This window comes from Hyla sarda, chromosome 4, assembly GCF_029499605.1.
Source record: "Hyla sarda isolate aHylSar1 chromosome 4, aHylSar1.hap1, whole genome shotgun sequence".
Lineage (NCBI taxonomy): Eukaryota > Metazoa > Chordata > Amphibia > Anura > Hylidae > Hyla > Hyla sarda.
Genome location: NC_079192.1, coordinates 178,682,092 through 178,754,180, shown reverse-complemented (window position 1 = coordinate 178,754,180; position 72,089 = coordinate 178,682,092). Strand labels below are relative to the sequence as shown.

Below are 72,089 nucleotides of genomic sequence, written 5' to 3'. Positions count from 1 at the left end.
ATAAGCCATCATATGGATTTTAGGTGCAAAATTGAAAGGGTTATGATTTTTAAAAGGTAAGGAGGAAAAAACAAAAGTGCAAAAACGGAAAAACACGTGGTCCTTAAGGGGTTAAGCTGTTAAAAAAAACATCCTTTACTGACTTTTATAAAACACTGCAATACTGCTGGATTGCAGTGTATTAGGTGAACTCATATGGCAAACCTAAATATTGGGGTGAAAATCACAGAAGAATTGTGAGAAAACCGTCACACACAGGTACAGACACTATATTATGAACTGCACTAACTTTACAGGCCCTGTAGCAAAGTCAAATAAAAAAAAATTCCTGGAATACCCCTTTAATCCATCCCTGCATTTATATGAAATAATCTATGAAAGAGCTACCTATCATTTTATGTTTTGATCGTAATAGCTTTTCAGCAAAAATGTTGCAATTTCTCCCAATTACATGTCCTTGACCTTTCCAGAATGGAATCTGTAAACACTAAACTTTTACTTGGATCTTAAAATATTCTGTTCCTAAAATGATTGATTTTACATGGCAGAACATTATAGTGTAATAAAGTTAATATGAAAACCTGCGGCACTTTTATCTTAATGTTAAGACAACCTGTGCAGATTAATAATTTGTTGTTCCTTATTATGTGCAATTTGTGCACATTGACATCATTAGATTTTCCTTTACTTTGGGCTTTTAAACTTAACATAATTTGTAATTTTATTATACATATTTATGATTTTGTTTTTTTCTTTTCATTTGAAACTGTAGCACTGACCTCCTAAAAAAACAATGCTGAAAAAGACAGGGTTCATATTTAAATATAGTATACTAATGTTTGTATGTTGAAAAAGTAGTAAAACATCTTATCAAGGGCAATAAATCTTTCCTTTCCATTCCGGAAATCACAGAAAAGAAGCCGTACTCACTAGCTACTGTTATGAGGGCAGGTTAAACACCTATTTCTAGATGATGTAGACCAGCCACAATGCTATATAAGAGGAGGTTGCCAAGGTGCAAAATACTGATAGACAACTATTTACACACCTAATATTCATGGGGGGGAGGGGGAGGGGGGTCTGCTTGTTATTACAGACATGGACAAAATTGTTGGTACCCTTCTGTTAAAGACTTGTTGGTACCCTTTTGTTAAAGACAGAAAAATACACAGTGCTTTCTGGCAAAGGTAATTATGAATGAAAATGACCTGATTAACGTCAGACATTGCTTTTGAATTGTGGTTCTATAGAATCATTTTGAAAACCAAATAGTGAAACTGATGGACAGAAATGATGGTCCCGGAACTTAATATTGTGTTGCACAACCTTTTGAGGCTTTCACTGCAATGCATCTATTCTGTGACTCTCAGTGAGAGTTCTGCACTTGTCTCCTGGTATCTTGGCTCATAAGGTACTGCTCCAGCTGTCTCAGGTGAGAAGGTGTCTTCTCCAGACTTCATGGTTCAGCTCCTTCCTCAGATGTACAAAAGGATTCAGATCAGAACTCATAGAAGGCCACTTCAGAATAGTCCAGAAGGAGATTTATCATTCTTTTCAAACGTATGGTTTTTATATGACAATTTTTTTAACTTAATTTTGCATACATGCGACCTATTCATCAAATAGTCGCATGACCTTGATAAATAAATCGCACGTAAGCAAAACCCGGGAAACCCGCTTACAAAAGCATTTTTTAAAGCAGAAAAGTTTTCCCTTATGTTAATAACCAAAGTTCTTTATCTACCCTTTATTACCAGTAGCGTTGCTAGAGAGTGACGGGGAGGGGGGGGGCGTATCACATCAGATGAGACCCTGACTGGCCTGCCTGGCACTAAATAAATAAATCGCACATAAGAAAAATCCGGGAAACCCGTTTACAAAAGCATTTTTTAAAGCAGAAAAGTTTTCCCTTATGTTAATAACCAAAGTTCTTTATCTACCCTTTATTACCAGTAGTGTTGCTAGAGAGTGACGGGGAGGGGGGTGTATCGCATCGGGTGGCACCCTGACAGGCCTGCCTGGCACTAAATAGCTGAACTCCAACTATCCCACAACAACCCATCCACCCTCCTCAGAAATAAAAAAAATATTAAAAACATACTATGCAGCACCATGAATATCCATACTATGGAGGCTTTTTTATTTAATTTTGAGCCCGCATTTTGTGATGTTGGTGGGCGGAGTCTTGTGTCGCTGCGCTGAGGCCGGAGTTTAAGTCAGGAAGGAAGACAACAACAACAGGCACATAAACAATAGTGAAGCCACAAAAAAAAAAAAACGGCTCGGTACGTTACCCACCCCAAAATGTGCATGAAGCTGTATTACTATGGATGTTTCTTTTAAAGAAAAATGTTAGTGCCACATATGGGTTATTTACGTAGTCTGTAAAAATTCTTACACAATAATTTTGCACCTTGTTCTATTTTAACACAACATTAATTTAAAAAATCTTGTGGTTACACCAAAATGTACGTTCCCTAAAATTAACAAGGTGTGCAGTGTGTATTTTCAACCTTAAAATTAATAGTTATTAGTTATATAATTCATTTTTTCTATAATTAACATTAATGTAGTAGCTTTGTTTAATGATGCAGAACAAGAGCAGTTGTTAAAGTGGGTGTTAAAGGGGTTATCCACCATAAGGTGATTTTAGTACGTACCTGGCAGACAGTAATGGACATGCTTAGAAAGGATCTGAGCTTGTCTTGGGGCTAAATGGCTATGTCATGAGATTATCATAATACTGTGGCTAGCTTTTTGTGAACTGTTTGACTCATTTTTTTGACTACAAATCCCACAATTCCATTTTCCTCCCTCCCACACATCAGCCATCCCACCCATTGAAACATAAATGAGCTGCATCCATTCAAAAGACCTGTGGTTTTCAATCAGGGTGCCTACAGCTGTTGCATAAGTTGCAGCTAGATCTCTCTCCCACCAAGCAGCCGTTCCACCCATTGAAGCAGACAGGCTCCCTGTCATCAACTGACTAGTGAGTCAGGTCTCGGCCGCATTGCAAGCTGGGAAAAAACTGAGACAAACAGTCATTTTGTAGTCATATTGGAGTGAAAATCACAGAAGAATAGTGAGAAAACTGTCACACACAGGTACAGACACTATATTATGAACTACACTAACTTTACAACCTCTGTAGCATAGTCAAAAAAAATCCTGGAATACCCCTTTAATTTTCTTTTCTGCTGACGTATGCATTTTCTATAAGCCAGGTTGGACCTGGAATACATATGCGACTTTGAAATGGAGATGCAACTTTTTTTCTTCATAAATAGCGACTATCTCATTTGATAAATATATGACCACTGCAAAGTAAAAAAAAAAAAAAAAAATACTACGTGAGCAGATTAAAGAAATGTGCTTTGGAATAAGCAAAAATTCGCACCTGCGCAAGTACATGGGATTCTTTTTATGCAAAAAGGAGCTTGATAAATCTCCTTCCCAATGTTTTGCTCTTGGCCATTCTTGGGTGTTTTTATCTGTGTGCTTTGGGTAATTAACTTTTTGGAGGATCCATGACCTGTGATTGAAACCAAGCTTCTTAACACTGGGCAGCCCATTACACTTCAGAACGCCTTTGCTAGTCTTGAGATATCATTGTACCCTGAACAGATTCAAGACACCCTGTGCCAGAGGCATCCCAAAAGCATAACCAAACCACCTTCATGCTTCACAGTAGGTACAGTTTTTCATTCTTTGTATGCTTCATTTATGCGTTGCAAACATAGAGCTGATGTAACTTGGTGAGGCTCGAATTCCACTGAGGTTTTTCATGCAAAAACGCCAATTTTGCCACACTGCGTTTTTTCTGTGAAAAAAAGCAGCGGCCAGATGTTAGCTGGAAGTCAATAGTGAACTGCAAAATGCCAGATCCACTTGGCGTTTTTCATTTTGGCGTTTTTTTGGCGTTTTTCAGCTCTTTTGGGCTCAGAGGCTGGTTTTCAAAACCAGCCAGACTATGGCATTTTTTTCTGGAAAATCTTGGTGTTTTCCTCCCATCATGTGGGTTTTAACTCTGGTGTTTTGCAGGCGTTTTTTATTTTTTTAAATTTTTTTGGAGCAATCCAAAAAAGTGATGGAGATACCTTTTTTGTTAAATTTCGTAGGGTAAATAAATAAAAAGATACAGTAATGATGGTAAAAATTGTATTTAACAAAAAATTTTTTTTTTCGATCAAAACTTTTATACATTTTTAAACAGGGATCAATTTATGTGGGCGGGCAGGGATCTAAAAATCTAGCTGGCAATATAAAAAGGGGCCATATAATTATAAAAATAATATTTTTTTAATAATTTTGTAAAACTTTTTATTAGTAATGTATTTTAATTATGTTTGCAAGCAGAAAAAGAGTAATACCAGGCACTGCTGAGTAGATATGGGCTCAAAAGGAAAAGTCTGATATATGGACACCTGCTGCTAACAGGAGGGGTGAGAGGTGGAGGTGTGACTTCAGCACGGCATGTGCAAACAAACAACAAAGGTAACTTCAATAGCAGAATATAGAAAGAATCGCACTCACCACATTGGAGGTCCCAGAAGTAATAACTTTAATCCATAAAGTAGGATGAAGCAGCAAACATAGGAATAGGCAATTCCAGACAAACGGGGAGAGGGAGCAGCCGCTCTCAGGACACAGGGGCACACAGCGGGAGTGGCAACTAGTTTCGCATCAGCCGACGCTTCTTCCGGCCAGGTGTGTGCGTTCTCCCACAGGTAATGATCATTTTATAGACAGAGAGGAAACCACATCATATGAACAGTAACAGATACATAATTTGTGAAAAAGTGAAACACAAAAGCAAAATGCAATAAAATGATTAAAACCAAAATAGAATAGAAGAATACAAACACATAACTCTGCAAAAAATTCACAGGAAAGCAGAAAAGTCATTCCTTTCATTCAGCCCTAGAGCGCCTGTAGCCTCCAATTTAATAATCCATAATGTTTCTCGACTTAAGAGATGGGTATGGAGGTCTACGCCCTCTGGGGCTGACTCAATATGTTCCAAGCCAGCAAATGTAACTCCCTCAGTCTTGCCTCCATGATATTCAATCATGTGGGAGACAAAACAGGGGGAGCCCTTTTTTGTTTTTAAGGAATAAAAGTGCTCATGTATGCGATAGCATAATTATCTTTTGGTTTTACCAACGTAAAAAAACTGGCAAGGGCAAATAATACAGTAAACAATGAAAGTAGACTGACAAGTGATGAATTGGTTAATGAAAAGTTTCTCTTTGCAATATTGTGGTGGCAAAAATAAAATTTTTTACAGGGAAAGTTACCCTTAGGCAAACATCCTCTTAGCCAAGTCTTATTTTTATCTTGTGAATACTGCTTTCCTTTCTTTAAGCCCTTAAGGACCAAGGGCGTACCTGTACGCCCGTGGGAATTTCAGTCCCCGCCACGCGCCGGGCGGGGACCAGACCGGGGTGACTGCTGATATCTATCAGCAGGCACCCCACGCAAATGCCCAGGGGGGTTATTAGACCCCCCCCCCCATATCGGCGATCGCCGTAAATCGCAAGTGAATTCACACTTGCGATTTGCGGCTATTCCGGGTCATACGGGTCTATAGTGACCCGGTGGCCCGGAAAATAAAGGCCACTATAGTGGTCTCTAAACTGTAACCCTCCAGATGTTGCAAAACTACAACTCCCAGCATGCCCAGAGAGCTGTTAAGGCATGCTGGGAGTTGCAGTTTTGCAACAGCTGGAGGTCTACAGTTTGAGACCACTGCACAGTGATCTCTATACTGTGCACCTCCAGATCTTGCAAAACTACAACTGATAGCATGCCCACATAGCAGTTTGCTGTCTGGGCATGCTGGGAGTTGTAGTTTTGCAACATCTGGAGGTCCACAGTTTGGAGACCACTGTGCAGTGGTCTCTAAACTATAGCTCTCCAGATGTTGCAAAACTGCAACTCCCAGCATGCCTAAACAGCAAACAGTTGCCTCTGCATGCTGGGAGTTGTAATTGTGTACCTCCAGCTGTTGCATAACTACATCTCCCAGCATGCCTTTCGGCGATCAGTACATGCTGGGAGTTGAAGTTATGCAACAGCTGGAGGCACACTGGTTGGAAAATACTGAGTTAGGTAACAGAACCTAACTGAAGGTTTTCCAACCAGTGTGCCTCCAGCTGTTGCAAAAGTACAACTCCCAGCATGCACGGTCTGTCAGTACATGCTGGGAGTTGTAGTTTTGAAACAGCTGGAGGTTTGCCCCCCCATGTGAACGTACAGGGTACATTCACACTAGCGGGTTTACAGTAAGTTTACTACTTCAAGTATGAGCTGTGGCAAATTTTTCGCCGCAGCGCAAACTCCTAGCGGTAAATTCACTGTAAACCTCTGCCAGTGTGAACGTACCCTAAAAACACTACACTACACTACACTAACACATAATAAAATGTTAAACACTACATATACACCCCCTTACACTGTCCCCCCAATAAAAATAAAAAACGTATTGTACGGCAGTGATTCCAAAACAGAGCCTGCTGGGAGTTTAGCTGGAGGCACCCTGTTGGGGAATCACTGGCATAGAATACCCCTATGTCCACCCATGTGCAATCCCTAATTTAGTCCTCAGATGCACATGGCGCTCTCTCACTTCAGAGCCCTGTCGTATTTCAAGGAAACAGTTTAGTGCCACATATGGGGTATTTCCGTACTCGGGAGAAATTGCACTACTAATTTTGGAGGCTTTTTTTCCTTTTACCCCTTATGAAAAAGAAAAGTTGGGGTCTACACCAGCCAGTTAGTGTAAAAAAAATTTTTTTTTTACACTAACATGCTGGTGTTGTCCTTTACTTTTTATTTTCACGAGAGGTAAAAGACCCCCAAAATTTGTAACGCAATTTCTCCTGAGTACAGAAATACCCCATATCTAGGCGTAAAATGTTCTGCGGACGCACAACAAGGCTCAGGAGTGAGAGCGCACCATGTACATTTGAGGCCTAAATTGGTGATTTGCACAGGGGTGGCTGATTTTACAGCGGTTCTGACATAAACCCAAAAAAATAAATACCCACATGTGACCCCATTTTGGAAACGACACCCCTCACGGAACGTAACAAGGGGTATAGTGAGCCTTAACACCCCACAGGTGTTTGACGAATTTTCATTAAAGTTGGATGGGAAAATGAAAAAAATAAAAAATTTTCACTAAAATGCTGGTGTCACCCTAAATTTTTCATTTTCACAAGGGAAAATAGGAAAAAAGCCCCCTAAAATTTGTAACCCCATTTCTTCTGAGTAAGAACATACCCCATATGTGGATGTAAAGTGCTCTATGGGTGCACTACAATGCCCAGAAGAGAAGGAGCGCCATTGGGATTTTGAAGAGAAAATTTGTCCGGAATTGAAGGCCACTTGTGTTTACAAAGCCCCCATGGTACCAGAATAATGGACCCCCCCCCCACATGTGACCCCATTTTGGAAACTACACCCCTCATGTAATGTAATAAGGGGTACAGTGAGCATTTACACCCCACTGGCGTTTGACAGATTTTTGGAACAGTGATTCGTGAAAATGAAAAATGTTATTTTCCATTTGCACAGCCCACTGTTCCAAAGATCTGTCAAACGCCAGTGGGGTGTAAATGCTCACTGCACCACTTATTAAATTCTGTGAGGGGTGTAGTTTCCAAAATAGGGTCACATGTGGCCTCTGTTCTGTTCACTGTTCTGGCACCACGGGGGGCTTTGTAAATGCACATGGCCCCTGACTACCATTCCAAACGAATTCTCTTTCCAAAAGCTCAATGGTGCTCCTCCTCTTCTGAGCATTGTAGTTCACCCGTAGTGCATTTCAGGTACACTTATGGGGTACCTCCATACTCAGAAGAGATGGGGTTACAAATTTTGGGGGGTATTTTCTGCTATTAACCCTTGCAAAAATGTGAAATTTGGGGGGAAACATACATTTTGGTGACAAAAAAAATATTTCTTTTTACATATGCAAAAGTCGTGAAACCTCTGTGGGGTATTAAGGCTCACTTTATCCCTTTTTACGTTCCACAAGGGGTCTAGTTTCCAAAATGGTATGCCATGTGTTTTTTTTGCTGTTCTGGCACCATAGGGGCTTCCTAAATGCAACATGCCCCCCAAAAACCATTTCTGAAAAACGTACTTTCCAAAATCCCCTTGTCGCTCCTTCGCTTCTGAGCCCTCTACTGCGCCCGCTGAACAATTTACATAGACATATGAGGTATTTCCTTACTCGAGAGAAATTGGGCTACAAATATAAGTATACATTTTCTCCTTTGACCCCTTGTAAAAATGCAAAAAATGGGTTTACAAGAACATGCGAGGGTAAAAAATGAAGATTGTGAATTTTCTCCTTCACTTTGCTGCTATTCCTGTGAAACACCTAAAGGGTAAAAATGCTGACTGAATGTCATTTTGAATACTTTGGGGGGTGCAGTTTTTATAATGGGGTCATTTGTGGGGTATTTCTAATACAAAGACCCTTCAAATCCACTTCAAACCTGAACTGGTCCCTGAAAAATTGTTTGAAAATTTTGTGAAAAATTGGAAAATTGCTGCTGAACTTGCTTGCTCTTCTGAGTGTTGCTGTGTAAGAGGGGGCGTGAAAGAGGAGTTTCAAAAGCTGTGATTATCTGTTGTGCGGAGTGAATCTGTGGAGTGGGTGCGACTGCCTATAGTCCACATTCATATTTTGGGGGGAGGAGGAGTAGATTGGGCACAGGTGTATAAATACTAGCTTGGGACTCTTATTGAGAGCTTGCTCTTCTGAGTGTTGCTGTGTCAGAGGGGGCATGAAAGAGGAGTTTCAAAAACTGTGATTATCTGTTGTGCGGAGTGAATCTGTGGAGTGGGTGCGACTGCCTATAGTCCACATTCATATTTTGGGGGGAGGAGGAGTAGATTGGGCGCAGGTGTATAAATCCTAGCTTGGGACTCTTATTGAGAGCTTGCTCTTCTGAGTGTTGCTGTGTAAGAGGGGGCGTGAAAGAGGAGTTTCAAAAACTGTGATTATCTGTTGTGCGGAGTGAATCTGTGGAGTGGGTGCGACTGCCTATAGTCCACATTCATATTTTGGGGGGAGGAGGAGTAGATTGGGCACAGGTGTATAAATCCTAGCTTGGGACTCTTATTGAGAGCTTGCTCTTCTGAGTGTTGCTGTGTAAGAGGGGGCGTGAAAGAGGAGTTTCAAAAACAGGAGTTTGAAAGCAGGAGGTTGAGATCGCTGTGAGTGTTAATTTCTGAACCCACAAGGTCTACAAAAAATTTTAAGTGTAATTTTGACTGTCTGTTTTTTCCTATACATTTGTGAAATCCCCATAACTAGATGGCCTCCATGTTGGAATATGCAGTCCAATGTACATCCTGTTCAATGTATGCAATCCTTGAACAACAGTTTGAGGGTGCATATTGTTGTGCGAGATGTGTGCTAGTTGTCCGTTTGGAAGCCCAGATCCTGCATCTAGAGGGGCGACTGGCAACAATGAGAAGCATTAACAACATGGAGAGGAGTCTCGTGCTCACTGAGCAGGCACTCTCGGGAATAGAGGTGGGGGAGGACAGTGGGACGGAGTTGCAGGACAGTCAGGCAGTTAGCTGTGTTACAGTTAGAAAGAGGGGTAGGGGAAAAAGTGTCAGGGAGGCTAGTCCTGAACTGGCACACCCCAACAAGTTTGCCCACTTGGCAGATGAGGGGGATGCCATTACAGAGCTATCAGAACTGCAGCAGGATACCACCTCTGACCGCCAGGGGGGTGTCTGCTCCAGTAAGGAAGGAGGGAGGGAGGAGTACAGGGCAGGCCAGACAGGTACTAGTGGTGGGGGACTCAATTATTAGGGGGACAGACAGGGCAATCTGTCACAAAGACCGGGATCGCCGAACAGTGTGTTGTCTGCCTGGCGCACGAGTTCGGCACATCGCGGATCGGGTTGACAGGTTGCTGGGCGGGGCTGGAGAGGACCCAGCAGTCATGGTACATATTGGCACCAATGACAAAGTAAGAGGTAGGTGGAGTGTCCTTAAAAATTATTTCAGGGACTTAGGCCGCAAGCTTAAGGCAAGGACCTCCAAGGTAGTATTTTCTGAAATACTACCAGTACCACGAGCCACACCAGAGAGGCAGCGGGAGATCAGGGAGGTAAACAAGTGGCTCAGAAGCTGGTGTAGGAAGGAAGGGTTTGGGTTCATGGAGAACTGGGCTGACTTCGCTGTCGGTTACCGGCTCTACCGTAGGGACGGGCTACACCTCAATGGGGAGGGTGCAGCTGTGCTTGGGGAGAAGATGGCTAGAAGGGTGGAGGAGTGTTTAAACTAGGGACTTGGGGGGAGGGAACCTACAGCAAAGAGGGGGAAGATAGTGTAGATAGAGAGGTGGGAATTATAAATGTACCTGGGGGTGGAGCGGAGGGAGGGGTTAGAATAGTTAATAGGAATAGGCTTCATAGGAAAATAAAACTTACACCCTTGAATCCCATTAACCCCAATAACATAAAGGATGGAAATGTAAAGTGTATGTTCACAAATGCCAGAAGCCTAGCAAATAAAATGGGGGAGCTTGACGCCTTGATACTGGAGGAACATATTGATATAGTTGGGGTCACTGAGACATGGCTGGACTCCTCGCATGACTGGGCTGTCAATCTGCAGGGGTTTACATTGTTTCACAAGGATAGAATGAACAGAAAAGGTGGTGGAGTCTGTCTGTATGTAAGAAGTGGTATGAAAGTCAGTGTGAACGATGCCATAGTGTGTGATGATTCTGAGGAGGTGGAATCACTGTGGGTAGAATTACAAAAGGAGGGAAATACTGAAAAAATAATATTTGGGGTAATCTACAGACCCCCTAATATCACTGAAGAGATAGAAGTTCGGCTTCATAAACAAATAGAGAGGGCCGCCCGGGCAGGTACAGTGGTAATAATGGGAGATTTTAACTATCCGGATATAGATTGGGGTCCGGGGTTGGCTAAAACTACAAAGGGGTGTCAATTCCTAAATTTATTGCAGGATAATTTTATGGGCCAGTTTGTGGAGGACCCAACAAGAAGTGATGCCTTGTTGGATCTGATCATTTCCAACAACGCAGAGCTGGTTGGTAATGTAACTGTGCGGGAAAACCTTGGTAATAGCGACCACAATATAGTTACTTTTGACTTAAAATGTAGAAAACAAAGACAGGCGGGGAAGGCAAAAACATATAACTTTAAAAAGGCAAATTTCCCTGGGCTGAGAGCTGCACTACAGGATATAGACTGGGGGGAGGTGTTGTCAAATACTGAAACAGAAGGTAAATGGGACATCTTTAAATCAACTCTAAATAACTATACAGCTAAATATATACCAAAGGGGAACAAATATAAACGATTAAAACTAAATCCTACATGGCTGACAAATGATGTTAAAAGAGCATTAAACAACAAAAAAATAGCCTTCAAAAATTATAAATCTGATGGGTCAGCGATAACATTTAAACAGTACAAAGAGCTTAATAAAATCTGTAAAAATGTAATAAAAACAGCAAAAATTCAAAACGAGAGACAGGTGGCCAAAGAAAGCAAAACTAATCCTAAATATTTTTTTAGATATATAAATGCAAAAAAAAACAAGGACAGAGCATGTAGGACCCCTTGATAATGATAATGGGGAGGTTGTCACAGGCGATCAAGAGAAAGCGGAGCTACTGAATGGGTTCTTTAGTTTTGTATACACTATGGAAAAAGGAGCTGACATTGGCCAGGTCAGTGCTGGTAACACATCATGTAATGTACTGAACTGGCTTAATGTAGTTAAGTGATATAAATGTAAGCAAATCTCCAGGGCCAGATGGATTGCACCCAAGAGTTCTTAGAGAGGTAAGTTCAGTAATATCTGTACCCCTGTTCATGATATTTAGAGATTCTCTGGTGTCTGGTATTGTGCCAAGGGACTGGCGCAAGGCGAATGTGGTGCCAATCTTCAAAAAGGGCTTTAGGTCTTCCCCAGGAAACTATAGACCGGTAAGTTTAACGTGCATTGTGGGTAAATTGTTTGAAGGACTTATAAGGGATTACATACAGGAATACATAGGGGATAATTGTATTATAAGTGATAGCCAGCATGGGTTTACTAAGGATAGAAGTTGTCAAACCAATCTAATTTGCTTTTATGAAGAGGTGAGTAGAAGCCTTGAAAGAGGAATGGCTGTGGATATAGTGTTTCTGGATTTTGCTAAAGCATTTGATACTGTCCCTCATAGACATCTGACAGGTAAGTTAAGGTCTTTGGGTTTGGAAATTTAGTTTGTAACTGGATTGAACACTGGCTCATGGATCGTACCCAGAGAATGGTGGTCAATGATTCGTACTCTGATTGGTCCCCGGTAATTAGTGGTGTACCCCAAGGTTCATTACTGGGCCCGCTGTTGTTTAATTTATTTATCAATGATATAGAGGATGGTATTAACAGCTCTGTTTCTATCTTTGCAGATGACACCAAGCTTTGTAGCACAGTACAGTCTATAGAGGATGTGCATAAGTTACAGGATGACTTGGATAGACTAAGTGTCTGGGCATCCACTTGGCAAATGAGGTTCAATGTGGATAAATGTAAAGTTATGCATCTGGGTACTAATAACCTGCATGCATCGTATGTCTTAGGGTGGATTAAACTGGCAGAGTCACTGGTAGAGAAGGATCTGGGTGTACTTGTAGATCACAGACTACAGAATAGCATGCAATGTCAGGCTGCTGCTTCCAAAGCTGGCAGGATATTGTCATGTATCAAAATAGGCATGGACTCAAGGGACAGGGACATAATACTCCCCCTTTATAAAGCATTGGTACGGCCTCACCTGGAAAATGCTGTTCAGTTTTGGGCACCTGTCCATAAAAGGGACACTGCGGAGTTGGAAAGGGTGCAGAGACGTGCGACTAAACTAATATGGGGCATGGAACATCTTAGCTATGAGGAGCGATTAAAGGAGTTACAATTGTTTAGTCTTGAGAAGAGACGTTTGAGGGGGGATATGATAAACGTATATAAGTATATTAATGGCCCATACAAAAAATATGGAGAAAAACTGTTCCAGGTTAAACCCCCCCAAAGGACGAGGGGACACTCCCTCCGTCTGGAGAAGAAAAAGTTTAGTCTCAAGGGGCGACACGCCTTCTTTACCATGAGAACTGTGAATTTATGGAACGGTCTACCTCAGGAACTGGTCACAGCAGGAACAATTAACAGCTTTAAAACAGGATTAGATACATTCCTGGAACAAAATAACATTAATGCTTATGAAGAAATATAAAATCCCATCCCTTCCCCAATATCGCGCCACACCCCTACCCCTTAATTCCCTGGTTGAACTTGATGGACATATGTCTTTTTTCGACCGTACTAACTATGTAACTATGTAACTTTGAAGCCCTCTGATGTCTTCCAAAAGTAAAAACACGTCAATTTTATGATTCAAACATAAAGTAGACATATTGGAAATGTGAATAAAATTTTTTTTTATTGGGAATATCCATTTTCCTTACAAGCAGAGAGCTTCAAAGTTAGAAAAATGCAACATTTTCAAATTTTTCATCAAATTTTGGGATTTTTCACCAAGAAAGGATGCAAGTTACCACAAAATTTTACCACTATGTTAAAGTAGAATATGTCACGAAAAAAAAAAACTTGGAATCAGAATGATAACTAAAAGCATTCCAGAGTTATTAATGTTTAAAGTGACAGTGGTCAGATGTGCAAAAAACACTCTGGTCCTAAGGTGTAAAATGACCTGGTCCTTAAGGGGTTAAAAAATCACCGATAGTTCGAGACTTGCGGAAGGTGACAATAGGTTTCTCTCTTGCCAACGGCCCCAGATTGGCATCGTGTTCAATAATGAACCAATTATCGCGTATAATTCTTTTAATCGTGTTGTTCATGGGGGAGTTGGCAAATGAGAAAACAAAACGGGAATCAGACAATTTTCTGGTAGATTTATTTTTTATGTTGGATTTAAGTAGTTCCGCACAGGGTTTATGTATAGCCCGATTAAGTGCTTTGTCGAGGACAGAGGGAGGGTAACCTCGTTCCAGAAAACGAGTGGTAAGAGATTTTGCTTGTTGTAAAAAATGATTGTTATCGCTGTTGGTTCGTTATAGTCGTAAATATTTGCTATAAGGAATATTATTTTTAATGTAGTCAGGATGATAATGTAGGAGAGAATTTTTAGCTATGTTTATACGGAAACTAGTGGCGTGTAAGACAATTTCTAGGTGGATATCTAGAAAATCGATTGATTTACCCCCAAAATGACTAGTGAATAACAAGTTAGCTGCATTTGTCCTGTTGGGGAAAGATACGAAGGCATCGAAGTCATCACGGGGGAACCCTCCCACACAATCAAAACATCGTCGACATATCTCAAATAATATTTAATACATTTGATAAAAGGGTTCAATGATGAAAAAATATAGTCTTGCTCAAAAATAGAAAGAAACACATTTGCATAGGTGCATGAGAGAGGCGTGCCCATGGCTGTGCCATGGGCCTGCCTGTACCAATGCTCACCATGCAAAAAAGTGTTATTCTGCAAAACAAAATAAAGGGATTTACTGTCGAAGTCGACGTAGTCGTTATATTTATTAGTGTTGCGCAAAAAAGTGGACATAGCCTGCACACCCGAATCGTGGGGGATGCGGGTGTACAGGCTTTCAATGTCAAGAGATACCAATTGGTAAGAGTCCTGCCAAAAAAAGTTATCGAAGGCAGTAAGGAGCTCACTAGTTTCCTTCAAAAGCGTAGGAATACCCCTTAAAAGGGGAGAAATAAGCCACTCTAAGTAACTAGACAGAGCTTTGGTGGGGGAGGAAATACCGGCAATGATGGGCCTACCAGTAGGATTCGTTACATTTTTATGCACTTTAGGTAAGATATATATTTTGGCAGGCTTAGGGTTGGTTGGAAGAAGCTGATGACCGATTTTTCGGCATAACGCTGTAATAAAGATCTGAGGAGGTCTAAGACTCGTTTGGTAGGATTAGAGGAAAGCTTTGTGTTGGTGAGGCTATCATTAAGGGGACGCTGTAATTCATTATCATATGCAATAGTAGACCATACTACAGTGGCGCCCCCTTTGTCGGCTTTTGTTATATGTAGGGCTTCGTTGGAACTAGGCCATTTCATAGCAGATACTACATTATGAGTTAAATTACTGATAGGGGCCGGATAAATTAGGGCTTGTATGTCTTTAAGAATGGCATTATGAAAAAGATCAATGTTGCTGCCTGGAGTGAGGGGAGGATTAAACTTGGATTGATTGCCACCTTGAAAATAGTTATAGACAATATCGTCAGGGACAACTGAAGGAAATTGAGTAGAAACTCCCATGAGGTCACAGAGGGCAGCAAGATTGTTTTCATCTGTCTTAGATAAGTCTCGCACTATACTGAAGCCAAGACTAGAAATCTGACATTAAAAATGTTTTTTCTACAAGTGCCGACAAAAATAAAAATAAGAATAGTAAGCAAGGTTTTTCCGCTCCTCTTGAAGGCGAAACCCCATGTCAGATTTCTAGTCTTGGCTTCAGTATAGTGCGAGACTTATCTCAGACAGATGAAGACAATGTTGCTGCCCTCTGTGACCTCATGGGAGTTTCTACTCAATTTCCTTCAGTTGCCCCTGACGATATTGTCTCTAACTATTTTCAAGGTGGCAATCAATCCAAGTTTAATCCTCCCATCACTCCAGGCAGCAACATTGATATTTTTCATAATGCCATTCTTAAAGACATACAAGCCCTAAATTATCCGGCCCCTATCAGTAATTTAACTGATAATGAAGTATCTGCTATGAAATGGCTTATTTCCAATGAAGCCCTACATATAACAAAAGCCAACAAAGGGGGCGCCACTGTAGTATGGTCTACTATTGCATATGATAATGAATGACAGCATCACCTTAATGATAGCCTCACCTACACAAAGCTTTCCTCTAATCCTACCAAACGAGTCTTAGACCTCCTAAGTTCTTTATTGCAGCGTTATGCTGAAAAATCGGTCATCAGTTTTAAAACGGCAGAGAAACTTCTTACCACCCACCCTAAGCCTGCCAAAATATATATCTTACCTAAAGTGTATAAAAATTTAACGAATCCTACTGGTAGGCCCATCATTGCTGATATTTCCTCCCCCACCAAAGCTCTGTCTAGTTACTTAGAGTGGCTTATTTCTCCCCTTTTAAGGAGTATTCCTACGCTTTTGAAGGACACTAGTGAGCTCCTTACTGCCTTCGATAACTTTTTTGGCAGGACACTTACCAATTGGTGTCTCTTGACATTGAAAGCCTGCACACCCGCATCCCCCACGATGCAGGTGTGCAGGCTATGTCCACTTTTTTGCGCAACACTAATAAATCTAACGACTTCGTCAGTGAATCCTTTATTTTGTTTTGCAGAATAACACTTTTTTGCATGGTGAGCATTGGTATGGCATGGCATGGCCATGGGCACACCTGTCTCATACACCTATGCAAATGTGTTTCTTTCTATTTTTGAGCAAGACTATATTTTTTCATCATGAACCCTTTTATCAAATTTATTAAATATTATTTGAGATATGTCAACGATGTTTTGATTGTGTGGGAGGGTTTACCTGACGACTTTGACGCCTTCGTATCTTTCCTCAACAGGACAAATGCAGCTAACATGTTATTCACTAGTCATTTTGGGGGTAAACCAATCGATTTTCTATATATCCACCTAGAAATTGTGTCTAATGTCTTACACATCACTAGTTTTTGTAAAAACATAGCTAAAAATTCTCTCCTACATTATCAGAGTTCTCATCCTGACTACATTAAAAATAATATTAAAGCCAATATTTACGACTAAAACGAGCCAACAGCGATAACAATCATTTTTTACAACAAGAGAAATCTCTTACCACTCGTTTTCTGGAACGAGGTTACCCTCCCTCTGTCCTCAACAAAGCACATAATCGGGCTAAACATAAACCCTGTGCGGAACTACTTAAATCCAACATAAAAATAAATCTACCAGAAAATCGTCTGATTCCCGTTTTGTTTTCTCATTTGCGACTTCCCCATGAACGACACGATTAAAGGGGTTATCCAGGAAAAAACTTTTTTTTATATATCAACTGGCTCCAGAAAGTTAAACAGATTTATAAATTACTTCTATTAAAAAATCTTAATTCTTTCAGTACTTATGGGCTTCTGAAGTTAAGGTTGTTCTTTTCTGTCTAAATGCTCTCTGATGACACGTGTCTCGGGAACCGCCCAGTTTAAAAGAGGCTTGCTATGGGGATTTGCTTCTAAACTGGGCGGTTCCCGAGACACGTGTCATCAGAGAGCACTTAGACAGAAAAGAACAACATTAACTTCAGAAGCTCATAAGTACTGAAAGGATTGAGATTTTTTAATAGAAGTAATTTACAAATCTGTTTAACTTTCTGGAGCCAGTTGATATATAAAAAAAAGTTTTTTCCTGGATAACTCCTTTAAAAGAATTATACGCGATAATTGGTTCATTATTGAACACGATGCCGATCTGGGGCCATTGGCAAGAGAGAAACCTATTGTCACCTTCCGCAAGTCTCAAACTATCGGGGATTTTTTAAAGAAAGGAAAACAGTATTCACAAGATAAAAATAAGACTTGGCTAAGAGGATGTTTGCCTAAGGGTAGCTTTCCCTCTAAAAATTAACATTTTTGCCACCACAATATTGCAAAGAGAAACTTTGTATTGGGGGGCACAAACATCTTCCTTAACCAATTAATCACTTGTCAGTCTACTTTCAGTGTTTACTGTATCATTTGCCCTTGCCAGTTTTTTACGTTGGCAAAACCAAAAGAAAATTATGATATCGCATACGTGAGCACTTTTATTCCTTAAAAACAAAAAAGGGCTCCCCCTTTTTGTCTCCCACATGATTGAATATCATGGAGGCAAGACTGAGGGAGTTAAATTTGCTGGCTTGGAACGTATTGAGTCAGCCCAGGATGGCGTAGACCTCCATACCCATCTCTTACGTCGAGAAACATTATGGATTATTAAATTGGAGGCTACAGGCCCTCTTTGGCTGAATGAAAGGAATTAATTTTCTGCTTTCCTGTGAATTCTTTGTCGAGTTATGTGTTTGTATTCTTCTATTCCATTTTGGTTTTAATCATTGCATTTTGCTATCGTGTTTCACTTTTTCACAAATTATGTGTCTGTTACTGTTCACATGATGTGGTTTCCTCTCTGTCTATAAAATGATCATTACCTGTGGGAGAAGGCACACACCTGGCCGGAAGAAGCGTCGGCTGATGCAAAACTAGTTGCCACTTCTGGGACCTCCATTGTGGTGAGTGCAATTCTTTCTATACTTCTGCTATTGAAGTTATTTTAATGATGTGTTTAATAAAATGTTTTTTTTTTTTTTTTTTTTTTTTTACTGTTTTAACTTATTTTATTTATTTATTTTTGGGTAGTACTACTACGCCCAGCATGGAACAGACTGTTCCATGAGGGGTGTAGTAGTACCTGTACTAACAGACAGATCGCAGTGGGTGTCACTTCTGCAATCCTCTGGTATAAGCTATAGAAGCAGGCGGCACACCACACTTGTCTGGTCCCCTGCCCGCACTATACTCCGTTGTGATGTGAAGTTCTCCATACTACACAGATTCATATTTCCCCCTGAGAGCTGGGATTGGCCAGATATTGTTGGCCAATCACAACTCTCAGTGGCATATACGAATCTGTGATGTGAAGATAACCTCACATCACAGCAAGGTATAGTGCTTCTATAGCTTATACTAGAGGATCGCAGCGGTGTAAGGAGTGACACCCGCTGTGATCTGACCTTAACTGCAGGTACTACTACTTCAAACATGAAGCACACTCTGCTCCATACTGGGAGCTGTAATACCTGCATTAACCCCTTAAGGACTGAGCCCTTTTTTTGCAATTCTGACCACTGTCACCTTATGCATTAATAACTCTGGGATGCTTTTACCAATTATTCTGATTCCAAGATTGTTTCTCTCGTGACATATTCTACTTTAACATAGTGGTACATTTTCGTCGTTACTTGCATCCTTTCTTGGTGAAAAATCCCCAGATTTCATGAAAATTTTGCATTTTTTTTAATTTTAAAACTCTCTGCTTGTAAGGAAAATGGATATTCCAAATAAATTATATATTGATTCACATATACAATATGTCTACTTTATGTTGGCATCATAAAGTTGACATGTTTTTACTTTTGGAAGACATCAGAGGGCTTCAAAGTTCAGCAGCAATTTTCCAATTTTTCAAAAAATTTACAAAATTGGAATTTTTCAGGGACCAATTCAGTTTTGAAGTGGATTTGAAGGGCCTTCATATTAGAAATACCCCACAAATGATCCCATTATAAAAACTGCACCCCTCAAAGTATTCAAAATGATATTCAGTAAATGTGTTAACCCTTTAGATGTTTCACAGGTATAGCAGCAAAGTGAAGGAGAAAATTCAAAATCTTAATTTTTTACACTCTCATGTTCTTGTAGACCCAGTTTTAGAATTTTTACAAGGGGTAAAAGGAGAGAAATCACCCTAAAATTTTTAACCCAATTTCTCTCAAGTAAGGAAATACCTCATATGTGTATGTCAAGTGCTCTGTGGGTGCACTAGAGGGCTCAGAAGGGAAGGAGCGACAATGGGATTTTGGAGAGTGAGTTTTTCTGAAATGGTTTTTGGGGGGCATGTCACATTTAGGAAGCCCCTATGGTGCCAGAACAGCAAAACAAAAACAAAAAAAAACACATGGCATACTATTTTGGAAACTACACCCCTCATGGAACGTAACAAGGGGTACAGTGAGCCTTAACACCTTACAGGTGTTTGATGACATTTCATTAAATTCGGATGTGTAAATGAAAAAAATTTTTTCACTAAAATGCAGTTTTTTCCCCAAATTTTACAAATATACAAGGGGTAATATGAGAAAATGCCCCCCAAAATTTGTAACCCCGTTTCTTCTGAGTATGGAAATACCCCATGTGTGGTCGTCAAGTGCTCTGCTGGCGCACTACAATGCTCAGAAGAGAAGGAGTCACATTTGGCTTTTGGAAAGCAAATTATGCTGAAATGGTTTTTGGGGGCATGTCACATTTAGGAAGCCCTTATGGTGCCAGAACAGCATAAAAAACACATGGCATACTATTTTGGAAACTCCACCCCTCAAGGAACGTAACAAGGGGTACAGTGAGCCTTAACACCTTACAGGTGTTTGACGACATTTCGTTAAATTCGGATGTGTAAATGAAAAAAAAAATTTCACTAAAATGCTGGTTTTTCCCCAAATTTTACATGTATACAAGGGGTAATATGAGAAAATGCCCCCCAAAATTTGTAACCCCATTTCTTCTAAGTATGAAAATACCCCATGTGTGGTCGTCAAGTGCTCTGCTGGCGCACTACAATGCTCAGAAGAGAAGGAGTCACATTTGGCTTTTGGAAAGCAAATTTTGCTGAAATGGTTTTTGGGGGCATGTCACATTTAGGAAGCCCCTATGGTGCCAGAACAGCATTAAAAAAAACGCATGGCATACTATTTTGGAAACTACACCCCTCAAGGAATGTAACATTGGGTACAGTGAGCCTTAACACCTTACAGGTGTTTGACGACATTTCGTTAAAGTTGGATGTGTAAATTAAATTTATTTTTTTCAATAAAATGCAGTTTTTCCCCCAAATTTTGCATGTTTATAAGGGATAATATGAGAAAATGCCCCCCAAAATTTGTGACCCCATTTCTTCTGAGTATGGAAATACCCCGTGTGTAGATGTCAAGTGCTCTGCTGGTGCACTACAATGCTCAGAAGAGATGGAGCACCTGTCAGCACCAGCAGGGTTAACAGGTGCTGACAAGGTGTTGTTGCAAGGTTGTCGGGTTACGCCCTGCTGTCTGAGTGGCTAGCTACTGATTGACCACATGTGCATCTCCCTATATTACCAGGCATCAGACACTGGGAGTCTGCCTGTGAAACAGGTCATTACCTGAGTAGCTAGCATTTCCTTATTCCCTTGTATACCCGGCAACTTGACTTCTGGCTTCCGATCTGACTTCTCTTTGGTTATAGCGATTCGGCACCTCTTCCCACTCCTGGCTAGACTTGGTTTGACTGACATTGACTTTATGTGTGTATGTTTAGTTTGTCTTTGTTAGTTGCTTGTTTCCCTGTTGCTCCTGACAACTGACCGGATTGTATTTTATTGTGTTGACATTTGACTCCCCTCACTTATTTAGGAAGGGATTGTCGACCAGTTTCCGGCCTATCATTTAGGATAGGCGGACAAGTAGGCAGGGACAGGGGCGCGGGTGAGCTTAGCGAGCACTCCTTCCCTGCCCATACGTGACAGCACCATTAAGCTTTTGGAGAGAGAATTTGGTTGGAATAGAAGTCGGGGGCCTTGTGCATTTACAAAGCCCACCGTGGTGCCAGAACAGTGGATCTCCCCCACATTTGACCCCATTTTTGAAACAACACCCCTCACAGAATGTAATAAGGGGTGCAGTGAGCATTTACACCCCACTGGCATTTGACAGATCTTTGGAAAAGTGGGCTGTACAAATGAAAAATACAATTTTTCATTTTCACGGACCACTGTTCAAAAAATCTGTCAGACACCTGTGGGGCTTACATGCTCACTGCACCCCTTATTACATTACGTGAGGGGTGTACTTTCCAAAATGGGGTAAAATGTGGGGGGGGGGGGGTCCATTGTTCTGGCACTATGGGGGCTTTGTAAACACACGTGTTCTACCAGTGTGCCTCCAGCTGTTGTAAAACTACAACTCCCAGCATGTACTGATTGCCGAAGGACATGCTGGGAGATGTAGTTATGCAACAGCTGGAGGTACACAACTATAACTCCCAGCATGCTGAGACTGCTGTTTGGGCATGCTGGGAGTGGTAGTTTTGCAAGATCTAGAGGGCCACAGTTTACAGACCACTGCACAGTGATCTCCAAACTGTACCCCTCTAAATCTTGCAAAACGTCAAATCCCAGCATGCCCAAACAGCTGTCTGGGCATGCTGGGAGTTGTAGTTTTGCAACATCTGGAGGGCTGCAGTTTAGAGACCACTGTATAGTGGTCTCCAAACTGTATCCCTCCAGATGTTGCTAGGCAACTACTCACCGGCTTCTGTAGTCTGTACCAGGGAGCCGCACCAGGGAGCCGCATGTCATCGCCGCCCGCCGATCGCAGTTAAGGGACCACCACCACTGCCACCGGGGGTCACGCTACAGTTCCCCCGTTCTGCCTGCCAGTTCCCCCGTTCTACCGTCGGTGGGCAGAGGGGACCGAACTTTAACCCCTCTGCCCCCGATCTGCTATTGGTCAGTCTTCTGACCGACCAATAGCAGGGATAGGAAGGAACACCCCCATCCCCCCCTTATTTTCCGGGTCACTGGAGACCCGTATGACCCGGAATCGCCGAAAATCGCCGGTCTGAAGGACCCCTCTGGGCATATGCACGGGATGCCTGCTGATAGATATCAGCAGTCATCCCGGTCTGGTCCCCGACTGGCTAGCGGCCGGGACCGGAATTCCCACGGGTGTACCCATACGCACTAGGTCCTTAAGGACTCAGGATGCAGGGCATATGCCCTGCGTCCTGAAGAGGTTAATAGACAGATTGCAACGGGTGTCAGAAGTGACACCCGGGCCATCTGTCTATTAGTACAGATACTACAACTCCCAGCATGGAGCAGAGTGTGCTCCATGTAAGGAGCAGTAGTACCTGCAGTAAGGGACAGATCACAGCAAGTGTCACTCCTAACACCTGTTGCAATCATCGTGATGGGAATTTCCGAACTCAGCTGTGCTCATGGCTACAGAGCCAGGAGAACAGCTGAGGCTGAGCAGTAGATACACGTCGTATACCTACTGCCCAGCAAGAACTTACAAGCCTTGCTGAGCTATGTGCCAGCCCGGCAAGGAAAGAGTTAACTTACACTGCTGGACAGTGTATGTTAACCCTTTGGGTGGTATACACTATATACAGCTATCTATAGATAGCTGTATATATTGTATACAGAAGATGAAGTCCCCTTACTCCCTCCAGTCCTGGCTAGGTCCACGTTGCTCTGCCCCTAGTGATGACATCATTAGGGGGCAGAACTACAGACGGGAGCCAGGCTGGTAAGGGTGTGAGGCGCTGTTCATATTGTACGTTTTGTAATATGTGAACAGACCCTTCTGCCAGTGTGCTCCCAGAAAGGGAGACTCCAGCTGTTGCTAAACTACAACTCCCAGCCAAAGGCTGTCTGGGCATGCTGGGAGTTGTAGTTTTGCAACAATTGGAGGCTCCCTGTTTGGGAAGACATTGCAATATGGGCGCTCTCCACAGCGGAGATAGCCAAAAATGTCCTAACCAATTTTTTGTGTTTCTTTTATCTTCTCATTTCAGATCCGTGTTTGCAGAGGATTACGGTGGATTCGGTGGATTACTGCGGATGAACTGGATTTTTTTCCTTTTAATAAAATGGCCAATGAGGGCTGTGGGGAAGTGTTTTTTAAAAGAAAATATTTTTCCAATGTGTCTGTTTTTGTTTTTATTGAATTTTCAGGCTCAGTAGTGGAAGCCGTCTTATTGATGGAATCCATTACTAAGCTGGGGCTTGGGGTTAGCCCCAAAAACAGCTAGCGCTAACCCCCAATTATTACCCCGATACCCACCACCACAGGGCTGCCGGGAAGAGATGGTGCTAACAGGCCTGGAGCGTCAAAAATGGCGCTCCTGGGTCTAGGCGGTAACAGGCTGACGTTATTTAGGCTGGGAAGGGCCAATAGCAATGGACCTCGCCCACCCTGGTAACGTTATTTAAATAAATAAAATTAATGCATTGGGTTCCCTGTATTTTTATTCTCAGCCAGATACCAACCAAACAGCAACATCCTGACATTACCAGGGTGGGCTAGGACCATTGTTACTGGCCCTCCCCAGCCAGTTACCGCCTAGGCCCAGGAGCGCCATTTTTGACGCTCCGGGCCTATTGGTACCGGCTCTTCCTGACACCCCTGTGGCGGTGAGCACGGGTTAATAATTGGGGGTTAGCGCTAGCTGTTTTTGGGGCTAAAGCGAAGTCCCAACTTAGTAATGGATTCCATAAGATGGCTTCCACTACTAAGCCTGAAAAAAATATTTTTTTACACATCCGACTTTAACGAAAAGTCGTCAAACACCTGTGGGGGGTGGGGTTAAGGCTCACTGTACCCCTTGTTACATGCCTTGAAGGGTTTAGTTTCCAAAATAGTATGCCATGTGATATTTTTTTTTTGGCACCATAGGCGAGATGCGAGATGCCCCCAAAAACCATTTCAGCAAAATTTGCTTTCAAAAAGCCAAATGTGGCTCCTTCTCTTCTGAACATTGTAGTGCGCTCACAGAGCACTTAAAGGCCACACATGGGGTATTTCCATACTGCATTTTAGTGAAAAAAAAATTCATTTACACATCCAACTACCGAAAAGTCATCAAAAACACCTGTGGGGTGTTAAACCCTTAAGGACGCAGCCCTTTTTCACCTTAAGGACTGAGCCCTTTTTCGCAATTATGACCACCGTCACTTTACAAATTAATAACGCAAAAACACTTTTACCGAATATTCTGATTCTGAGATTGTTTTTTGGTGACATATTCTACTTTATTTTGGTGGTAAATTTTCGGTGTTAATTGCATCCTTTTTTGGTGAAAAATCCCAAAATTTCATGAAAATGTTGAAAATGTTGCATTTTTCTAAATTTGAAGCTCTCTAATTGTAAGGAAAATGGATAATGGATATATCTTCTCCTGCAGGTGTGGCCTCCATCTTCTTTCCAGAGCCCCTTGACATCCAGGGGCGGGCAGAACGGGGGTTGCCATGGCAACCCCCTGTCCTGCGCTGCCATTGGTCAGAACTCCGTTCTGAGTAATGGCAGGGGATAGGAGTAGATCGCAGCTTTGCGACCTCACTCCTATGCTTTAGGCTGATCGGGGCTGTTGCTGACAACTCCGATCAGCCCTATTTTCCGGGTGATCGGGTCACCAGAGACCCGATCAGACCGGAATTGGAGAAAATCTCATGTCTGAATTGACATGCGATTTTCTCCGATCGCCGACATGGGGGGGTCTCAGGACCCCCCTGGGCGATGTGCCAGGGTGCCTGCTGAATGATTTCAGCAGGCATCCGGCTCCGGTCCCCAACCGGCTAGCGGTGAGGACCGGATTTCCCACGGGCGTATGGATACGCCCTCGGTCCTTAAGGACTCGGAATGCAGGGCGTATCCATACGCCCTGTGTCCTGAAGAGGTTAAGGCTAACTGTACCCCTTGTTACCTGCCATTAAGGGTGTAGTTTCCAAAATAGTATGCCATGTGGGTTTCCATAGGGGCTTCCTAAATGCAATATGCCCCCCAAAAACCATTTCAGCAAAATTCACTCTCCAATCCTATTGTCACTTCTGAGCCCTCTAGTGCACCCACAGAGCACTTTACGTTCACATATGAGGTATTTCCCTACTCTAGAGAAATTGGGTTACACATTTTGAGGGCTATTTTTCCTTTTACCCCTTGTAAAAATTCAAAAACTACATGTGCAAAAAAAATTAGATTTTGAATTTTCTCCTTCACTTTGCTGCTATTCCTGTAAAACACCTAAAGGGTTAACACATTTTCTGAATGTCATTTTGTATACTTTGAGGGGTGCATTTTTTATAATGGTGTCATTTATGGGGTATTTCTAATATGAAGGCACCTCAAATCCACTTCAAAACTGAACTGGTCCCTGAAAAATTCAGATTTTGAAAATTTTTAGAAAAATTGGAAAATTGATGCTGAACTTTGAACCCCTCTGATGTCTTCTAAAAGTAAAAACATATCAACTTTATGATGCCAACATAAAGTAGACATATTGTATTGTGAATCAATATATAATTTATTTGGTATGTCTATTTTCCTAACAAGCAGAGAGCTTCAAAGTTAGAAAAATGCTAAATTTTAAAAATTTTCATGAAATTTTGGAATTTTTCACCAAGAACTGATGCAAGTATCGTCAAAAAATTACCACTATGTTAAAGTAGAATATGTCACGAAAAAACAATCTCAGAATGAAATTCATAAGTAAAAGCATCCCAGAGTTATTAATACTTAAAGTGACAGTGGTCAGATTTGCAAAAAATGCTTCCCTTAAAAAGCACCCCTTAAGGTGATAATGGGCTTGGTCCTTAAGGGGTTAAAGAAACTTCTCACCTGTCTAAGTGATTTATCAGATATTTTGATCTGTGGGGATTATAGTGCTGAGACCAACACTGAACACTAAAACTAAGAGGCAGGTATAATATGACCGATCATTATTGCTTGGCACTGAATATAGAGCAGAATGACTGTTGTACAGTTTCAAATACAAACTATAGACTGAGGGCCATCATGTTTGCTTTGCTGTGTTTTAAAATGGGTATATTGGTGGGACTTCCGTTTCCGGCGCCATGCTGTGAAGACGCATTGCGCATCAGCTCCGCTCCCGCGCTCGCCTAAATCGCCCCACATGCCTGCTAAACCGCCCGGCCATGGACCGGATTGTCTACTTTGTGGAGGGGAGAGTATATGGACCGATATTTGCTGCGGATGGGCAACAGGAGCCGTACCAAGAGCCAAGGGCGAGCCTCTAGCGCGGCAGAGAGCCTGGACAGTATGGCGGAATCGCAGGCCTCCAGCCTAAACACCTCCCCTCTCGCTCAGACAGGGCTGCCTCGGAGATAGGAGATGAACGAGACAGCATACAGATTGACTGCGCTCGTCTGGCGAAAGAAGTGGCGTTTCAGCTGAAAGACACGGTCAGTTCCTCGGTTCAGGCCTCCCTTATTCACCTGCAAAAAGAGGTAACGGCTCACTCTGCTAAGATCTCCGATATGGAGGACTGGATACGCGGTTATGAGCATGACAACGGGTCATTTTCTGATAAACTGATACTGATGGAGAGGGAGAATAAGAGGCTATGGGACAAAGTTGATGATTTGGAAAACAGATCGTGCAGAAACAACCTGCGCATTGTGGGGATCCCCGAACGGGTCCCTGCATGTGACTTGCGCAATGTATGTGAAAATCTTCTGCCACGGCTGTTAGGTCTGCCGCACTGTTGTAAGGTTGAACATGCCCACAGAATCGGTCCCAATAATCGCACTGACCCTGACAGTGATGCCCATCCAGCCCTCCAACATCGCAGTCGCCCTAGGCAAGTAATAGTGAAGTACCTTGACTTCACTGACAAAGTGGACATACAGAGGGCCTTCAGGCAGAGGAGAGAGGGCGTTTATTTTGAGGGCAGCCGTCTGTTAATTTTTGGCGATTTCTCAGCCGACGTGGCAAGGAAACGGAAACTTCTCTCTCCTATTTGTTCAGAACTATACAATCGACAGATCAAATTTGCTCTTCTCTACCCTGCGGTGCTGAGGGTTTATCATCCGGATGGCTCGCTGTCTACTTACCATACTGTGGAGGATGCTTGTCGGGAACTGCGTACATATCTTTCTTTTTCGTCCAAGCAACAGCATACTTCTGGTAGAGGTGGTCACAGGGCTTCTCCAGGACGCTCTCCAGTTTTGAGCGCACCAAGGGAAATTGAGGAACACCGCACCGGAGAGGTGCCATGGCTCTCCCTGCCGAAAGAACGCCGGGGCAATTCTTCTGATCCTCCTGTGGACTCACGGGTGTCGCAGCGGAATGTGCAACCGCCCTCTGGAATACAGTAACTTTGCTACCTGCGCTATTCTACTATATCCACGGTACTCAGGCCTGTTTATATGTTTATCTGCTGTTCCTCTTTGAGTCTAAACTCTTTCGTTTTGTGATCTATCATAGGATTCACACATCTTCAGTTCTCATGTTGATTGTGCCTATGTCTCCTGTATACGAGATGTCTCATGATTGTGCACACTTGAGTAGATTACACTGGGCTAAGGCTGGGTCCACACTACGTTTTGTCCCATACGGGAGCGCTTACGGCAGGAGGGAGCTAAAACCTCGCTCTCCCGTATGTGACCGTATGCGCTCCCGTATGCCATTCACTTCAATGAGCCGACCGGAGTGAAACGTTCGGTCCGGTCGGCTCATTTTTGCGCCGTATGCGCTTTTACAACCGGACCTAAAACTGTGGTCAACCACGGTTTTAGGTCCGGTTGTAAAAGCGCATACGGCGCAAAAATGAGCCGACCGGACCGAACGTTTCACTCCGGTCGGCTCATTGAAGTGAATGGCATACGGGAGCGCATACGGTCACATACGGGAGCGCGAGCTTTTAGCTCGCCCCTGCCGTATGCGCTCCCGTATGGGACAAAACGTAGTGTGGACCCAGCCTAAGACTGTTTATTACAACTCAAGCGTGGCCCTACAAATTGACCTTTCCATGGGGAGGATTGCTGTTTTATTGTATTTCATGTTAGTTTATTGCTTGGTCATTACGTATATTGGGGGGGATTTACGGCTCGGACTGAGTCTCCGTGGGATGGACTTGTGGGAGGTCCTAGGATATAGTTCAGGTTTAATGGGTGGGCGCTGGGCTGACAATTGGGAAGTTTCTTATCTGTAGCCTGCTGCGGGAGGGGAGCTGATGCTCTACTTAGGTGGCGAGTTGTTAACAGCATGGGAAGAAGTGAAGTCGAGAGACGTATGGCTCTGCCGACTGTTGGTCACATGTGGTTGGAGCAGTCTGTTCTTTTAGGGGTTGGCGGACGGAGAGTGTTGGGGGGGTTTCTAGTTGTTGGGGAGGGGGGAGGGGGGGGTTTGTTTTGGGTTTCTGAGCATAATGTTTTTGAATCTTCCAGATTTCCTGCTAATATTCTGTACCACAATACATTATGAAGGTAATCACTTGGAATATTAAAGGTTTAAGGTCACCCTAGAAGCGTAACATGGTGCTGCGTCACCTTAACTCTCTTTCACCTGACGTCGTATTTTTGCAGGAAACTCACCTGGAAGAACCTGATTTTATCAAGATGAGAAAATGGTGGGTGGGTAGGGTAGTGGGGTCTCCCTCTGTAGACCGCAAGGCAGGGGTTCTTATGCTGTTCCACAAGGCTTTCCAACATGATATCTTGTCGGTAACTCATGATGCTGGTGTAATGTTCATATTCGAACTTCTTCTGGTGAATTTGAGTTATTGAATGTGTACGGTCCATATGGAGACAGCTCTTCTTTCTATACTCAATTAACTACTTTCTCCCATTGTACTGTTGTCGACAGGATTGTGGGAGGTGACTTCAATGATGTTATGCATCCTAGTGAAGACCGGAGACGGACGAGACTACCTTCCGACAGGATGGATATTAAATGGACTTTACTAGGTTTACTAGGTGATTTAGTTATTTCGGATCATGCTCCTGTGATTCTTACATATGCGGAGGTGGCAATGAAGGGTGCGGACTACATTTGGTGCTTCCCCCAGGGGTAGGCTAGGGAGGACGGATTTAGGCAATTATTGAAGCAATGGTGGGTTGAATATGAAGCTAGTAATGCTTCTCCTGACATTGACTCTCAGATCTACTGGGAGGTGGCGAAAGCCATGCTGAGGGGTCGTATTATTGCACATATGTCCAAACTTAAAAAGATTATTAGGTTACAGTTGCGGGAGAAGGGGGAGAGCCTCAGAATGGCCTACACAGCGTTTTTGGAACGCCCAGGTGACACCACCAAGAAGGCGTGGCAACAGGCCCGATTGGATTATGAATCGTGGGTGGAGAAGAGGGACAATCTACACAGATCAGCTTTTGAGGCCTCCTTATTTAAGTATTATTAATTAATATTATTTGGTAATAAACCGGGCAAGTTGCTTGTCAGATTTGCTAAGGGACCTCATGCTCCGCAGGGAGTTCTCCGGTTGAAAACCCCCACTGGTCAATTGGTGTGTGATTCAAAGACTGCATTACAGGTTTTAAGAGACTACTTCCAGCAGGTATATTCGGAGCCCTCAGGTCAGGGTCCTTCAATGGGGGATTGGTTAAGGGAGGCCCATTTATCCAGGTTGAGTGAAGAAGAATTGGGTGCCTTAAATGCAGCAATTACTAGTGAGGAGTTGACCAATGCTATCAAGAATTTACCATCTGGGAAGGCACCGGGGCCTGACGTCTTCTCTTGTGTCTTTTATAAAATATTGTCTAAAGAAATTACTTCACCCTTGTTGGTGTTGTTCAACTCCTACCTTCAGGGCAGTGTACATCATCCAATATCAATACAGCGCACATACGAGTCTTGCCGAAACCTGGAAAAGACTTGTCCTCTCCCGACGGATATAGACCCATATCTTTAATAAATGTTGATTTGAAGGTGATGTCAAAAATCATGGCTGAACGCCTGGCTCTGGTTCTCCCACGTTTGGTGGACTCGACTCAGGTAGGGTTCGTTAGAGGGAGGGCAGCTGTGGCTAACATTAGGAAAGTGCTGGCAGTGTTGGATGATGTGCAAATCCACCCGGAGACCCATCCATCGCCCGCTATCCTTTCTTTAGATGCCGAGAAGGCTTTTGATAGTGTGTGATGGGATTGGTTATGGGAGGTTATGAGGTCTATGGGTTTTGCGGGGGCGTTTTGTAACCGTTTGATTAAAGGCATAATGGTGGGGGGGCAGGAAATAAAGTCGGCTCTTTTTGCCAATGACATTTTGTTGTTCCTCTCGAATCCCAAAGTTGATTTGGACAGAGTGTTTGACTTAATACGAGATTTCGGAGTCCTGTCAGGCTTCAAGGTGAATGTCACGAAGAGTGTTTTATTGGACCTTAAAGAGGTGTTTGGGGGGTGGGGGAGGCTATGACGTTGTCTATGCCCATTGCCATATCTCATAACTCCATTAAATATTTAGGTTTATTTATAGGGTGTACTCCTAGTTCACTTTACTCCTTAAATTACACTCCCTTATTTAATAAAATAATTTCAGAGCTTAAAAGAAGGTCTTCCTTGCCGCTACCATTATTGGCACGGTGTCACCTTCTTAAAATGATGAGCTTCTCCAAATTGCTTTACCCAATGCAGACCCTCCCGTTTCTGCTCAAACATAAGGATGTACTAATGCTCCAAAAAGAGTTCACTAGATTTATTTGGTCCAATAAACAACCGAGGATTGCATTGGGTAAATTAATGCTCACGAAGGAACAAGGGGGGCTCAACTTCCCTGATGTTCGCCACTATAACTTAGCGTGCTTATTGAGACATGGGGTGGATTGGCTCAAGGGTTCTTCAGTGTATTCTAATACTATTATTGAAGCGGGCATGGTAGGGAAATGGTCGTTGGGTGCTTTGCTACACACAAAATATGCAGCATTGCCCAGGTACGTCAAGCATAGTGTTTTACTCAGGGACACCATAGCGGCATGGAAAGCTTGCCGCTTGACAATGAAGCTTCCGTTTCAAATTAGTAAGCACATGCCGTTGTGGTCTCACCCTGAATTCTCACAGGGGGGAAAGAATCTATTTTACCGGGAGTGGAGAGGCACGGGGATTCAGACAGTGAGTCACCTCTTACACCCTACGGACGGACGTTATTATTCACTGACGGAACTGACGGACATATATGGCTTGGGGAGTAGACATTTTTTGCAATATTCTCAATTACTGTCTTTCCTACGACCTCGATTGCTGAATGTTTCTGTTGAATGCTCTGCTACGTCTTTTGATGTCTTTCTCAATTCCACTTCTCATATGCACTCTTTGTCTTATCTATACTGGAAGGTCAGATGCAAGGGGAGTGAGAGACTAGAGGGGACCTTATTTAGCTACTGGGAGCGGAAGCTCAACTAGACTGACTTGACTGCTTCTGTGCTGGAGGGTTGGAGAAAGTTTGAAGGAGGAAAAGTGAGTTACTTTAAAGTCTTAGTTGAAAAAAAACAGATGGTAAAAAGGAAGAAAAACTGAGGTGAGTCATAACAAGCTTTTGATAAAAAGTAAGTATTCAGCAGCTATTTAAAAACTAGCAAACGTCAGAGAGAAGTGTTAATGTGACACCTGCTTCCCCCCCCCCCCAGAATCCTGGAAGAGTAACAGAACAGAAAACAATATTTTCATTTAATTATATATATATATATAGATATTTATTTGTGGAGTTAATCATTAGAATCTCTTTACCTTTGTGCTTATATATGTGTGATAATTCTGGTTCATTGCCTGCTGGCCTTTCTAGATAGTCTACATATGATCGGGCCCAGATTCCCGTAAGGTAAAGGGGTCATCTAATCTTTTGTGGTGTCCTAGGGTGAAGGGTACAATGCTGTCTGGAGAAATTCCATTATTCACTTTAAACTACATACACACCCTTATAGCCATTTCTAATCACAGGACCAGGCACCAGAAGAGTAAGTAACATACAGGCAGCATTTGGTAATAGTGATTACCAGCTCTCGCAGATCATAATGCTGATAACCCTGCTCACCAATCAGGAGGTGGAAGCGCCAATCAACTACTGAGGGCGTGATATTTAAACTGGGCAGCTGCTGCAGTGAGATGCTTGTGAGAGTGGTTTACACCCTACACTAGCATTTTTGTTCCCTGATATCCCTATTGCTACTTTGTCATGCTGTACTTGACCTTTGGCTTGTTAACTTACTTTGCTCCTGTCTTCTGATTTCGTATTGTGCTGCTTCATAGGTTTGACCCATTGCTATCCTAACTTTGCTCTGTGTTATTGTTTGTGTTCTTTGCTGTTCTCCTGTTTCTGACCCTTTGGCTTGTCCCTGGTTTACCTATTGTTTGCTGCATTTATACTGTTTTGCCTGTTTGCTGCTGAACCAGACTGTCTGACACTTCTGATGCCCCTGCACTTAGTCCAGCACAGGGACCGTTGACCAATTGGCGTTTGCTATTTAGGAAGGATCGTCTCAGTATGTAGGGACAGTGATTGTAGGTCTGTACTGACCGGTACCCCAGATGTGGCAGTAATATTGCTGGTTGCTAAAAGTCCCAGTGAAGTACTGAATACTATCTGCACTGCTCCTTTAATGGCACTGTGTACACTGGTAGCTTAGATTTCTAATGGGTATTACTAGAGCTATGTGATTAGCAACCTTGTAAGGGCACTACAAGGCATGGTCCTAATGTAGGGGCACTACTATGTACTATCATTTCTTTTTGGGTACTTCTGGTGTTTGTGCTATTGTATGGATGATGCTTCACAAGAACAACATACTGGGCACTGCTCTGTAATCTTTATGTTTTATAACTGTTTACTTAGAAAACTTTTTTTTTTTTTCCCCCCTTAGGGGACTTTTAGAAGGAATGACTAGATTCCTCATACATTTCAATGTGGTTTCATACAACCACATTGACCTGTGTGCTCTGCGCTTGATTGATAAAGCCTGGTCCTGCCACAGCAGGAGAGGTAAGCCCTCCGGCTACCTCAGAAGTGGATCGCTCCCCCGCGTTCGTACTGCGGGGGGGGGGGGGGGGGGCAATCCACCCCACTGGACCACCAGGGAGCATTTAAATGTCCCTTTAGACGCCTCTGTCAACTTTGACAGCGGCGATCTAAAGGGTTAATAGCTGCCCACGGCAATCGCCGCATGTCGGCTATTAACGCCGACCCCAGCTATAGGAATCAGCTGGGGGGCTGCGCGGTATGACGCATGCTCGAGTCGGGAGCCCGTGTCATACAACGGTTGCCATCTCAGGACGAACCGGTTAAAAAGCAGCCTATTGTACTTTTATGTGTTTATTTATATATGTCAAATTTTGTACTGATCTAGGAGCAAATATGTTCCATTGTACTCTATGTATGTAAGCATTCTCCTGGGAATATGTTCACATTAAGAGCACCTAAAGGGGTACTCTGATGGAAAACAAATGTTTTCAAATAAACTGGTGGCAGAAAGTTAAACAGATTTGTAAATGACAGTACTTATCAGCTGCTGTATGCTCCTGAGGAAGTTGTATAGTTGTTTCCAGTCTGGCCACAGTGCTCTCTACTGACACCTCTGTCCATGTCAGGAACTGTCCAGAGCAGGAACAAATCCCCATAGCAAACTTCTCCTGCTCGGTAGGTACTATGCAGCAATATGGCCTTGAACTAGGCAAGAAATGTCGAACACTAGAAAGAATCTAACATCCTATGGATGTCATGTGATGTTCATGGCCTATACATTTACACAGTGGATTGCAACAGGAGTGTTGGCATTCGTCACACTCCTTGTAGATTTGTTAAAGGGGTAGTCTGGTATCAAAAAATTATATTTAATTAAATCTATCCCAACTAACACAAGATATATAACTTACTAATATAGTGTTATCGCAAATTGTACTGGTTTCAGCATGTTTTCGCTTAAAATTAGTGTTGAGCGGCATAGGCCATATTCGAATTCGCGAATATTCGCGAATATATGGACGAATATTTGTCATATATTCGCGAATATTCGCATATTCGTTATATTCTCGTTTTATTTTCGCATACGTGAAGATTCACGTATGCGAAAATTAACATATGTGAAAATTCGCATATACAAAGTTAGCACATGCAAAAATTCGCGTATGCGAAAATTAGCATATTCGAATTTTCGCATATTCGAATTTTCGCACGCCAGTCTCACACAGTAGTATTACAGCCTTCTTTACACCACACAAGCTGGAAGCAGAGAGGGGTGATCACTGTGATGTGTACTGTGAAGAAAAAAAAAAAAAAAAAAACGAATATTCGTAATTACGAATATATAGCGCTATATTCGCGAAATTCGCGAATTCGCGAATATGCGATATTCGCGAATAATATTCGAATTGCGAATATTCGCGAGCAACACTACTTAAAATACCCCTGACATTCTCAGTGTGGTGTTGCCTCAGCAGCTCCCTGGCTCCCCCTTCCTCCCGAGATGACGTATCATCCTCTGCTGTCTCAGAAATTTCTACAACCCCAAAACTGTTCCATTTACTGAATTGGAATATTTCTGATGAATAGGACAGTTGAAGTGTCTGCAACTAATCTGCCACCTGTGAATTCACCATTTTATGCTTTGTTAATCTCTTTATATTGATTTACACAGCATATAATCTGCAGCGTAAAAAGTTAGTGTGAACATACTCTAAATCTGCAGTGGATCCTGAGTGTGTGTGAATGTACCTTTTAAAGTTGTAAAATCCACAGTTGCGCATTTGAAGTTGCAGCAGCAGGATTTTACAAGACAATTATGTATTTTTGGGTACTTTGTAAATCCGCAACTGAGGATTTTACAACTGCGGATCTGGAATTGTCAGTCCAGTGTGTGAATACACCCTAAGGGTAAGTTCACACACTGCAGAGAATCTGCAGCTTGTGAACATACCCTAAAAGAAACAATCTGTAGTAGCTGTGAAGCTTCTGCAGTATTTTTTACCTGACGTCAGGGTACCTCTTAAATGTGTATCATTATTTTCTTTGGCATTATTTGCTCCAATATTTTACTAATATTCCTCTAAATATTTATTATGTGTTTAAGATACTCTTTGGCTAAAAGGAGTACATCCCCCCCCAAAACATCTTATCCCCTATCCAAAGGATTGGGAATAAGATGTCTAATCGTGGGGTGTCCAGCCTCAGGGACCCCACGTGATCTCACCCACCATCAGACATTTTATCTGAAGATGTTTAGAGGCAGAGTACAGCCTTGGCTCCATGGTGTAGAGGTGTGGTCTAAAATGCAACACACTGCTCCAGTTACATCAAAATTTAGGTGTAGATTTTTTACACCAGGCAGTCTATGGGTGAGCCACATCCCCACACTGTCTAGTTTCAGTTTACTACAATGATAAGTATGGCCCAATGTTTCATGTAATTTTCCTCTACTAAAACTTGCCTAACAAAAAATAGCTAAGTATGACTTATTACAAAGGTAGATAGAATCGGCACTGACTTATGCCCTGGAGTGCTCGTATAGACAGCTGGCTGAATCAGACAGGTAGTGGAGACGTTGAAGTATCAGATGGTCAACGCAAGTAACTTGGTGCTCATTCTTGTTAGCATCGTTACAAGTTTATAGAAAAAGCAGAAGGCACTCACGGTTTCTGTGCAGCGTTCTTTATTTTTCAGTGCTTACAGGTTCATCGTTCCACATGCGGGAAGCCAGAGCTGGACTAGGTAACAGCCGTATCGCGCTTAGTCTCTAGCGCTTCATCAGTCAGGCTCTGGCGTCCCGCATGTGGAACGATGAACCTGTAAGCACTGAAAAATAAAGGACTCTGTACAGAAACTGTGAGTGCCTTCTGCTTTTTCTATGAACTTGTAAGTATGACTTATATTGTTGAATTATTGATTCATTTCTTTGTCGTATTCCACTTGGTATCCTAATGCAGTGCTTAGGTGTATAACACATCATAATATTCCATTAGTACAGAGAGAATGATGTTCTACTTTGTGTGCATAGAATGCCTTTTATTTACAGTTTTGCTCAGATAGAACACTGTGTAAGATGGCAGAAAATTTACTATACATATGCTTAGCATGAAAGCAACTACTGAAATCTCAGGTTCTGAATGAACACACTCACATTTTTATTAGTGTTTTCTTTTTATTTGTAAACAATAGCCTTTGGAATGTCTGAAATAAGTTCGGTATCTCAGCCACAAATATATATATGTTTTATATGTACAAGAAAATAAATATCTTCTCTACTTCTGGGACATTTTAAAATACTGCTCCAGGATTTTCCTTAGTATTCGCTGAAAAAAAAAAAAAAAAACAATCAGCTAAGACAATCAGAAAAATGTGTAATATCTTTAGGTACAATGCTGAAGCTTTCCAAGGCTCCAAAAGATCAGATATGACTATAATGTCATGGGGGAAGATTAAAACCTGTTGAGTTTCCCATAGCAACCAATCAGATTGCTTCTTTCATTTTTTAATTAAAGAAACAATGTGATTGGTTGCTATGGGCAACTGGTCAACTTTCTTCTGGACAGATTTCGATAAATCTCCCCCATGGAATCTATGTCTGAAAAAACATATATTGCATTTATTAAAGAAGGATTCATTTTGTTAGAAATTTTTCCTGCTTTGTTCAATTCTATAAATTGTATGTCTATTTTCAGAATTCTGCTGCTTTTATTTGGCAGGAATTTAACTTATTTTCAGTCATATCACCTGATACGCATTGTTATAAGTGTTTATCATATGGACTCCCTCAATACACTGCTTTCTGGAAACTGGAGTTCCTCAAAATTTTACATTTTTCAGTGCTTCACAGAATGTATGGTGTTCTTTGGATGCAACTCAGCATTCTTTTTCCTCCAAACACGATGAGTTGCGTTTTTACCAAAAAGCTCTACTTTGGTTTAATCTGACCATATGACATTCTCCCAATCCTCTTCTGGATCATCCAAATTCCCTCTATCTAACTTCAAACAGGCCTGGACACATACTGGCTTAAGCAGGGGACACGTCTGGCACTGCATGATTTGAGTCCCTGGCGGTGTAGTGTGTTACTGATGATATCCTTTGTTACTTTGGTCCCAGCTCTCTGCAGATCAATCACTAGGTCCCCCATTGTGGTTCTGGTATTTTTGCTCACCGTTCTGGTGATCACTTTGACACCACAGGGTGAGATCTTGATTGGAGCCCCAGATCGAGGGAGATTATCATTGGTCTTGTATGTCTTTCATTTTCTAATAATTGCTCCCACAGTTGATTTCTTCTCACCCAGCTGCTTGCCTATAGCAGATTCAGTCTTCCCAATGGTGCAGGTCTACAATTTTGTTTCTGGTGTCCTTCGACAGTTCTTTGGTCTTTGCCATAGTGGAGTTTGGAGTGTGATTGTTTGAGATTGTGGACAGGTGTCTTTTATACTGATAACAAGTTCAAAACAGGTGCCATTAATACAGGTGAGGAGGACAGAAGAGACTCTTAAAGAAGTTACAGGTCTGTGAGAGCCAGAAATCTTGCTTATTTGTAGGTGACCAAATACTTATTTTCCACCATAATTTGCAAATAAATTCTTTAAAAATCAGACAGATTTTATGGATTTTTTTTCTCATTATGTCTCTCATAGTTGAGGTATACCTATGATGAAAATGACAGGCCTCTCATCTTTTTAAGTGGGAGAACTTGCACAATTGGTTGCTGACTAAATATTTTTTTGCCCCACTGTATATACTTACTTTTTTTTGTCAATAACACAAAAATTCAAAAGGTTGTATAAGAATCTTAAAACATTACTGTCATAAAAAAAAATGTCAAAAATTGTTGGTCGCATCGGGTCTTACTCCTGAGACCAACAGCGCTGGTGAGCTATTATCTGGGAAAGTGGACAGCACTGTACTCTCTGACCAGCTGAGAGATCCATAAATGTATATTTCTCTTGGCCAGCTAGGGAGTGGAACACAATACACCCTGTGCGATCAAGAACTTTTGACATACCTGAACAACCTGTCAAAAGTTGTTTTTAAAGAAGAAATACAGTGCAAGACAACTTGTCCCCATCCGCGGGATAGGGGATAAGTGTCTGATCACAGCGGGAGGGGGGGGGGGGTCCGAGTGCTGGGAGGCCCTGCGATCTCCAGTATGGGGCTCCGGCTTTGCATAGGGAAATTACGTTTCACACCCAGCACTGACGCTGGTTGAAACATGCCCGCTCCATCCATTTCTATTGGAGAGACGGAAACATGCAAATGCTGAGTCTCCGCCTCTCCCACAGAAATTAATGGAGTGGGTGTGTTTCTCCCTACATCAGTGCTGGATGCGAAATTCACCTTAGCAGAGCAGAGCCGGGGCCCGTACTGCAGATTGTGGTGGTCTTGCACTAGTTTTCTTCTTTAAAGACAGTAGTACATTAAATCAATCCATTTATTATGTTAATAAACTATTAATGTAGTGTCACATTGTGGAATTTTGCATTTAAAATAAGCATTTTCCTTTAAGGGTGTACTGCAGCCATAGAAGACTTATCCCCTATCCTGCAGATAGGGGATAAGTGTTTGATCACAGGGGGTCCGACTGTTGGGACCCCCACAATCTCCTTTACAGGGTGCCAACTCTGCTGCAGCTCTCCCCATGCAGGAGGAGTGTCGGCTGCAGCATGACGCCATGGCCGACTACCATGTATCTCTATGAGAGAGGTGGAAATGCAGCATACATGCATCCCCACCTCTCCCATAGAGCTGAATGGAAGGGGCATCTGTTGACCTCTTAGTGAGGTCCACGACACACACATTGGTTGCGCAAGGCCGCGGCAGTTCTGGGGCCCCATACAGGAGATTGCGAAGGGTCCCAGCTAAAGTGTTTTATGGCTTCAGTACTCCTTTATGTATCTCTGCAAATTCAGCAATTTCACATGCCATATCTTTGACCAAAGCTTTTATAGCACTGGGGAGAACTTAAGAATAAAGCTGCTATCTAGAGTAAGTTGGATAGGAAGTCACAACCATTGTCTGCCATTTTGGAAGCTATTGCAAAAACACCATATGAGTTAGCTTTGTAAATTACTTCTGTTAATGTGAACCTGTCAGTAGTTTCATGCTGCCAATGGTTTCCCTTTATGATTTCCACTGATTTTAATGCACATCTAACAGACAGCAGCTATAAGCTTGTGTTCACACTAATAGAGTGGTGTATGTGTGAAGTACACGTCTGCAGTATACCACAGAGTATCTTCCGCTGGGGCCATTAAGTCAGATGAACAAATTGTAGGCTAAAAGTGATGGCCTTAGGCTAAATTTCCAAAGGAATACTGTTATAGCACAGGAGGAACATCTAGCCTCACAAAATTATTAATATATTAGCTCACTGGGAAGACAAAATTACCTGCATTATCCAGTATTCTACCATTATGTGAATATTAACCATGCCACAAACTAAACATTTCTATTAAATGTTTAAATGACACATTCATGGTATGTCTATCATACCTGGGCTCCCTGAAGTTCAGTGGGTGACTGTGCTCTGCGTTGCTCTTGTAAGAGAGTAGCTCTCATGCTCTCCATACTGCGTGGAGGGAAGATTGCAGATTCCTCCAAATCTTGTTCACTAAGTCTATAAGTGTCCTGAAGGCTCTTCTTACCCATAAAGTGTCCTGGTGAGAAAAATTATAGTCAGTTTCATGCTTGTAGGTTACACTTCCCGTATATAGCTTTAAATTGATACAGACATCTTTGTGTTCCTTTAGTTTTGGAAACCCATTTTCAAATAACCTCCTAAGGAATTCCATGTAAGACTAGGTTTGCATCAGCGTTATGCTCCGACCCGTTCAGGGTCCATTTGATTGGACTCCTCTGAACGGAGCTCAACACTGGTGTGAACTAACCCTTAATTTAGGTGGTTCCCCTTTCAGGACCCCCATCCATTAGCCAGAGCAGAGCCAGAGATCAACTACAAGGAGTGGCTCTTGTTCTGAAGAATCTATATCATGGTGGTGCTGCAGGAGAACTGAATTCTTGGAGCCAGGTTTACCCAACTGGGCTTCTTTGGGCATAGTTTCAGCACAAATAGGTCATCCAGAGCAGTCAACCCTTTTTAGGTCCCTTTCACACTATACATTCATCCGCTTATAAAGATCCGTTATTATGTTCTGTTATGAAAACCCTGAAAATCGGCCATTACAAAATCCCATTATAGTCTATGGGATTTTTACATTATCCGTCTAACCAGTCATAATCTGTTATTAATAACGGACATCATTTTGAGCCAGGAAGTTTCTGTCCTCCCTGAGATCGCTTTGCATGCACTATTTCTTCTGTTCTTTCTCCCGTCACAAAATAACGGCAGTTATTAATAACAGGCTATGACGGGTTAAAACGGATAATATAAAAATCCCATAGACTATAATGGGATTTTGTAATGACTGTTTAGCGGACGATTTTTAGGGTTTTCATAACATAACGGATCTTTATAAACGGATGAATGTATAGTGTGAAAGGGGCCTTACATCCTGTACAAATCTCACATACCCTGGATTATCCATGGGAAGGTTAGGTGTGAGTGAAGGACATGTCATGCAGTGGTGACTTCATTCACAGCAGTAATGATTGCCAGATAAAGTCCACTTAGTTGTAATGGACAACTAGGTGCAGGGCATTTATACATAAACCTCTAGCATTGCAGCATTTTCATTTTAAAAATTACAATTTTGTTTAACTGTTATCTATTTTTCAGTTAAATTCTAAATGTCAGACAATATATGAAAATTTGGATCCATCATGTTGCATCCACTTGGATGTCATACCAAGAATGATTGATTTTTTTTTTAACCTTTTTCTTCTCCTCGATGCATCAGGTGATCTCTGACTTTACATATACATTCATGTTTGTATGTATATCAGTGTTGGACAACAGATTGGTTGAAGTCTCATGTCTAGTAGTACACATTAGGTCTTAGTCCCAAAAAATCACAGTTACAGAAGGATATAGGAAATGTCCACAGGTCTATCCTCTCTTTTTCTTCACTTTTTGAGTAACCTGCCACATGGACATGAGTTAGTCTGTTATATGAAACAAGAAGGGAGGAAATCGGCTACAGAGATCTGCATAAAGAAAACCACCTTGATCTTGCACCCTACCACCACATTAATGTGACTTGTAGAAAACGAAAATGAGAAATGGAAGTTTTAAGCTTAGTGAGTCTAGAAGCGCTGTGCATATAACACGACATTGATCTTTGCCAGATCGCTAGATTTTAAACAAGGAAATGAAAAAATAAATAAAAGGTCATGGTGTGTATTGGGAAATGAAGGGAGCACATTAGCACATCACCAGAGGCATTGACATGGCTTGGTACTTGTCAAACTCATGCTTTTTCTGACTTCTGCTGTAAATGATGGATAAACAACACATAGCCATCAGCCACAGGACACAGACATTAATTCACTGTTTTTCACAAATGCCTGCATTATTGATGTTGTCTGGCTAATGAATGCCATGTTTTCTAGTGAAGTATGTGCTTGGACTACTGCTTCTCTGTTGTTAGCACAGGTCGAGGACAGATTTTGTCATGTATGGCTGAAGTCTACTTGCTAGGGATAAATTACCTAATAATCACATATTTTCAGTTGGTTGTCGGCATTGAGCCGCCAGCAACCCGTTTGTCTTTAGAAGCCACTCATCTTCAATAGCTGTTGGCTAAATGTTAGTTCGGTCGACAGCTCTCGTACCTGATTCCCTCATATAGCCAAGCCAAACATTTGTGTGTTCTGATGGAAAGAGAATCTTATCTCCTGAAAACAAAAGGGTTGGGTAGTTGATATCCAACATGTCCGATCATCCCCAGTATCATCTGTAAGGGTTTGTTCACACTATGGAAATTCCATACAGATTTTGCTTGCAGCAGCCTCCCATTGATCTCAATGGGATTCTTCTGCTTAGATCACACATTGTAAGTTCTGCAGTGAAACGTGTTCACTCTTCTGGAGGAGAAGTCAATTTTTCAATGGCACTATGCTTAAGTCCAGAGTATTGTAAATGCAATGGATCCAGTGTGGAAATTCTTTTTTTTAATTTCGGTAGTGTGAATATATACCCTAAGGGGTTTGTCAGGAGCGCTTCATACAGATTAGATTGTTGGCTGGTTCTATCAAAAACAGCAGGTTCGGATGACTTTTCACTAATGAGGTGCCATCGAAGAGAGGAGCAAGAAAAGGGCAAGCGGGGCAAAGCTGGAATTAAATGAAATCAGAGTAAAAGATATACACATAAGATATACATAAAATAGCTGTCTTCGCTGACAGATATCTATCAATCCGTCTGCAGACGTGAACTCTGTTCAAAATAAAGAGGTTGGTGGTTATAGGTAAAATGACAACAGGGTCGCCCATACTAACCAGTTGGAACTTGGTGCAGTTGACGTTGATCACATCAGTGTTTTTTATTTTTGTTACATCGCGCCCATTAGGAGAGAATAGTAATATGCAAATGAGTATATTTGATGCACTGGGGACATTCCCCCTCTTGATTGAAAATTTTCAATCATATTATTTTCCATCTGTCCCCTCATTCTTACATATATTTATTAGGTTAGGATGGAACCATCAGGGACAGTTGGATGTCAATATGACTACAGGGTAAAAGACTGTCAAGTTTGTGATCTGTTACTGTGGAGACACTATAGATTTATATGTATTGTGGTTGTAGACACAACATGATAGATTCCAAGTTGCTTTAATTTTTATTGCACATACATTGGAACAGAATGGTTTGTAGTGGTGGACATAGCATTTAACTATGATATCTACTTACTGTATATTCTAGATATGTAACAGTATTTTCTGTGTGAAAAATAATAGTAATGCAGATTATTGACTATATATATATATATATATATATATATATATATATATATATGTTGTGACTTTGATGCTGATAGTTGTCACGATTCGGCTGGCAGGAGGTGGATCCTCTGTGCCAGAGAGGGATTGGCGTGGACCGTGCTAGTGGACCGGTTCTAAGTTACTACTGGTATTCACCAGAGCCCGCCGCAAAGCGGGATGGTCTTGCAGCGGCGGTAGTAACCAGGTCGTATCCACTAGCAACGGCTCAACCTCTCTGACTGCTGAAGATAGGCGCGGTACAAGGGAGTAGACAAGAGCAAGGTCGGACGTAGCAGAAGGTCGGGGCAGGCAGCAAGGATCGTAGTCAGGGGCAACGGCAGGAGGTCTGGAACACAGGCTAGGAACACACAAGGAAACGCTTTCACTGGCACGATGGCAACAAGATCCGGCGAGGGAGTGCAGGGGAAGTGAGGTATACATAGGGAGTGCACAGGTGAACACACTAATTAGAACAACTGCGCCAATCAGTGGCGCAGTGGCCCTTTAAATCGCAGAGACACGGCGCGCGCGCGCCCTAGGGAGCGGGGCCGCGCGCGCCGGGACAGGACCGACGGAGAGCGAGTCAGGTACGGGAGCCGGGATGCGCATCGCGAGCGGGCGCCACCCGCATTGCGAATCGCATCCCGGCTGGAGGCGGTATCGCAGCGTACCCGGTCAGTGGATCTGACCGGGACGCTGCAGTAACGGGGATGTTGCGAGCGCTCCGGGGAGGAGCGGGGACCCGGAGCGCTCGGCGTAACAGTACCCCCCCCCTTGGGTCTCCCCCTCTTCTTAGAGCCTGAGAACCTGAGGACCAGACTTTTGTCTAGGATATTGTCCCCAGGTTCCCAGGATCTCTCTTCAGGACCATAGCCCTCCCAATCAACCAAAAAAAAAGTTTTCCCTCTGACCTTCTTGGAGGCCAGTATCTCCTTTACGGAGAAGATGTCAGAAGAACCGGAAACAGGAGTGGGAGAAACAAGTTTGGGAGAGAAACGGTTGATGATGAGTGGTTTAAGAAGAGAGACATGAAAGGCATTAGGAATACGAAGAGAAGGAGGAAGAAGAAGTTTGTAAGAGACAGGATTAATTCGGCACAAGATTTTGAAAGGACCAAGATAGCGTGGTCCCAATTTGTAGCTGGGGACACGGAAGCGGACATATTTAGCGGAGAGCCATACTGTCACGATGCCGGCTGGCAGGAGGTGGATCCTCTGTGCCAGAGAGGGATTGGCGTGGACCGTGCTAGTGGACCGGTTCTAAGTCACTACTGGTTTTCACCAGAGCCCGCCGCAAAGCGGGATGGTCTTGCTGCGGCGGTAGTGACCAGGTCGTATCCACTAGCAACGGCTCAACCTCTCTGACTGCTGAAGATAGGCGCGGTACAAGGGAGTAGACAGAAGCAAGGTCGGACGTAGCAGAAGGTCGGGGCAGGCAGCAAGGATCGTAGTCAGAAGGTAATAGCAGGAGGTCAAGTACACAGTAAGGACAACACAGTAACGCTTTCACTAGGCTCTAAGGCAACAAGATCCGGCAAGGGAGGAGATCAGATATAGCCAGGGAGCAGGTGGAAGCCAATTAAGCTAATTGGGCCAGGCACCAATCATTGGTGCACTGGCCCTTTAAGTCTCAGGGAGCTGGCGCGCGCGCGCGTCCTAGAGAGCGGAGCCGCGCGCGCCAGCACATGACAGCAGGGGACGGGAACGGGTAAGTGACCTGGGATGCGATTCGCGAGCGGGCGCGTCCCGCTGTGCGAATCGCATCCCCGACGGCCATGACAGTGCAGCGCTCCCGGTCAGCGGGACCGTCCGGGGCGCTGCGGAGAGAGAGACGCCGTAAGCACTCCGGGGGGGAGCGGGGACCCGGAGCGCTAGGCGTAACATATACCTTGTCTCCGGGAGAAAAAATGGGGGGAGCTCTTCTTTTCTTATCGGCAAACTTTTTCATGCGAGATGAAGCCTGTAAAAGAGAATTTTGGGTTTCTTTCCATATGGTGGAAAGATCACGAGTTACTTCATCCACAGCGGGCAAACCAGAGGGCAAGGGAGTAGGGAGGGGGGGGAAGAGGGTGACGGCCGTACACCACGAAAAATGGGGATTTGGAAGAAGATTCAGAGACTCTGAAGTTGTACGAGAATTCGGCCCATGGTAGAAGATCTGCCCAGTCATCCTGGCGGGAGGAAACAAAATGCCGTAAATAGTCACCCAGGACCTGGTTAATTCTTTCTACTTGCCCATTGGATTGAGGATGATAAGCAGAAGAGAAGTTTAATTTAATCTTGAGTTGTTTACAGAGAGCCCTCCAGAATTTTGACACGAATTGGACGCCTCTATCCGAGACGATCTGCGTGGGCAAACCGTGAAGACGAAAAATGTGTACAAAAAATTGTTTTGCCAACTGAGGCGCTGAAGGAAGACCAGGAAGAGGAATAAAATGTGCCATCTTGGAAAATCGATCAACGACCACCCAAACAACAGTGTTGCCACGGGATGGGGGTAAGTCTGTAATAAAGTCCATACCAATCAGAGACCAAGGCTGTTCGGGGACAGGCAGAGGATGAAGGAGACCAGCAGGCTTCTGGCGAGGAGTCTTATCCCGGGCACAGACAGTACAGGCCCGCACAAAAACCAACAACATCCGTCTCCAGAGTCGGCCACCAATAGAAACGAGAGATGAGTTGCAAGGACTTTTTGATGCCCGCATGGCCAGCGAGGTGGGAGGAGTGACCCCATTTGAGGATTCCGAGGCGTTGGCGTGGAGAAACGAAGGTCTTCCCTGGAGGAGTTTGCCTGATGGAGGCTGGAGAAGTGGAGATCAGACAGTCAGGAGGAATGATGTGTTGCGGAGAGAGCTCTACTTCCGAGGCATCCGAGGAACGAGAGAGAGCATCGGCCCTAATGTTCTTGTCGGCAGGGCGAAAATGAATTTCAAAATTAAAACGGGCAAAGAACAGAGACCACCTGGCCTGGCGAGGATTCAGCCGTTGGGCAGACTGGAGATAGGAGAGATTCTTGTGATCGGTAGTGTTGAGCGGCATAGGCCATATTCGAATTCGCGAATATTCGCGAATATATGGACGAATATTCGTCATATTCGCGAATATTCGCATATTCGTAATGCGCTCGTTTTATTTTCGCATATGCGAATATTCGCGTGCGCGAAAATCTGCATTAGAAAAATTAACACAGCTGAAATTCGCATATGCGAAACTTCTTATATGCCCATTTTCGCATATGCGAAAATTCGCGCACCAGTCTCACACAGTAGTATTAGAGCCTTCGTACACCACATAAGCTGGAAGCAGAGAGGGATGATCACTGTGATGTGTACTGTGAAAAAAAATAAATAAATAAATAAAAAAAAAACGAATATTCGTAATTACGAATATATAGCGCTATATTCGCGAATATTCGCGAATTCGCGAATATGCGATATTCGCGAATAAAATTCGAATTGCGAATATTCGCGAGCAACACTAGTCAGCACCAGGAAAACTCTGGCAGGGCCAGCATAGCATGGTTGGGGGCAATACTTGAACTGTCACCTGTGTCATGCCTGGATAACCCATAAATGACTAGCCTCTGCTCAACTCACAGTGCACCTTTTTTAAACAAATGGCTCCCTTCAGGGCCTTCGTCAGAGATTCCATTTAGTAATAGCAAACACAGCCAGCTGGTCTGCTGCACAATGGACCCCAATGGAGCCAGACTCTATCGAGACAAGAAAATACTCAATGCAGCGTCTTTTTTGTCCTGTTAAACACAATCTTGATGGAGACGCCCAATGAAGCCTCTGATGCAGATGTGAAGCCTAACATTGTGGTAGACTGGGTGCCTTCTATGCCTCTGTCACCTAAGGGCCCACATATATCTGAGGCTAGTCATAAATGTATAGACTTATATATTCACATGGAAACCAGGTACAACAAAATCTATGGTATAGGTATCTGGCCATCTGACAATTATCAAATATGTTGCATAACAAAAGAGTCCTTATTGGCATGTAGTGTTGCTCGCGAATATTCGCAATGAGAATTTTATTCGCGAATATCGCATATTCGCGAATTCGCAAATATAGCACTATATATTCGTAATTATGAATATATATATATTTTTTTTTCACAGTACACATCACAGTGATCATTAGTGTTGAGCGGCATAGGCCATATTCGAATTCGCGAATATATGGACGAATATTCGTCATATATTCGCGAATATTCGCATATTCGTTATAGTCTCGTTTTATTTTCGCATATGCGACAATTCGTGTATGCTACAATTCGCGTATGCGAAAATTAACATATGTGAATATTAGCATATACAAAATTAGCATACGCGAACATTTCGCATATGCGAAAATTAGTATATGTTATTTTTCGCATATGCGAATTTTCGCACGCCAGTCTCACACAGTAGTATTAGAGCCTTCTTTACACCACACAAGCTGGAAGCAGAGAGGGATGATCACTGTGATGTGTACTGTGAAAAAAATACAAAAAAAAAAAAATATTCGTCATTACGAATATATAGCGCTATATTCGCGAAATTCGCGAATTCGCGAATATGCGATATTCGCGAATAATATTCGAATTGCGAATATTCGTGAGCAACACTATAAATGATAACTGGAAATTTTGATCCCTCCAGCAGATGCCTCCATTCCTCAAGTGCCAATTTAATGGCCAGTAGTTCTCGATCCCCGATGGAGTAGTTCCTCTCCGCCGGAGAGAAGGTCCTAGAAAAAAACCCACAAGTAACAGCATGCCCGGAAGAATTTTTTTGTAGAAGGACCGCTCCAGCTCCCACTGAGGAGGCATCAACCTCCAATAGGAAGGGTTTAGATGGGTCAGGTCTGGAGAGGACGGGAGCAGAAGAAAAGGCAGACTTGAGCCGTTTAAATGCGTCTTCCGCTTGAGGAGACCAGGACTTAGGATTGGCATTCTTCTTGGTTAAAGCCACGATAGGAGCCACAATAGTGGAAAAATGTGGAATAAATTGTCTGTAATAATTGGCGAACCCCAAAAAAGTTGGATAGCACGGAGTCCGGAGGGGCGTGGCCAATCTAAGACGGCAGAGAGTTTATCTGGGTCCATTTGTAGTCCCTGGCCAGAGACCAAGTATCCTAGGAAGGAAGAGATTGACATTCAAACAGACATTTCTCCATTTTGGCATAAAGTTGATTGTCTCGAAGTCTCTGAAGAACCATGCGGACATGCTGGCGGTGTTCTTCTAAGTTGGCAGAAAAAATCTGAATATCGTCCAGATACACAACAACACAGGAATATAAGAGATCACGAAAAATTTCATTAAAAAAGTCTTGGAAGACGGCAGGGGCGTTGCACAGGCCAAAGGGCATGACCAGATACTCAAAATGTCCATCTCTAGTGTTAAATGCAGTTTTCCATTCGTCCCCCTCCCTGATGCGGATGAGATTATAAGCACCTCTTAGGTCCAGTTTGGTAAAGATGTGGGCACCTTGAAGGTGATCAAAGAGTTCTGAGATAAGAGGTAGGGGGTATCGGTTCTTTACCGTGATTTTATTAAGTCCGCGGTAGTCAATGCAAGGACGTAGGGAGCCATCTTTTTTGGACACAAAGAAAAATCCAGCTCCGGCAGGAGAGGAGGATTTGCGGATAAACCCCTTTAAATTTTCCTGGATGTATTCAGACATAGCAAGAGTCTCTGGGGCGGACAGAGGATAAATTCTGCCCCGGGGTGGAGTAGTGCCCGGGAGGAGGTCAATAGGACAGTCATAAGGCCTGTGAGGAGGTAAAGTCTCAGCTTGTTTTTTGCAAAATACGTCAGCATAGTCCATATAAGCCTTAGGGAGACCGGTTACAGGGGGAACCACAGGGTCACGGCAGGGAGTACTGGGAACCGGTTTAAGACAGTCCTTGAAACAAGAAGTACCCCAGCTCTTGATCTCTCCTGTGGACCAATCAAGGGTTGGGGAATGGCGTTGAAGCCATGGTAGTCCAAGGAGAATTTCGGAAGTGCAATTGGAGAGGACCAAAAACTCAATTTTTTCGTGATGAGGTCCGATGCACATTAGGAGGGGCTCCGTGCGGTAACGTACGGTACAGTCCAATCTTTCATTGTTAACACAATTGATGTAGAGGGGTCTGGCGAGACTGCTCACCGGGATGTTGAACCTGTTGATGAGAGAGGCCAAAATAAAATTTCCTGCAGATCCGGAATCCAAGAAGGCCATAGTAGAGAAGGAGAAGGTAGAGGCAGATATCCGCACAGGCACAGTAAGGCGTGGAGAAGCAGAGTTGACATCAAGAACTGTCTCACCTTTGTGCGGAGTCAGCGTACGTCTTTCCAGGCGGGGAGGACGGATAGGACAATCCTTCAGGAAGTGTTCGGTACTGGCACAGTACAGGCAAAGATTCTCCATGCGGCGTCGTGTCCTCTCGAGGCGTCAAGCGAGACCGGTCAACTTGCATAGCCTCCACGGCGGGAGGCACAGGAACGGATTGCAGAGGACCAGAGGAGAGAGGAGCCGGGGAGAAAAAACGCCTCGTGCGAACAAAGTCCATATCCTGGCGGAGCTCCTGACGCCTTTCGGAAAAACGCATGTCAATGCGAGTGGCTAGATGAATGAGTTCATGCAGGTTAGCAGGAATTTCTCGTGCGGCCAGAACATCTTTAATGTTGCTGGATAGGCCTTTTTTAAAGGTCGCGCAGAGGGCCTCATTATTCCAGGATAGTTCGGAAGCAAGAGTACGGAATTGTATGGCGTACTCGCCAACGGAAGAATTACCCTGGACCAGGTTCAGCAGGGCAGTCTCAGCAGAAGAGGCTCGGGCAGGTTCCTCAAAGACACTTCGAATTTCCGAGAAGAAGGAGTGTACAGAGGCAGTGACGGGGTCATTGCGGTCCCAGAGCGGTGTGGCCCATGACAGAGCTTTCCCAGACAGAAGGCTGACTACGAAAGCCACCTTAGACCTTTCAGTAGGAAACTGGTCCGACATCATCTCCAAGTGCAGGGAACATTGTGAAAGAAAGCCACGGCAAAACTTAGAGTCCCCATCAAATTTATCCGGCAAGGATAGTCGTAGGCCGGAAGCGGCCACTCGCTGCGGAGGAGGTGCAGGAGCTGGCGGAGGAGATGATTGCTGAAGCTGTGGTAGTAGCTGCTGTAGCATCACGGTCAGTTGAGACAGCTGATGGCCTTGTTGCGCTATCTGTTGTGACTGCTGGGCGACCACCGTGGTGAGGTCGGCGACAACTGGCAGTGGAACTTCAGCGGGATCCATGGCCGGATCTACTGTCACGATTCGGCTGGCAGGAGGTGGATCCTCTGTGCCAGAGAGGGATTGGCGTGGACCGTGCTAGTGGACCGGTTCTAAGTTACTACTGGTATTCACCAGAGCCCGCCGCAAAGCGGGATGGTCTTGCAGCGGCGGTAGTAACCAGGTCGTATCCACTAGCAACGGCTCAACCTCTCTGACTGCTGAAGATAGGCGCGGTACAAGGGAGTAGACAAGAGCAAGGTCGGACGTAGCAGAAGGTCGGGGCAGGCAGCAAGGATCGTAGTCAGGGGCAACGGCAGGAGGTCTGGAACACAGGCTAGGAACACACAAGGAAACGCTTTCCCTGGCACGATGGCAACAAGATCCGGCAAGGGAGTGCAGGGGAAGTGAGGTATACATAGGGAGTGCACAGGTGAACACACTAATTAGAACAACTGCGCCAATCAGTGGCGCAGTGGCCCTTTAAATCGCAGAGACCCGGCGCGCGCGCGCCCTAGGGAGCGGGGCCGCGCGCGCCGGGACAGGACCGACGGAGAGCGAGTCAGGTACGGGAGCCGGGATGCGCATCGCGAGCGGGCGCCACCCGCATCGCGAATCGCATCGCGAATCGCATCCCGGCTGGAGGCGGTATCGCAGCGTACCCGCTCAGTGGATCTGACCGGGGCGCTGCAGTAACGGGGATGTTGCGAGCGCTCCGGGGAGGAGCGGGGACCCGGAGCGCTCGGCGTAACAATAGTTCTACGTATGTGGCCTTTATTCAGTACAGTTTTATAAAGTGAAGCAGACAGAGGGACTTTTGTTATGACTTTACATTATTTTAGCATTCTTACATTGAAGAGGTAACTTTCTGCACTGCTTCATGTGGCATCTGTAATGTAACAGTTTTTTACGTGGCAATTGCATGACAAATGTCGCCTTTCAGCTCCGTATCTTGCCACTTGGTATTAAAACTTAAACTACTTTTGTAAAGAGTTTTAGTCAGTTTAACCTAACCAATAAGAACGGCTTGCTTATTGATCTTGTTCCTCAACTCATGAAGTTAGCAATAACCAATGTTTTATGTGTCCTCTGAACATATGTAGAATGATTCTGTTATTTCTTTATAACTGTCTAAATACAAACACAAACTGTGTCATAGATTAGTTTTTTAGTTGCATTATATGTGCTGCCCACAACCATCTGGACTCCAACCAACCATACCTGAAAATGGTCCCAGTTGCTTCTGCCAGAAGGGCATTGTCACAGATGAGTTACTCTTGTACTCAATTTATTTATGTCTTTTAATACCCTTCCAGAATATAATTTTTTTAATGAAATTAACAGAACAGCCACCTATGTGTTCTACACATATGTAGTAAACTGACGTATATTGTACACACATCCCATGCATGGAAACATTGTATATAGTCCATAATGATGCTTCCAACACACTCCAAGAATATACGGTAGCAAAAGTATTATACTGATTATTTTTTTTTTATAAAACTCTTGTTTTAGGTGGTCTTTCACTGACACATACATTTTTTATTTTCTTATATGGTTCACAAAAAGAGAGGAAAGGGATATTTTTTTACATTTTACTATAAGGAATCACTTGAAGCTAGAATACCTACAGAAAAGCTAAACTTGAGCAAATCTCCAGGCCTTCAATGATATCATAGTGTTTTATATGATGACATCCCTTATACATATGCAGGCTCTAATAAACATGATACTTATTTGTATGGTGATATCATATTGTCTGGTGTGATGACTTCAAATGTAATTACCAGGATAAGTAATCGATCTTAGATACATGTTGTAATTGTAATTGGAGATAAGTCAAAATATAATGCCCTCTTACATATTAGAGAAAAATCTGCCAAACCTACTAATTTTGGCATTGTAGATCATGCTTTTAAGTCTGGCACAAAAATGGTATACACCCTGGAAATGAACAAAACGTGTTCTGAAGTGATTTATTGTTTTTTGCCAATGTGCACCAAATTTATCAACCCCCTTCATAGTAAGATAAATGTGTAACACATAAGCAAAGCCAAAGCAAGAAAAAAAAAAACAAAAAAAAAAACAATGATAAATCTCCCCCTATTAGACTTTTGCCTATTCAAGTCAATGGGACTGTCGGTAACACATCGGATAATACATCAGCACCCCTTTTTGTCAGTTTATAGCCCAACAACGGGCAGAAGTGGAGATGTGAACTGAATAATTGTTTGATAATAATTGACATATGTAATACAATAGTACTCAACAGTTATGATTAATAATTATTTTTTTTACAGCTCAAATGTCTGACATAGTTCATACACTGCTCAAAAAAATTAAGGGAACACTTAAACAACACATTGTAACTCCAAGTCAATCACACTTCTGTGATATCATACTGTCCACTCAGGAAGCAACACTGATTGACAATTTCACATGCTGTTGTGCAAATGGAACAGACAACATGTGGAAATTATAGGCAATTAGCAAGACATCCCCAATAAAGGAGTGGTTCTTCAGGTGGTGACCACAGGCCACTTCTCAGTTCCTATGCTTCCTGGCTGATGTTTTGGTCACTTTTGAATGCTAGCGGTGCTTTCAATCTAGTGGTAGCATGAGACGGAGCACTGCCAGAGCCCTGCAAAATGATATCCAGCATGCCACAAATGTGCATGTGTCCACTCAAACGGTCAGAAACAGACTCCATGAGGGTGGTATGAGGGCCCAACATCCACAGGTGGGGGTTGTGCTTACAGCCCAACACCGTGCAGGACATTTGGCATTTGCCAGAGAACACCAAGATTGGCAAATTCGCCACTGGCGCCCTGTGCTCTTCACAGATGAAAGCAGGTTCACACTGAGCACATGTGACAGACATGACAGAGCCTGGAGATGCCGTGGAGAACGTTCTTGTAACGCCGAGCGCTCCGGGTCCTGCTGCTTCCCCGGAGCATTCGTGACGTTATTCTGCTTGCAGCGCTCCGGTAGGCGCTGCTGACCGAGAGCGCTGCTACCGTCACCGGAGGGGATGCGATCCGCGGGTCGGGACGTGCCCGCTCACGGATCGCATCCCATGTCTCTTCTCACCTGCCCCATCCTTCCTCTGTCCCGTCCCGGCGCGCACGGCCTAGCTCTCTAGGGCGCGCGCGCGCCGGCTCTCTCAAATTTAAAGGGCCAGTGCACCACTAATTGGTGCCTGGCCCAATCAAGTCCAATCACTGTTTTCCCTATAAAACATCACTTCCCCTTCCTGTCCCTGCCGGATCTTGTTGCCTAGTGAAAGCGTTCCAGTGTGTCCTTTGCCTGTGTTTCCAGAATCCTTGCTGTTGCCCCTGACTGCGAACCTTACCGCCTGCCCTGACCTTTCTGCTACGTCTGACCTTGCCCTGCCTTGTCCTTTTGTACCACGCCATCTCAGCTGCCAGAGAGGTTGAGTCGCTACCGGGTGGAAAGACCTGGGGGTTACCTGCCGCAGCAAGTCCATCCCGCTTTGCGGCGGGATCTGGTGAATACCAGTAACCCCATAGACTCCGTTCCCCTGGTATGGCCCACGCCATCACCTCTCTGGCACAGAGGATCCACTTCCAGTGTCCTCACCCTCCGCCAGTCCATATTCTGACAGTTCTGCTGCCTCCAACATTCTCCAGCATGACCGGTTTGGCGGTGGATCAGTAATGGTGTGTGGTGACATTTCTTTGGGGTGGGCCGCCCTCCATGTGCTTGCCAGAGGTAGCCTAACTGCCATTAGGTACTGAGATGAGATCCTCAGACCCTTTGTGAGACCATATGCTGGTGCAGTTGGCCATGGGTTCCTCCTAATGAAAGACAATGCTAGACCTCATGTGGCTGGTGTGTGTCAGCAGTTCCTGCAAGAAGAAGACATTGATGCTATGGACTGGCCCGCCCTTCTCGGTACCTGAATCTGATTGAGCACATCTGGGAAATCATTTCTCGCTCTATCCACCAAAGCCACTTGCACCACACTGTCCAGGAGTCTGCCACCTCATCAGGAGCATGCCCAGGCATTGTAGGGAGGTTATATGGGCACGTGGAGGCCACACACACACACTACTGAGCCTCATTTCAACTTGTTTTAACCCGTTTACGCAAAATCAGGTACATGTACCTGATGAATCGCGGTGACTTCGCGCAACATCAGGTACATGTACCTGATGGACATAAACTGTCACAGCGCCGCCGCGCGCTGTGACAGTTTTATGAAACTTGCTGTGCTACACAGCAGGACCTCCCTGAAGCCGGCCAGGGACCAATCGCAGCGGTCCCCGGCCGGCGATCGCTGCTATTGGTCCGTCAGTTCAGACGAACCGAAAGCAGGGATCTGGCGGCGGTCTCCTCCTTCCCCCTCTCCTCCGTCGCTTCATTCAGTGAAGCGATCGGTGGTGAGAGGAGCCCCGTTGGGGGAGGCCGCCCGCAGCACTCAGGATCGGAGCGCAGCTCCGATCCTGAGTTAACCCTGTAGACGCTGCGGTCACTGTGACCGCGGCGTCTATTAGGATTACAGAAGGAGGGAGCTCCAACTGTCACCATCGGCGCTCTGCAAAGTGAAAGCAGAGCGCTGATGGTTGCCATGGCAACCGGAGGACTGACAGTAGCCTCCGTTGCCATGGCAACATGAGTGATCAGTCTCTACCTAAGGTAGGGACTGATCTTTCCTATGCCTGTCAGTACTGACAGACATAGGCAAAATTCAATGGAGTACAGATGTGTACTCCATTGAATTCTGTGTATAACAGTAAAACAAAAAAAAGTTAAATGTGAAATAAAGTGAAAAAGAAATTAAAAAAGTGAAAAAAAAATAAAAATGTGAAAAAAAATTAAAATAAAAAATATGAAAAATAAAATGAAAAAAATTGGAAAAAAATAGTAAAATAAATTATATATATATATATTACACCCCAACACAAACTCAAAAATAGTCCCCCAAAAAACATCAACATGTCCCGCAAAAAAAGAGTCCATACACAATTGCGTCAGTGAAAAAATAAAAAAGTTATGGCTCACAGAATACGGCGAATTAAAAACGTGATTTTTTTTACTAAAATCGTTTTTATGCTATAAATGAACTAAAATATAAAAAAAAGCATAGAAATTTGGTATCGCCGTAACCGTATCAACCTGCAGAGTAAAGTTAACATGTCTTTTATACCGCATGACGAACGACCTAAATTCTTTTAATAAAAAACAACAGCAGAATAGATTTTTTTATGTATATCACCTCATAAAAAATAAAATAAAAAACGCTCAAAGTGTCACATGTGTCCCAGAATGGTACCAATAAAAGCGTCAACTTGTCTCCCAAAAATATTTTTTCACCCCAATGCCTCTGCAACTTTATATGATGCCAACAAAATATCCTAAACTAAAAGGGTGCCCCAAAATCCACATAGCACTCCTTCATGTCTGAGGCCTGCATGAGAGACACATGGCGCAAAACGGCCACATATGGGATATTTCTAAAAACGTCAGAATTCAGGGAATAAATCTTGAGTTTTATTTCTTTGTCAACACCTATTGTGTTACAGAAAAAAATGGATAAAAATGAAAAATCTGCAAAAAAAATGAAATTTTTAAATTCAGCCTCCTCTTTGCTTTCATTTCTGTGAAGCACCGAAAGGGTTAATAAACTTCTTTAATGTCATTCTGACTACTTTAAGGGGTGCAGGTTATAAAATGGGGTGATTTATGGGGGTATCTAACATTCAGGCCCCTCAATTCCACTTCAGAACTGAACTGGTCCCTGAAAAATCAGATTTTGAAATTTTCTTGAAAATCTGGAAAATTGCTGCTAAACTTATAAACCTTCTAAGATTCTAAAAAAGTCAAATAATGTTTATCAAATGATGGGAACATAAAGTAGACATATTGTAGATGTAAATTAATCATTAATTTGGTGCGATATGACTATTTATGGTACAAGCATAAAATGTAAAGTCTAGAAAAATGCTAATTTTTCATTTTTTTCGCCAAATTTTTCATTTTTTTTACAAAAAACGCTAAATATATCAATCAAAATTGACCACTAATGTAAAGTACAATATGTCACGAAAAAACAATCTCGGAATTGGATTGATAAGTAAAAGCATTCCAGAGTTATTACCACATAAAGAGACACATGTCAGATTTGAAAAAAAGGCCTTGGTCATTGAGGCCAAAACAGGCTGTTGAGTAAAGGGGTTAAGGACATTACATCAAAGTTAGATCAGCCTGTAGTGTGGTTTTCCACTTGGATTTTGAGTGTTACTCCATATCCAGACCTCCATGGGTTGATAAATTTGATTTCCATTGATAATTTTTGTGTGATTTTGTTGTCAGCACATTCAACTATGTAAAGACGAAAGTATTTCATATGATTAGTTCATTCATTCAGATCTAGGATGTGTTATCTTGGTGTTCCCTTTATTTTTTGAGCAGTGTACATCAATGCTAAGAGGCAGGGCTGACACCTTGATAATGTTCTGCATGAAATTCAATTTTCATGTCGTGCTGGGTACTGTGAGCGCTAATAACAAATCACTTACACAAGATTATTGCTACTTCTTATTTATCCTGTTGACAATCTTATTATTTATATTTTTATTGGTTTTGTATGCATTCACCAGATAATCTAAGACTCGAAATTGAATACTACCTTACACTACAATAGTTACATAAGTTTTATTATTTTTTATACAACATTGAATGCTTTGAAGCAGTGTATCTATCAAAGACATTTATGGCATATCTCACCTATGGGACTCCCTGACCCTCTCTGGCCTGGGTGTGGTGGCCAGAGGTAGCTGGGATTACCCATGCAGCTAATGGGCTGTTCTACACTGTATCTGTACCTCCCCTAGGACTAAATGCAAGAACAGAGTGCAACACTGCTGAAATAAACACAGAGCACACATAAGGCCCCAGAATTATTGACATTGATCATTATTAAAATGACCTTGTTTTAGATTTAACAGAGAAATGCCATGCAAATATTTTAAGTTCTCCTGTGCCTGGGCTTCCAAAACGTGAAAAAAATAAAATAAAATCACCTTTCTACGTTCCCCCTTCGCGCCGATACTCCAGCACTGCTCGGCTCCCTGCTTCTTAGGCTCGGAATGTCACACTAGGGTCAGAGTATCGCCAGCTGCAGCGATGTCCTGCCTCAGCTGGTGATAGGCTGAGTGCACTCTCATGTAAGGAGCCAACCAGAGCGCTCAGCCTATCACTGGCCCAGGCAGGGAGCCGAGCAGCGCCAGAGGAACGGGACGCTGATATCGGCGCAACAGGGGAACATAGAAAGGTGAGTTAAAGTTTGTTTTTAGTTTTTGTAGCATTTCTCCTTAAAGAATACTAAAGCTTTTATAAATAATTCAAAATTATGGAATAGAAATATTAGTTATAGGATTTTATACTGGCATTTTTTTATTTTATTTTTATCTGTTCCTCTCAATGTATCCACTCAGGAATGGATGTCATCAAAAACAGACAACATATTTCTGTTTTAGGTGAGACAGTTTACAGAGTGAATTTCAATGGATGCTGCTTTATGGTACAGTGTTTCATAACCATTGTTTCAGGTTTCAGATAGGAAATGTTATCATGTATTTTCTCCACTCCTCTTCTCCTTCCTCCTGAAGTGATCGTTCACTACAAATAACAGTATATAGTAATATTCATAATGCAGAAAAAAAGTTTTGGCCTGGAATACCCCTTGAAGGTTGTAAAAACTTCAAGAGGCAAACTATATCTCAGTTATAAGAAGATGATTGTGACACGTTTAGTATCTTTCTTCAATGTTTGAGGGCTTCATCATGATACTAGGAGTCAATGGTGTCCATCCTACTTTACTAAACATGACTGCAACAAATTTTTGGAAGTTTGTTGTCTGCATTTAAGCAGCACATGCAAGAATAAAAGTTTAATAGGTATAAATGGGTACACAGGACATGACAAGAAAACATTGGGTAGGAATAGAAGGGAGAGCAGGACCTGGTGGTTCATTAAGAGAAGAGAAAATTTGACAAAAGCATAAAGCTTCTGTCTTAGCCACACAAAGGTAGGTCAGCATACTGACGGATGATATTTAGAAGTGGGTGATCAATAAGTGCATGGACACAATAAAATACCAGTGTAAACCCTTTTTCAGCCTATGTTCCCATTCAGTTTTCTGAGCCCTTATTTTGATACAACACCAAAATAAAAATTCCTAAAAATTTCCATTACAGTATTTTACTGAGGTGCACCAAATTCCTTCTTCTTTTAGTCTTTTGTTTGGCACCCCCCCCCCCCCCCACACACACACACACGCACCCCCCTTAATTACACCCCCTCCCTCCCCTCCCCCCAGGGGCAGACTGACAACACTCGGGGCCCCCAGACCAAAAAAAAAAGGCAAGGGCCCCTGCTAGGCTCTGCAGCTCGTCAATCTTCTGCCACGCTCCTATTCCACCCAAATCCTACACACAATAAATAAAAAATTATATATGTGAAACACTTTAACGTAGGTAAATTTCCATGACCAATAATACTGGTATACAAGGAGTAAATATATACCGCCACACAATAACTGGATAATACCGCCATACTGTACTGAATAAAACCACTATATACAGACCAGTATACTATAAAGAATCTGTATACAATATAAGTGATTATATACAGAACCATATGGCGATAGATATCAGCTGTACACAGGATGTGTATACCATATAAGTGATTAGAGTTACATTTTGGGACTCACAATTACGTCTTTTCTGATCAGCGGCGTCCTCTTTCCTTTTCTTCTCCGTCCGGATAAGACCGCCATGTGGATCTCTTAACATCTGCAGGAAAAACATGTCAGACTCTGCATATATTCAGTGTCCTCCCCTCCTCTACACAATCTTTACATCTATAGGCCCACAAACTAATAATGCCCTCCTTGGTGTCCTGCACAGTAAAAGGGCAGGTAGGTAGGTAGCCAGGTAACCCCCTCTTTCCCATAGGTATATGCAGAGTTACACCCCCCACCTTTCCCATAGGTATATGCAGTTACATCCCCCCTCTTTCCCATAGGTATATGCAGAGCTACACCCCCCCCTCTTTCCCATAGGTATATGCAGAGCTACACCCCCCTCTTTCCCATATGTATATGTAGAGCTACACCCCCCCTTCCCCATAGGTATATGCAGAGCTACATCCCCCCCCTTCCCCATAGGTATATGCAGAGCTACACTCTCCCTTCCCCATAGGTATATGCAGAGCTACACCCCCCTCTTCCCCATAGGTATATGCAGAGCACCCCCCTCTCCCTCCCTATAGGTATATGCAGAGCACCCCCCTCTCCCCCCTTCCCTATAGGTATATGCAGAGCCCCCCCCTCCCCTATAGGTATATGCAGAGCACCCCCCCTCTACCCCTTCCCTATAGGTATATGCAGTGCACCCCTCTCCCCCCCTTCCCTATAAGTATATGCAGAACACCCCCCTTCCCTATAAGTATATGCAGAGCACCCCCCCCCCTTCCCTATAGGTATAGGCAGGGTTAAAAAAAATAAAATAAAAAAAAGGATGCTCACCTGATATCCCACGCAGCGATCTCCTCAGCAAGGGCCCGCGTCTTCTCCCCTCCACTGTACAGGCGCCGGATGAGTGACGTCACCGGCGCCTGTACTGCGTGCTGCGTGGGGGCAGAGGTCACGTCTCCTCTGTGTAAGCTGCCGATGCGGCTCACACAGAGGGGACGCCTTCTCCTGTATGTGCGTGTATCGCGCATACAGGAGAATGTAGCGCTGTCTGCTGGGGATCTGGGATGAGCATCCCGGACCTCAGCAGCGGTGGCGGGTCAGTCCGCCCTTGGCAGCCCCCTTGAGAGTGGCACCCGGGGCGGGCGGGCCACCCCCCCCCCCCCCCTCTTGGTACGCCACTGCTCCATCGTTGTTTTTTTTCTATGTTTGTGCAATATACACTGGCACTTTAATGTGGAGCACCACTCACTTTATCAAAAACCGGGACTTTGTGCAATTATTGCCGTGTGTACAGTACCCTTTCCCTTCCGTGACATAGCAGTGTCCGGTACCTTCAAATCTCTGCAGTGGCTATTTTACTGAGTTGGTTCCACTTTTGGTTAAGTAACAATACTGATCAAAATTCGCTCTTGAGCTATGTTCACACAGCGAAATGTCCGCACGTAGAATCTCCTTGCAGACACTCCGCAAACTGTAGGGCGCCAGCATAATATTCCAGCGCTAACATAGCACAGGAATGTGCCATCTCGTAGACGGACTTTGTGTGGACACAGAAATAGGAATTAACGTACCAGGAACATCGCACGGAAATTCAGTTGTGTGTACAGCGCAGCAGAATCCCATTGAATTTAACGGGACTCTGCTGCAGCGGAATTTCTGTGCTGACATTACAAGTGGAATTCCGCACGGAAATTCCGACGTGTAAACATATGTGGTGTCCCGGTACCATATTGCATACCGTACCTAGTGTGGAAGTCCCCAAAGTCAGAGTTACTACGCTCAGGTAGGTTCCCCCAGGTAGGACAGCCCCTTGTCGCCTCTCTTCTACTCTAACTCTATAGTGTTTACATATGTATATATTTAATAATGTGTGTATTTAGGATAATGTATAGAGTACTTACATTGTTAGCGTCGCAGGACCTTCGGTCATGTGACTATGTTAAATCCTCTATGGTATGTTGGAGGACCTTTGGAGGTCCTTGGGTCACATGTTACCCATAACCCTTTGTAATGGTGATTGACAGAAGAATTGGACAAATTAGCTCTAGTTCAGCCACTGCCCATATAAGGGCGCTGTAGCCAATTATCGCTCTCTTGGGTTGCTGCTCTCGTGGATGCCGGACTAGCAGGACAGATCTGCGCAACTTCTAAAGACACACTAGGCCAGAAAACCTACCGGCCTCAGCTGAACTAAACCGTGAGTTCTGAACTAATCCCGCTAAAGCTAACGTGATTACTGGACCGCAACTAATTCCCCTAAATCCAGTGGAACAGCGCATATTATCCTAAAGACTCTAAATTGCTTAAAGTCCCAACCTTTGTCAATCTCCAAGAGAACTTGCATGTATAGAGACTGGTTCTAGTTATGAATCTTGCATAAAATCTTCAGTAAAAGTTACAACTGTTTTCAGCAAACTCTCCGGTTGTGGACATTCAATTATTCTCTACCTCCCTATCACTCTTGGGAAGGGTGGCGGTACGACAAGCATTACTGATGAGCCCTCACGAATAGAAAGGGTTAAACAAGCACCCTTTAGTCACCGCACAACTACACCCCATATACCCTACTCCCCCAGGCTATCACACATAGGCTAATATGTGGCTTAGAAACTGAGTGGGAACATAGCATACGAGTTATTAGAGATGATTTTGTGTAGAGGTTGAACACAGAAAGGGAATTATCAGTTCCCTTTTACCTGCAGATCTATATTGGGGATTGTAAGATTAACACCAATCAATAATACGTAAGATTAACACCATCATTAATACATAAAGCAGAGAAATGGAATGATAAGGAAATATACATTAGACATTAAAGGGTTGTACACTGCCTAAATTGTGCCTCAACAAGCGCAAAGAACTGCAAAGGCTATGTAGCTGTCCATAAGAAAGGCTGCTTCTCCCAACACACTACCCTCTATCTATGAATCAGTTACATTAGAATTATTTAATACATATATCCCCCCCCCCCCCTCAGAGACAGGAAAAATATCTTGCTGCTCAACAGGACACTAAAAAATAAGAGGTTTACTACAATATTGCCACAACAATATATGGTAATGTAACATTGTCAAAATCAGATGCACTTTACGTAAAACTCCACTTATGGTGGCACTCTACGTGACTGCAGCGAAGACCCCCATTTCCAGTGTAGGCTTTTATTGAACAGAATATAAGCTATCCTAAAACATGCTACAGTTCACATGACTTTTATTAAGGACACATGGTCCCTGGCACTCTGGAGAGGAATGGTATTGCATACTCTCATTTAGGGTCTGTTCACACATACTGTATATGCTGCAGAATTTATGCGGTGGATTTTATGCTATATGAATCAAAGTATAAAAACAGCAACATAAAATCTGCAGCATATACAGTACCTGTGAACATACCCTTTGTCAGTATTGTGAGCAAGAATAAAGTGTGTATTTAATATAATGTGCGGACATAGCATCGCTGGAGAGCCACAAGTGACGAGACTGAAATGCAAGTCAATTCATAAACTGTTCAATGTCTATAAAGATACATTAATAGTACATATGAGCAATGAAAATACACATTGAATTATTTATAGGCAGACAATAAAAGATCCCAGTTTACTACCTGCTTGCTGGACAAAGTAGTTAATCTATTATTTCATTAAGGGAGGAAGTTATGTAACTCAGTACATTACAAATATAGCTAAGGCTAAGTGAAAGAATTTAAAAAAAAACAACTATAACAATTTTATTCTAGACCAGTGGTCTACAACCTGCGGACCTCCAGATGTTGCAAAACTACAACTCCTGGCATGCCCGGACAGCCAATGGCTGTCCGGGCATGCTGGGAGTTGTAGTTTTGCAACATCTGGAGGTCCGCAGGTTGAAGACCACTGTTCTAGACCCTAGTCTAGAATTTAGTTTATCATAAATGGCTTAAAGGAGTATTCCAGGCCAAAACTTTTTTTTATATATCAACTGGCTCCGGAAAGTTCAACAGATTTGTAAATTACTTCTATTAAAAAATCTTAATCCTTCCAATAGTTATTAGCTTCTGAAGTTCAGTTGTTGTTTTCTGTCTAACTGCTCTCTGATGACTCACGTCCTGGAAGCTGTGCAGTTCTTATGGGGATATTCTCCCATCATGCACAGCTCCCGGGACGTGACATCATCATTGAGCAGTTAGACAGAAAACTTCAGAAGCTAATAACTATTGGAAGGCTTAAGATTTTTTAATAGAAGTAATTTACAAATCTGTTTAACTTTCCGGAGCCAGTTGATATATATATATATATATATATATATATTATATATATATATATATTATATAAAAAAGGTTTTGCCTGGAATACCCCTTTAACGTGTGATTTTAGGACAGCGCTTTTAACTCAATGCTGGCTGTGCTTGCATGCTGCTGCTCCTCCATTCATTTGGGGGTCAGCTGACTTCCATTCCTCAGGATTAGTGGGGTCCCATAGGCGGACAGCCAACAATAAGTTAGTTATCTGCTGTCCCGTAGAGAGGGGACAACATTTGCACTTGGGGTAATCTTTAAAAGGATAAAACTTTTTCACATGGAATATCCTTTTTGCTGTTGCAAATATTGTTCACATGTATACCTATATTCTGTGAAATGGTTTCATAGTAGCATTTATCAGTCGTTACTATGGAATATTGTCCACAAGGTGTAGAGTCAGACCAACCAATGGAACAACGATTCCAGTATTATAAAATATGTGTCTATAGTTAGCACAACTTGGTCTCATTAAATGATAATACAGTTGTGATGACTATTATAAGTGTCCTTATTATGGTAGTCATTACGACTGTTTTAACATTTAATAAGACCAAGTTGCGCCAACTATAGACACATATTTTATACTATTTTGTTATTTTGTAGGAGGATCAGGGGTGCGTACCAATAGTACAGCCGGAGCAGGCACAACCTCAGTAGTCTCACACCCCTAGAATTAAAGCGCTAGTGTTTTCATTTTAGCTTGATTCCATTATTATATTTATTAGCTTTAAAGGGGTATTCCAGTAAAAAACAGTTATTTATATATATATATATATATATATATATATATATATATATATATCTCAACTGGCTCCAGAAAGTTAAACAGATTTGTAATTTACTTCTATTAAAAAAATCTTAATCCTTTCAGTACTTATGAGCTTCTGAAGTTAAGTTTGTTCTTTTCTGTCTAAGTGCTCTCTGATGACATCTGTCTCGGGAAACGCCCAGTTTAGAAGAGGTTTGCTATGGGGATTTGCTTCTAAACTGGGCGTTTCCCGAGACAGGTGTCATCAGAGAGGACTAAGACAGAAAAGAACAACCTTAACTTCAGAAGCTCATAAGTACTGAAAGGATAAAAAAATTTAAATAGAAGTAATTTACAAATCTGTTTAACTTTCTGGAGCCAGTTGATTATATATATATATATATATATATATATAAAGTTTTTTTCCTGGATAACCCCTTTAATTCTTTACAGTCGGATGAGACCAATGATCGTCAGTTGTCAGAACAACACTACCAATTCAAGTTCAGCATCAATGCCAAATGCAGATTCACTTTGTTCTATGCCTCTTTATCTTCTCTATTATCCTGGGCATTAGGAGCATTACAGGGAATTAAATTGTACAGAGGAGCGTCCATTTCTTATGTCAAATATCTTTTTGTATACCAATAAGGTCTCCTTAAAGGGGTTAACAAGGAAAAAAACTTACACATACACACATATATATATATATATATATATATATATCAACTGGCTCCAGAAAGTTAAACAGATTTGTAAATTACATCTATAAAAAAAATCTTAATCCTTTCAGTACTTATGAGCTTCTGAAGTTAAGGTTGTTCTTTTCTGTCTAAGTCCTCTCCAATGACACCTGTCTCTGGAAATGGCCAGTTTAGAAGCAAATCCCCATAGCAAACCTCTTCTAAAGTGGGTGTTTCCCAAGACAGGTGTCATCAGAGAGCACTTAGAAAAGAACAACCTTAACTTCAGAAGCTCATAAGTACTGAATGGATTAAGATTTTTTAATAGAAGTAATTTACAAATCGGTTTAACTTTCTGGAGCCAGTTGATATATATAAAACAGTTTTTTCCTGGAATACCCCTTTAAACTCTTCCTAAAACTCTCTCATACTAGACAAACCAGTCTCTTCCAAAAGCAAGGGTCACCCATCTGTAGTGTGCCAAGAGATACCTAATATTTCATTTACATGATTGTTGGTTTTTGCATACTATTTTTTTTATGATTTTTATATCATTTGAGTGACTACATTACCCGTATGAAATCTGCCACCGATACTTTTTGGAATAAATAGACCTTTTATCCTACCCTGTTATTTGGACCATTTGATGCTGCAAAATAGATTCTATGGGACATCTCAGAAGTGACAATACATCTTTGTCTGCACATGACTCTTCTAGGACAAGATTCATGTCACTGTCTGTAACACATTGACAAAAAAATGTTCATCTTACTGTAATACTTAAAAAATATATACAGTGAACCCTCAACTTACAATGGCCTCAACATACAATAGTTTCAACATACAAAGGTCTTTTCTGGACCATTGTAACTTGAAACCAGACTCAACATACAATGCTACGGACAGTGCAGATCTGAGATACCTGTCACAACTGGAGGAACTGACCAATCAGAATGGGCATTTTACTGGTAAATCCCCTGTATTACTGAAGTGCATGCACTGACTGGTTTCAGGTAGTGCACCCTACAGTATAGGGAGGAACTACAAGTTCTGTACTACTCCTTACCTGTGCCGGGGTTAGCTGCTCTTTTGGACACTAAGTAAGGGTGGCTCTATTAAGGACACTGGGGGGGAATGCATCAACATCAGTGTATGGTAGAGCTTTTTTTTTTACCCCTTTCTGCTGCGTGTATTTGTCATTTAGCTGCGCAAAATTTACTAAACTTGAGCACGGGTCTCTGTGAATCATGTGCAGTAATAGAATCCAGCCCATCTCAGCTCTTGAAAAAAAATATAAGGCAGACTTGTACGTGTGCTCGGAGCTGGTGTATATTTGCGCAAAAAAATGACACTTGCGTTCTTTTTGTGCGCAAAAAAAAAAAAAGACGCAGTTGGTAAATTCATGTCTACAGGAAAAACGGCTCTACAGTACACCTGAACGGTGACATCTTTAGAAAAGGTTCCACCAAAAAAAGACGCACAAAAAGAACGCAGGAAACATCCTTGCGCAAGATTTTGCGCAAGAAAATACACCTAAAATTACTCTATATAGATTGATGAATCCCCCCCCCCCCCCCATGTGTGTATTTTACAGGACCCTGAAGAAGCTCCTGTCCTCTACATAAACCATTGTTTCCCAACTAGGGTGCCTCCAGCTGTTGCAAAACTACAACTCCCAGCATGCGCAAGAAAATACACCTAAAATTACTCTATATAGATTGATGAATCCCCCCCCCCACCCCAATGTGTGTATTTTACAGGACCCTGAAGAAGCTCCTGTCCTCTACATAAACCATTGTTTCCCAACTAGGGTGCCTCCAGCTGTTGCAAAACTACAACTCCCAGCATGCCCGGACAGCCAACGGCTGTCCGGGCATGCTGGGAGTTGTAGTTTTGCAACAGCTGGAGGCACCCTGGTTGGGAAACACTAACATAGACAGTGATTTACCGCTCCCAGCAGATCTTCCTTACTTTTAAATGTAAGGATTTGTTTTATCTATATTAGTTATCTACTTATTTTTCTTTAATCCTCACTTTTTCTTTTTTTCGGATGACATTTTGGGGCTTCAGAACCAATTACCAGTTTCCATAGGGTTCTGGTCTCAACATACAATGATTTCAACATACAATAGTTGTCCTGGAACCGATCAATAGTGTAACTTGAGGGACCACTATATATAAACCCATGCTGTACCACACAGTACTGACCCTTTAATTTTAATGTTTTTTTTATTGTTTTCAATGAAATGAGAACTACAGATAACTCAAATAATAATAATAATAATAATAATAATAATAATAAATAGACAGAAACAGCTGTCAGCTATGAAAAGTAAATTGTTGACGCTGCCCCTTTAATTTCAGAAGCAATTGAGTGTTGGCAGCTTGGTGTCTTAGAATTGTAAAAGTTCTACTTACCAATTGCCCACTGGTTGCCTCCTCTCTGAAGTACGTTGATTTTGCCCAGTTTGCCAGTTTCCTCAGTGAACTCCACGCAGACAGTGAGTGAGACAAAAGAGAAGAGAAGTAGGTGGGCAAGGAACCCGATGGGCAGAATTCTGGTGAGAGGAACTGCAGACATGTCTGTGCTGTGTGGAGATGTGTGAGGGATGCGAGGACTGATCTCTCTTCTCTCCCTTCACTCACAGTCTCTTTATATAGTAGGTGCTCTGGGAGGGGGGGGCAGCAGGCTTGTGAGGAGTAACACGTGTTACCACTGTATGCAGGACTTAACCCTCCATTTTCCAAAAGGGGGCACTTTGTTTATAGTGCGCAGGTGTATGTGAATACCTAATATGCATGAAAGTCTCAGGATATCGTGCTACAGGTGCAGCTGGTGTACTCCAGAGGATGCAGCAAAACATAGAATGTAACCCCTACAGTACCAGCTGAACTGTAGATAATCATATTTGAGTTGTAGCATTAGCATGGCTATTAATCATTAGGCATGCTAATGCTAATGCTAATAACATATTTTCTAGTATTTGTCTATCACCTACTATTACAATTTGTTATACTGGTAACAGTTCTCCATCGACCGCATCATCCATGTGAAATCCACCCAGTAACCTCAGCTTTAGCAGCAATAATTACAATTGCCGTGTCCCAAGGTTTAGTATAAGTCTCATATCTGGCTTTTTATTTTATTTGTTTTTTTAGCAATTATATCCTGATTTATTATTTTTATGAAACTGCTTTAAAGAAGCATTTCGAGAATTATTTTATTTGCTTATATAGTGCAGCAAAGGCTGTTAAAACTAAGGTGGAGATTTTTTTTTTATATTCCCCTTACTTACCTCTTTTCGCTGATTTTACTGCATTTTAGCAGTTTTCGCAGCTAATTTGGTAAAAATAATGTTTTACCGTATTTTGCACAATTGAACTACAATCTTAATTTTTGCCATGATTTGGGGAAAACCAAAGCAAAAACAGAAAAAAGCAGCAAGAAACGCAATCTGTGAACACAGCCTCAGGGAAGGATTATAACTACTATATATCCTGATCCCATAGAGATAGCAGATGGAGCTGAGAGGGGTCTTGGAGCTAGTATGAGGCAAATGGTAAGTGATATATCATCCTGTCATTTACAGAAAGTCAGAGCCTGACATTCAATTGTAACCATTAGAAATTGGAAAATTTGAGTCAGACTTATGATCACATGACCAATTTAGAGTACACATGGATGCAGCTGAGCTGGAATAAAACAATGACCGTATTACGGTAATAAAACACATAGGGGGAGATTTATCATTGCTTTTAGAGCATTTTTTTTGTCTATGTTTTGGCGCAGTTCAGGCGCAAGCAGCATATTTAGCGACTTTTATGCGTCTTTTGATATAGACAGTTTTACTCTTTTTGCCTACCCGTAGAACTTTTTCTTTTTGACCATGCAGTGGTCACATATTTATCATTTGCGATTTTTGTCAAAAGTTGCTATTTTGTGCGCAAAGGTACTTTTTTAGGCGCTACACCACCTATCAGTAGGCGTGAGAATCACTTCTACCTTCAGCAATTCAACCTTTAACCTCTTGTGGACGACAACGTCCCACTCCCCTTCTATGACACGGGCTCAGGAGCTGAGTGCAGATCATAGCTGGGTGGTCCTGGCGGCTATCTGCCACCAGGACCCATCTCTAATGCTAGACATCACCGATCACGAAGATGCCCGACTTTAACCCCTTAGACACCGCAACCAAATTTGATTGTAGCGTCTAAAATGCAATTAACTTGCCAAATTCAGGACCTGGGAAAGTGTATACTTCCCTCCCTCACAAGCTTCTAGATAAAGTGTATGTGGTAGAGTTTTTCCCACCACAGCAGAGCTGCGCAAAATTAATCATCCTGCTGCACCTTCTTGATAAATAAGATGCACGCTAGTCAAACCCACCGCCCAAATAAACGTGGGACAATAGCTCTACCGTAGACATTCTTTGATAAATCTGGGCCATAGATGCAGCTGCACTAGAATAAAACAAATTATGCTTTAGGACTAGTGGGGGTGAGTGTGCATGATATAGGCAAAAAGAAAACAACAACCAAAAAGATGGAAGGTTCTTGTGTATGTTTATAGTAGCATCTATGATCTTGTAAGAATAATTCTTTTGTTCATAGAAATGATCCAGAATTACTTAGGAAGCTGTAGTTTCAGCTCTGATAATATGAATTCCATTGTTGCCAATATCTTACTTTTACTGTGAAACCATGTACAAATTCTACATTCCTGTGATAAACCAATTTCAAATGTTCCAAATCCAGGGTTCATTGGAAATCCAGAGACCTAGATCATGGCTTTATGACGATTTTGTTTTTAACTCCTCTTAAATTGTGGCATAGTATACTTCAGTACAGTTTGTAGCCATTACTTCATTTTCACAGTTAGCATCTATACATAATGGTCGTAAAATGCAGGAAACATTACGTGAGTTACATTTCAGGGACATCTGTCCTGGTAGGAAGCATGAAGGATCCTGAATCAAATTCAGCTTCTTTGGTGCAAATGAAAATGACAAACGGTGCACTGGAGAGGCAAGAGCCGGAAGGCCCCCAAAAGGGAAAGGTTCACTCTCTCTTCATCCTTCTTGAGTGATTCTTCTCTAGTTTTGCATTTTGAATATTTTTATTTTATTTAAACTTTTAGAAAAGGGGGGGGGGGTGATTCAAACTTTTATTAGGGAAGGGGTTAATTCACATTAATTTAATTTTTCTTTACACATTTTTTTCACTATTTTTTTATCGCCATATGGGACTTTTACTTGCAATCTGTAGATTGCAGTCAGTGATCAATGCTATGCCATAGCATAGCATTGATCAGTGCTATCATCACTCCTTTACTACTGCCTGCCATGGCTGGCTGCAGTATAGGAGCAATGATCAGACAGCACGGAGCACGTTAAGGGACCTTCGACCATTCTTTCAGCTCATCTGTATCCTCTAATGCTTCTCTGTAACAGCGCAAGACTGTGCAACAATATTGGCATTTACCGGAGAACACCAAAAATTGTAGCTCTTCATTTGACACCCTGTTTCTTTCACAGATGAGAGCAGATTCACACTGAAAAAATCCCAACGGGGGAATGAGGGGTCCTAAGACACAATAACTACAAACCCCAGGGCCGAAGCCCAGGAGTCACTAACTCCCCTCTTGATAAGTCCCCTAAAATATAACTTTAATAGTGTAATAAAATATTCCCACTCAATTGATTAAAAATAAATGTCAGAGTGTTGCTTGAACAGTGAGAAATAACCAGTGGGGGACCCCCTATCTGATAGTGTAACTGTTTTAGCGGCGCTGCAGCCTGCCGCAATGGCAACACTATGACGTGCGACTTAAAATATAAGCACAGCCACCCCCGACATGTTTCGCTGTTGAGACAGCGTTATCAAGAGGTAATGTGGCTATAATGTGACCCAAACATCGGCGGGGCTATTTATAAGCTGGTGTCACTCATCATCATTAGTGGACCGGTCTCCTGATCCAATCAGAAGACCTGTAACGGACCGTTAGCGCCCCAGCCAATGCTAGAAGCCGAACCGGAACCCTTCCGGGTCAAGACCCTACCTGCGTACCTATCCTAATACCTGTGTTACTGACGTAAGACCAAGGTGGGAGTCGCACGTCATAGTGTTGCCATTAAGTCGCACGTCATAGTGTTGCCATTGCGGCAGGCTGCAGCGCCGCTAAAACAGTTACACTATCAGATAGGGGGTCCCCCACTGGTTATTTCTCACTGTTCAAGCAACACTCTGACATTTATTTTTAATCAATTGAGTGGGAATATTTTATTACACTATTAAAGTTATATTTTAGGGGACTTATCAAGAGGGGAGTTAGTGACTCCTGGGCTTCGGCCCTGGGGTTTGTAGTTATTGTGTCTTAGGACCCCTCATTCCCCGTTGGGATTTTTTGAGTTTGATTATTCAGCGGGAGATTTAGTTCTCCATTGTAGACCCACATATACATACCCGCTTTGTGATGGCGGGATTTCTATCAACAAAATTTAATATAGACAGTTTGGCAGCTGAAGCATCACAGGTGTTCTCCATTGGCACTTTACCCCTGGAACAGGGCAATATACAACAGGCCTTTAGGAACCTGTCTAAAGCTTACAAACAGTATATCCGGTCCCTATGGGAGGTGGCTAGTCTTGAGACTTACGCACAACAACGTATCGTGTATCGTGGACTTAGGATATTTATCACTCCTAATTCCCACCGCGAGGATCAGTCCTTCATACAGGGTTGGGAACAACTGCAGATTGAAAATTATCTGCGCATGATAAATTATCTATTAGATTACGAGAGGAAACATCTTGCTAAAATTAGTGTGGATCTTGAAAATCAGTTGAAGGAAATTCAAAACTTCGCTAATCAAGCGGAATTTAGTGTCTTAGAATCTAAGTTACAGACACATTTAGAGATCTACAAGAACGAAATTAAAGACAAGAAACACAAAAAATATATCCGGGACTGCACTGATTTTGCGAATAATCAAGTCTACTCATATCGTGGACAAAATCAATCCCAGGGTCCATCACAACGCAGATATTATACGGGCCCTAACACCAACAGGCAGACCGTTTTTTCCGAGTCGGAGACTTCTGGCACGGAAGGTTTTCTCTCTGATAGTAATCAGTCACAGAAAGCTTATTCTAAACGTAAGAATAAGACACATAGGGAGAAACAACC

General features: G+C 42.7%; 1 protein-coding gene across 1 annotated transcript; it reads right to left on the bottom strand.

Annotated features, from left to right (window-relative positions):
- Nucleotides 1–36,358: 36,358 nt before the first annotated feature.
- Nucleotides 36,359–67,537, bottom strand: LOC130368756 (bombesin-like). The gene is made up of 3 exons (XM_056572929.1): nt 67,323–67,537; nt 39,846–40,009; nt 36,359–36,665 (listed from the first exon to the last, which is right to left on the bottom strand). The coding sequence occupies exons 1-3, from the start codon at nt 67,483–67,485 to the stop codon at nt 36,615–36,617; spliced, it is 378 nt and encodes a 125-aa protein (XP_056428904.1). The 5' UTR covers nt 67,486–67,537; the 3' UTR covers nt 36,359–36,614.
- Nucleotides 67,538–72,089: the final 4,552 nt, after the last annotated feature.

Bases quoted from the DNA above. Each gene is read 5' to 3' on its own strand.
- LOC130368756 (XM_056572929.1), bottom strand. From the start codon at position 67,485: ATGTCTGCAGTTCCTCTCACCAGAATTCTGCCCATCGGGTTCCTTGCC. The intron at 40,010-67,322 runs GTAAGTAGAACT...TTTTCTCACCAG, and splicing joins AGGCAACCAGTGGGCAATTG to GACACTTTATGGGTAAGAAG. The intron at 36,666-39,845 runs GTATGATAGACA...TTTTTTTTTCAG, and splicing joins CTGAACTTCAGGGAGCCCAG to CGAATACTAAGGAAAATCCT.